Source organism: Balearica regulorum, chromosome 6 (assembly GCF_011004875.1).
Source record: "Balearica regulorum gibbericeps isolate bBalReg1 chromosome 6, bBalReg1.pri, whole genome shotgun sequence".
NCBI classification, from domain to species: Eukaryota; Metazoa; Chordata; class Aves; order Gruiformes; family Gruidae; genus Balearica; species Balearica regulorum.
The window spans coordinates 39,297,821-39,365,682 of NC_046189.1; the positions used below are offsets into that span (position 1 = coordinate 39,297,821).

The following is a 67,862-nucleotide window of genomic DNA, read 5'->3' on the forward strand; positions in this document are numbered from 1 at the left end:
GATACTACAATATTGAATCATCTTTATATAATTACGCTGGTGAATATAAAGTATCATTGTTTTCAGTATCTTTCATGAAAGCAGTTTTGACCTTCAGATTAAAGGATCCATATGGATTTCCAAATGAAAAAGTTGGAGCTCCTGTTTAAAACTAGAGCTCTGGTTCGGCATGCAGACATCAGATGTGCTTCCACTTGAAAAAAATGCAATTGTACCAGCGAATATCCCGTCTGAATTTTTCTCCTGGGTAAACTCTTATAAATGAGTGCATCGTGCATAATGAGGATTGGAGGTTAGCTGCTTCCAGTGAATTCCTTTTCAAAGTGCAAGAAAGATGCAGAGCAGCAAGGAGGAGAAATCCATTGGTATTTGAGCTCTGTAGGATGAAGAGGTTTGCTGCTGGGGGAAGATCAAGAGGAGGCAGTAGGAATATTTTGGGCACTTCTGAAGGAGAGATGGAGACCATCTGGTAGAGAGGATGCTTAAAGGAAGAATGCCAGGACAGAGATAAAAGTAAAGGGAAAGGAAATAGTGACTGAGTAACATCAAAGAGCGAGGCTGACTATAGAGCAGGAATGAAGAAGTAGCAGTGACCCAACATAGGCAAATCATAATACAAATGGTGGCACTAGGCGATGGATCCATATGACTCTGTGAAGGCTCAGGGGAAAAGCTCAGTATTTTAATTTCAGGAAAGTCTCCAGGAAAGTGGTGTTGACATCTTTGGAAGGCTTATAATTTAAAACTGATGCAGTAAGCAGGGTTCCTGCTGTTTCAGAAATACTGTCCTGGAGTCTAATCCAGATACTGTCACTATAGCAGAATTTAAAATGGAGAGACGCCAAGAAGAATGTTTCTTCCCTCATCAGCATCAGCATCTTTTCATTTGAGTGATTTTAAGGGTATTAGAAGTTTCCGTTGAATTTACTCCTAAGGCTCATGTCCTGAAGCAATGGTTGGTGTGTGGTCCTTCTCTGTGTTGGGCTGGAGCTGATCTCATGTGAAAAAGAGAGATGCTGGTTTTGCTTTGCTTCTGCTGAAGGAGAGTAGCTATGGGCCAGTCCCCTTCTCCTGCCAAAGCCTGGAAAATGTTTCTGTCACTGGAATTCCACCGAGAGTGAAACTATGGCAATCCCCATGGTTTCTGTGGATAAAGCAACACAGGGTAAAAAAGTCTGATAGTCCCTTGTGCCTTGTTTCTCCTTAGCATTGCTTCTCACCAGCCCTGAAGGCGGAGAGTTGGAGCAGGTGACAAGCGTAATTATAAAGACTGGCTGTGCTCCTGTCTCTCTCCACCTTCCTTCTTCCCATCTGGCTTTAGGAGGAGACTTTCTGCATCCTAGAGGAATTGTACTTTTGGGGGTAAATACCTTTGTGGATTCAAGATCAAGGCCTGAAATTATATCTTGGTTTTTGTTTTTTTTTTTTCTTTTTTTTTTTCCTTTTTAACAAAACAGGTGTGTTGCTTTTTTACTGAAGTCAGTCCAAGGAAAGAAAAAGAAGAAAGCACTTCCAGAGGGTGATTAATCCCATCTTAAAACAAGTGTGTAAGACAGGTAGGATAAGTCTCTCTCTGAAAATGCCAATCTGTCACCACTATCTATAGAAGGAGCCTTCACGAGTAGCTTAGAGTAGGTGTTTGACTTTTACACGGTTAAATTTAGATGAGATGATTGCCACTTTTTAAGTCAGTCAAAGTGTTTGTTTATCAATGATTAACCGTAATAGATTGAAAAGTTGTGAGAGATAACAAAAGTAAAAATATAATGCCATTGATAGAGATATCACATAATAAGATATCGATAGAGATATCACATAATAAGAAATATCAGTAATGACAATTGCAGATGGTTAACATTTACATTCCCCATTGTTTTTATTCTACTGTTAAATCTTCCCAGATTTTAGGTCTCGTTTGATCTGAAGAGGGAAAAATTTGCCTTTGCTTTGGTGTAAGCAAAAACTGCTGAAATATTTGTAGGATAAAGAACTGATTTGTCCTGGAAATGTCAATTCTTATATGTAGGGTCATTAATCCCTAAAACGAATTTGCAAACATTTATATGTTTCCTTTAGTGTTGTTGGTGTTTTACTTGACACGCTTCTGACTGTTCTCTCAATGAAGAGTGCCCTCAGAAGATCCTGCACGGCGTGCACTGGCAGTTTGCAGCACTAGGCTTTGCATGCGTCTTGACCCAATGTATACAGTCAGCTACGCTGAAATAAACAACGCTTGTCATTTAAGAAAATTAATCATATTTCAGGCTGTTACCCAGGGGTTTCGTTGTGTACGGTGCTTTCACCAGTCATAACCATACTGCAAAAGTAAATAGATAAAATCACTTTTTCTATACAAAAATTAATTCTTGCTGATAGCCTAGTTTTCAGAGTAGATAAAGCTTGCAGAAAAACAGTAGATGCTCAAAAGTTTCAGAATATTGGGACACTAAGAATTTTAAACAAAGTTGGAAAAAGCATATGGTATGTATGGACGGGAAATCCTGTGGTAGTTTTGATTTTACACAGGAAAAAAAGTAGTTGCTTCGGTTCATAAATCTGTTGTATGCGGTATTCAAATAGAGATTTTCATGATCTTTGCTTTCCTCTTTCTTTAAAATGTTGCTTTCAAGTACAGATGGGCCCATACCGCAAGTTTGGGATCCAGATTTGGATTTGGACCTGACATTCATCAGATTGTAGGCATATTTGATCCAAGCATCTGAGGTCAGGCTCTGGTAGAATTAACAGCCTACTGCAAAGGTCTGGGTTGAGTCAATGTCCCCCATATTTCAAGGCATAGGTGTGGAAAAAATATACAGATTTGATTTGACCTGATCTCCAACTTTAAGGTATTTAAATTTTAAAATGAAAGACTTTTAATGAAGCAGGAGGCTGTGATTATTGTTGTGCCTGAAGGATGAAATTGCGTGTGGGGATCCAATGCACCAAGTGCTGCTGGAGATTACAACAAGAGACAGGAACTGCCTAAAATGGTTTCCAACCTAAATACTTGTCCAAGGTCAATAAGAGTACCTATGACAAAGTACTCAGATCCTTGATTTATAATCCGGTACTCTCACCAGATATTATTAAAAAATAATTCTTTTACCACAATATGGTTTTCTATGTATAATTCTTGACCTGTTCCTAGAATAGGATGCAATACCTTAAAACTGTACACCTAGCTGCAGAAAGAGACTTAGACTGCAAATGCTCTGAGTTCCTCTTTAGGCTACAAATCTCTCATATTTCCGAGATTAATGGATTCTAATCCGTTTTTAAATGTTCCATGTGGATAGTGAAGGCGTAACTATCAAAACATTGTAAAATCATAATGTCTGTGTAGCTATAAATTGCTGTTTTCAAAATGAGCTGGAGGTCTCCAACTTATTCCTAAGTGCAAAATCTTAGATGACATAAAACTGCTCAAAAATGACTAGAAGCAAGTTTTCTGGCTTTTGCCAAATGGAAGACAATTGTGGGTCTGCCCACTAACTCTGTATTGGTGTCCATATTGGTGACACTGCAACTAGTCTTGCACAGTGTAGTTTGAATAGATGAAAACCATTTCAGATCAGAAATCAACTGAAAGAACTGAGGCTTTTTGCATATTTCTCTGATATGTCACTCTTATTTTTCATTTGTCAGATTCCGAACTACTTTGTACGAGAGAGACATTGACGGTGAATTCAACTGAAGGTAAAGTACTGGTTCCATGACAGACAGTTTAAGAAAAAATGTTGAAGTTATTGGCTTAGAGTGTTTTCTTAGGCCAAATATATACATTTTACCTGCATTTCAGAAAGCAGGTAAAAGAGAACTTCCAACTCACTATTATCCGAGTTAAATACAAATGCAAGGATTACTTTTAAGGAAGAAAAAGATGCATGATTTAAAAGATCATTAGGATAGTCTTTTGCGGGGCACAGAAAAAAACCTTTACAGATGTTATTGGCTCTTTGGGGTTATACTAAAATAAAAATTTGGAGAAATGCCTCATTTGAATTTATACTCCCTTTGTGGTCCATCAAAAAGGATTCATCTCCTATTCAAATGACTAGTCAATATGTTAGTCAGATCAAATACCACTAATAAGATGCTAAAAATGCTTCTGAGGAACAGGGGGATTTCTTTAACAAGCCATAAAGTGCTTTTTAATCCATTTCTGACTTGTTAAGTTCTTTGTGATTCTCACAACTGTTCCATCATGACGCAGTTTCAATCCTTTGTGTAGAAGGGAAAAATCAAGGTGTAAATCAAGGGCAACGCATAGATATTGCCTTTTCTCTCCCACTGTTACCAAAGCTGCTGTGGAACTCATTGTACTTTCCCATCTCACGTCTATTTAAGACACTGGTGCTGGTGGGTGTTTGGGCTTGATAAAGCTATATTTAACGAGATTGCCAAATCATAGAGCCTAAGTTTTATTAAAGATTCAAAACAACGTAAAAGACCGAAACCTTGTTGGCTCACTACGACAGAGGTAGGAGACTTTGAAGAGAAGAGGAGCTCTTGGTACCCTGAGAAAAGGAAAACCTGGATGCTTAGCTGCTTTGCAAACTGCGGTCTCCTTTGCTTTGAAGAGCTATCTGCTGAGTTATCTGTCTGAGAAAAGTGGCCTAATATTGCAGTTTTGCTGCAGACACAACCTCAGCTGCATGGGGCCCGGGGACGTAGGAGTTCTCCAGATATATCTCTCTAATAGTGGAAAGAAATGCTGAATAGATGAAGATATTATGGAAAGGCTGATGAGAGGGTGGTTTTTTGCATATCTTCCTGATAACATCAGCAGAGCAAAATTCTTCTGTAATTTAGCTCTGAGTTTAAAGAATGATCCTTAACATTTCCCTGATACCCAGGATGTGTTTCCTGTCCTGGTGGTGTGAGTGGCAAAACCCCTCAGCCCGTTTTGTTTCAGCTGAAGTTTCACATCCCTCACTCCCATTTTCATTTCATTTTCTTTTTTTTTTTTTTTTAAACTAAACATATTTAAGTTTTAGGATTTTAACTACAGTTAGAAAATAAATGCTAATTGGGGGGAAAAAAAAAAAAAGTGTTTCTGATGAGGGTTGTTTTCCTTTGCTCACCTCTGAAGAGATCAGAATAAGTCAAACTTCATAATCTGCTACCAAGTCTTTGGAGATAACCCTGAAAATGGCATATGAAATCCCCCTTATGACTTCTTTTATTTGCTGAAAGCACAGTGCATGTGACCATCCCTATAATTTCTGATTGACTGAATTTGTAACTGATGTTGTAATGTATCGTGCACAAGTTTATCTCTAAATTTTGTGTGGAATATGGGGCACCGTCCTATAACTTATAGTTTATTCAATAAAAGTAAATGAGTTTATTCATGAAAATAAGTTTTGTGGGATTAGGCCAGTGAATACCAACCATTTGGGACTGAGAAAATAAATAGTAACATTTAATAAATATACAGTGCACTAAGACTATATTTATTAGTCTTTTGACATTTTTATCTGGCTCCCATAAAGAAGTCTTTGGAGCTGGGACAACAACTGGTGCAGGTAAATTTCCTACATTGTGAAAGGATCTGGTATTTAGTTTATGGGAAGCAGGCCTGAGCAGATGTGAAAAGTTCAAATAAAGGAAGGCCAGATTAAACGCACTTTTGTGGCTGGAAAATCAAAACAGATGTTATTATTCAACCACAAAAAAATCTATGTGCACTTAAGTAGCATTAGGTGTCTGATCAGTTACTTTTTTTTTTAAGTGAAAATAACAAAATGATTATAAAATTATACAGGCTGATAAAATGCTTTAAAATGTTACCAATGGACTGAATAGTTTGGTCAACTAGCTAATGGGAAGGGGTAGAACCAAAGTAGCTCTCACAAGACCCGTAGAAATATGAGTAAATCTATTTTTGAAGGGAGAATCAAGAAAAGAAGATACAGGCACTGGAGGAGGAACAAAAGTGAATAGATCCTCTTATCTGAACCCCTGATGCATATCAGAGAAATAATGATTTAAGATGGGTGCACTTTATAGCTATCCATAATATTTTCTGGAGACCTGCCCATATGAACAGGTTCATGTTGGCAGAGGATGACAGGTGCTGGAGGTCCCAGGAGCCCTTGACAACAAGCAAATGTTTGCAGGGTATGAGTGCTGGCAAATAGTTTTACAAATTCTTTCTAATTAAAAGAAAATGCAACATTCAGAAATGTGTACATTAAAGAAAAAATAAATGGAATAGCACAGGAGGACTGAAGTGAGTATCTTTGTAAAAGCCAGCTCATGTAGGAAAAAGGTTTTTTCTGGAAAAGATGACATGGTTTACAGGACTTGTTTGTTGGCCTGGCAGGGTTTTGCTCTTGATACCGAGCTTTTCTGGACTTGCTTGCTGGGAGTCAGAGGTAAATGAAGAGTAGTTGACTTGGTGGGGTTGGTAGGCCTTCTTAAATACATCTGGTAAAAGGGGAAGCTGCTGGCCATTGCTTCCCTGTTCAGAGGGAGATAGAGTCTAAGACATTAATGTTTCAAGAACAGCAAAAGAGAGGACAAAGCTGCAGTCCATTTTTGTTGCAATTGTTTGAGTTGCTGCATGAATACCTAGGGTTTGCATGTTTGGGAGGATGTTGTGTAACAATAGAAATTTCTCCTGTCCACACTGTCATGCAGTAATTGATCATTGCTTGCCTGCTTCCTTGTCTTCGGCATCGCCAGGTCTGATCTCCGTTGACGTCCAAACTAAGCTCTAGGCTACACTTTCAAATCTGCTACTTTTCCAGAGATGAAATAGCCCTGCCCTGCTGAAGTGTCTGAACCCCTCGGTACGGGCGGTACGTGGGAGATGGACTGTTGCGGTGTTCGGGAGACATGAGGTTTTTCCCCAGCCCTTCTGCTTTCCTGTAGCATTTCTGGGGTAAATCACATCAATCTGCTCTGAAGAACTGTACCCATCTGCAATGCAGAAATAAGAGTGGTATAGCCAAAGAACGATTATCCTACCACGTAATGAGGACTAGGAGCTTTGCTCAGCGACCCTATAGCTCATTTATTCTCTGCATACACGTCCATAGGACCCATTTTTGCCGTGCAATTAAGATTACAGAGGGTTACCTCTAGTTTAATCTAAAGATTGTTGCAGCTAATTTGAGCTCTTCCCTGGTCCTAAAGCTCTGTGGTTAGGAGCAGTCAAGATAACTGCTCTCAGTATCTAGGTCGTTTCAATAAAAAAGGGTTGTAGCTCCTCTGCCACACAAGTCTTCTCTCTACTTTTCCCTTATTTAAAAATGCAGCGATGCTGGCGGCCACACCTTTTAGAAAGGTGACTACTTGGCCATGATTCATACAGTTCTTAATCAGTTGTGTTTGGGAAGACTGTAAAACTGAAAAACCCCACTGAAAACGTGATTAAATGTTAACTCTAAAGGTGAAATCCTGGTTGGTTTTCAGGCAACATCAGGCTCCTAAAAGCCAAAACCAAAAGGCTTTTAAAGGTCTGAAATTCCTATTAAAGTCTGTGTTTTAGTGACCTAAATCCAACTGAAATACAGTGTAATTAAGACTTCCAAGACGCTTGGGGTTTATTTCTAAGAATCGCTTAGATGACCTGTAGGCAACTTTCAGCTTATTCAAGGCACTATGTAATTTTAAAACTATGAATGCTGGCCATTTCTATCAGACACCTTAGCAAGCCTCTGTAAAAATGCATATTCCTTAAGAAAAAAAAAAATCTTTTGTGGCGTCAAGACACAGCTAATATTGTTGCCTCATCTCACTAGAAGAAAAGGTCCTTCCCATTCTCAAGGAGACTGTTGTTTGGATATCACTGTGAAGGTGGAAAACACATAATATGGGAAAAGAAGAAGGGACCCTTTGTCTTTGCCTTCTTTCCTAACGTGGATGCTACGTATCTGACTGATGCAAAAGGGTCAGAGAGAGAAAAATGTGTAAATAATTTAATAGGGAAAAGAATTGTAAGATAGCAATTCACTAGACTAAGGACAATAGAGTACAAAATGCCATAAAAGATAATAGGCTTATATGAATTGGCATGTGTTAGTGATTATGCAATCATTCATTTCCCACAGATTTCTTTTTATAGGAAACTTCGGAAAATCCCTAAAGAACTGACCGAGTCATTTAACCACAACAGGTTTCTTTTCAACATGGCTAGGAGTGGGCGATAAATATTTTCACATATTTATGCACTGATGGCTTGTTTTCATCTGCTGGAAGCTGTGATGCAGAAGGCGGCAGGGGACGGTGGCTCAGCCCCACGTCGAGTGGGTCCCCCTCCTGCCACACACCGTGTGGGACCAGGTGGCAGAGATCCAGGTGGGAATGGACTCGTGTGATCCGGAGCTTCGAGGTTTGGTCCATGCCTGATGCGACAGGCGCTGGGGAGGCCGAGGAGAGGGATTTCTGCTCCAGAGAGCGTTTCCAGCTCTGGGCTGGATGCAAATCCCTCTGGCTTGCAGCGAGCAGTTGAGCTCTCCTCGGTCACTGGCAAAAGTAGTCATTTGCTTCCTTGCTGTCACAGACTGCTTAAATACTTGTATTTCTGACAACAGTTTTCCTTCACCACTGGGCTAAGGAAAAAACAAAACCTTGATCTGCACTTCTAAGTTTCTTAAGGATTTTTTTTTTTTTTTTCTTTTTAAATAGGTTATTTTCCTTGCAGTCTTCAGGACAGTTGCTCGCAGCCTCAAAATGTCCCTGCTGCTTCAAGATGTCCTGCCAGTGGACTAGCTAGCTCCAAGGAGGCCCTGACCAACCCCAGTATCCTCACGTGTGTATCACCTATCTCAGACTCTTCTTTTGCTGAAGCATCTCTGACCTAAGCCAGGGAGGTGCGGAGGCTGCTTCCTACTCACAGCTCCTTCTCCTGCTCCGCTCCCCTTCCCGGGGCTGCTCTGCTGATGTTGGCAGCGCTTGCCCTGGGAACGGGCAACCTGCTCTTTGCAACTTTCTCATTGTATATGCTCATCTCCAGCTTCACCTCGTGTCAGCGTTGTCCAATTAATGCTTTTAACGGGGTGCAGTGCACAGGAGCGGGCGGCGTGCTTTGCTTTGCTGTGCTCTGCTCAGCCCTGTGGAGCAAAAATGCTGTCCCACAAGGAGAAGATGGGCAAGTTTATGGTGTTTCTAGGAGCTTAACACACCTGCAGCCCCAAAATATGGCAACCTGGCTCAGAGTAGGCAAAATGGGTTTAATCATACCTGTCTCACAAGAACCTTCAAGCCTAATTTTGCTGGTATCATTCAAATGATCTTAGTCTGGTGCAAAGTATTATTCTTACTCCTATATAAGTAGCAGTATGAAAGGAGAATGGACGAGAGACTTTGAACTCCAAATCATTTTAAAAGACTGAAAAATAAAACCACTTGGAAGATCTGGATCTCCCTCGTGGTTTGGCTTTCAAATCCAGAATTCTGATGTCTGAGAGATGTCATAAATCAAAGCCATCCATCAGGTTACAGATATCTCTGAATATGAAATAGTTTATTATTAGAAAAAAAGAACAAAAGAAAGTTGCCCATTAAATCCTGCAAGTGGTTAAAAATGGTCATTAAGAGCATTTGCAAATGTTTAGCTTAGCTTAACTTAGACGGACACAATTTCGATTAGACCATGATTTTTTTTTTTCTTTTAACTACATTACTAAGCTAGCTATGAATAGTAATGTTTTCATTTTAAAAATACATTGACTCCCTTCTCAGTTTCAGCCCTCTCCTGTCATATTTTGAACTGCAGTGTATGTACTAGGATAGGAAAAAAACCCTAGAAGGGTGAAGGTATGTCATACAAAGAGAGCCTGATCAACCCCTTTTCAAAACAGCAATACTCTCACCAAATCCTTCCCCACCATCAAACCAGGAGCAAAACCAGCTCGCCACACTCTGCAGCAGGGACAGGGTCTCCTGGTGGCTGCTGGTCATGGGCAGTACTTCGGAGCTGGGAGCTGTGCACGAGTGTGCTTCACCTGCGGTGCCTGAGCTGATCGTGGTTGCATAAATTATGTTTAGAAAAAGCAGTCAGCTCCAGCTGGCTCAGGGCAGAGCTTCTAAAAGGGGAAATTTCTTGATAGTCACATAATAAATTTTAAAAAGTTGTCATCAGTGAAAGTCATGTATGATGGTTTTCTCCTTGGTTTGATTGAAAATGGCTCTCAATCTCAAGTGCTTTGGGAATGGTCACTGATAAAAAGTGCTACCTTTTTCTTTTTCTTCTTCTCCCCCTCCTCCCCAACCCCCCCAACCCCCGTTACCCCTTGCTTTCACTTGAATCCTTCCATGTTTTGTACCTATGTTTCCAGTCTCCAACCGGGAGGGTTTGGCTCGGCAGGAGCCCTGCCGCTCTGGGTGTTCAGTAATCCCACGGAGCCAAGCACTCTGCCTGCCGTCCCCGGCATTTACTCCCGCTATTTTCTAACTTCAGCCTTTCATAACATGTCAGTCAGCTGTACTTGGCACATGCCAACACATCTGAAAGATGTAGTTACTTCTACCAGGAAGGCTGATATTGCAAACTCTTATTTTAAGTCAGGTTTAGGATATCCTTGGTGGGTGGCATCAGCCAGCGCAGGGTACACGTTTGTTAGGCTGGGGATGAATGCTAGGAAAAACTGGCCGTTCAGCTGGATCCCGTGCCTTTGCTGCTGAGAGGATATTCAGGCCCAACCAAACTGTGGTTCTTGTTCCAAACACCTGAACACAGGCGTTACTTTTATAGGCTGTGCTCTGTCTGGTTCTAGTAAGCTGCCCCATTCGGGAGGAGATGCTTCTCAGTACTCCGCTGGTGGAAGGGTGGCTCTTCCTCCTCCCAGACGCCACTGCACAGCAATTCCTGTGCATGCTCTCACCTGTCAGGATGCAAAGTTTTAAAGTCTTTTGCAAATTTTGCTGAAATGTTTTTTGCAGTTAGAAAATACAAATGCAAGGTAAAGTCTGCGTTGCCCATCATGTACTTTATTAAAGAGGGCGTGAGCGCTAGTCCGAGTTACTCCTGCAGCAGTACATTGACTGAACCAATAATGCCTGTGATTTTAAAGCAGTGTTAATCTTAGGCAATGAGTTCTGAATAATGTTTATTAACTATATTTTAATGACTTGTCCGTTTTCTAAAACACATGCCGAAGTATTTTAGAAATCACTTAGTAAATGTAGTTTTAATTCTTTTCCCATATTCATGGGCTGCTACTTACTTTAAAAAAAAAAGAGAGATTAGAAGGTTCAGATTTAGAGCAGCAAATTGCTGTGCTAATCTGCAGGTATTTCTCTTCTTGATACGGCCACTAATGTCTAATCTTAGCGACGCAGGCCCAATCATTGTGCTTTTTCATTAGAGCTGCAATGAACTGCGTGCCAGGGACTTGAACTCTGGTGAGCAAGCTGCTCTGAGCTTGCAAGCTTTCATGTGAAAATGTACTGTGTTCTTTTTAGGCTCATTCTTTAATACACATATTAAGTTCATGCAATACTTGGAGAGTTCACGGTATCAGCTCTGGTAGGAACAGCGTGCCTTTGAACCTCTGGTCAGTGTGGTGGTTAGGGCTGGCCACAAACAAGAAGCCATGAAAAATATTCAAGCCTTTTAATTTGTTTCTTTTTCTCAGGAGAGACAAAATAAAACCTCGGGAATTATTTTTTTGCATGCAAAATGTTATGGACAAAGGCTACGGAGAGCATCTTCCCTGATGGATGGTGTCTTCAATGTGGGCAGTTCAGAGCTGGGATTTGAAGCTGGACCTCCCCCCAGTCCCAGACGTGGGACCATCAGGCCACGGGTGAGTCTGGATCAAATCCTCTCTCTTCCCTCCTGCTATCCAAAAGCCTCATCCTAGACGTAAAAGAAAATAAATCCTGCCAACAACACTTTTGGAGAACAGATAACTCTTTGTGAAAAATTCAATACTGTTAAAATTTTTTTGATAAATCGAGCTTTGCAGAACATTTTTTTCCTGGGGGTTGTAATGGTCATGACTGGTCTGAGACCTCAGTGTTATGATGTGCCTGTATGTGACTTACTGTTCCTCTCCGTGAAGCACATAACTGCGAGGTTTTGGTGCAGACTTCAGTAACGAGAGATGGTCATTGATGTTTCTTTCCTTATGAGATGGGGTGTTACTCTTGAGCAAAGGGTGTTATTTGGAAATCCTCACCAAAAGGTGAGGAGCACCTCCAGGGAGATATCCCCCCAGTGTTTCTGAGCATGAAAGTCTTGATAACTGCTTTTGATCGGCTTTTCTTAAGCTTTGTTTTCATATATTCCTGCATTGTTTCCAGTATTTTGATGTTTCTGCAGCCAAGTGACCATGCAGTATGCTCCCATCTTGCTGAGAGCTAATCCATCTCCCCTTGGAACAACCTTCTGTACCTTTGTCTCTAGAGTCTCCTAATTTTTTTGTAATCTTTCACTTTATTCATTTCAAGTACCTGCTAGTTTTGACCCTTACCGAGGAACTTATTTCTCAATTCTTTTGGTTCCCAGATAAGGGGATTGAATTTATACTTTGAAATCAGTGGTCATTTGACCACGGGCTTTAGAGACAGTTAAGATCATGAGGACCAAACCGGTGAATACAGAAGAGAAGCAACCTTGGTTTAATATTGAGAACCTAATCCTCTGCTTTCTGTTTTTCTGCTTGGACCTACGGCCCGCTGTGTAAAGCATTTAGGGCATGGGGGGCATTGGAAGAAATCACCTTCACTTTCCAGAGCAGACTTCAAAGGAAAGCTCACTTTCCCCATTGCTTTTTATCTTTCTTCTATTCCTAGTGCTCACTTTATTTTTTTTTTTTTCCTCCACGCTGCTGTTCCAATTTTTACCCACTTTTAATTTCTCTATTAACTTTAATTAGGCTCATGAGCTTGATCACCAGGTGGGTTTTCCCCAAGCTTCCACAGCAATGCTTTCCACCAGCAGCAGACTTGCAAGGGAATTTTGTTAAGCTGCAGATAGGAGGTAGGAGACTAATGTTATCAGATACAGAGTGCTTCATTGCTAAGTGTTTTTTATATCTGGTGAATTTGCCAGGAAGCATTATATATTTAATTATTTTTAAGCAGGCGGGCTCGAGAGCCCCTGATCAGTGGGGTACCAGAGGGCAAATGAGAGAAGAGGGACGTGGCGTTAGCCAGGGGAATGATTCATACCTCTGAAGTTCACCAAATGCTTGCGTATCTCGGGGAAGTAGCTCTGCATCCTCCAACTGCCTTTTCTGAGGAAAATGTGGTGTCGGAAAAAAAAGAGAAAAAAATAAAAAATAAATCCCTGGATTCACTTCTGGAGAATCTCAGCACATGCGAAGTGTGCTGCGAGGAGGGAAGATTGGCACACACCTTTTGGACATTTTGTGCATGGTTTTCCTGGGCAGGTTCTTACAGCGTAAGTTTTTCCTGTATCAAATGCAAAGTAGCATAAAATATGAGCTATCGGGGTGAATTACAATTTTTGTAGCCTTGGTTTTGTGATCATTTGCATATTCAGAATCTGCCTTGGGTTTTCTTGTTTTTATTCTTCTTCTTTTAAAATTACATTTACCTGAAGAAGGGCTTAGTTCTGAGTGCACAAAATCAGCATTTTCTCTGCAGTTGACTTTAATCCTACCAAAAGAATTAACACTTAAAGCAGAAAACCTTCTTTGGGTCCTACAGGGCATTAGAACATCTCAGGTACTGGCTGCTGGTTTAATAAAAGGATAGGATTTCCATTTACTTCAGGCAGGCTTAATGTATTGTTCTTGTAGTGAGACAGTCAGAATGAGTCAGGAGCCAAAGAATACACTTTATAGACACAAATAATCGTAAATTCAGAATGTCACCTTTAGGCAGAGGCATTTTTATTATTGTTAGTGGAGCTGCTGAGTAGGTTTGATGTTTTATTCTCTTGAGTACTAAATGTTCCAGAGTACCACAGCCCTATCTTTATCAGGCTCACAAGAAGGGAACACAGCCAAACTTGCTTCCTATACTTCTCTATGATTGATAGCAGATGGCATGCTTTAAAATAAACCTATCCATTAGCAGTCCTCAGTGTTTTTACTCAAGGCATTTACAACTGTCTCAACCAGAAAACACATTCGCTCCACAAGCTAGTTTCAGTCTGCAACAGCTGTACAGGTGCAAATCTTTCATTAACTCTTAAACCGTGGTGAAATAAATGTTGCACTGTATTTTATTTTTAGCGGAGAGATTGTTCTTCAGAGGAGAAGTGGATTATATTCTCCCTTTGCATGTGGCAGAGGTTTGTGTTAATAAACTGATATTAAGACAAGGGGTTTTTTTAATTTTATTTTTTTTTCTAGTCCCCTGTAGATTTTTTAGGATGCTATATTGCCAGGAGATAAACGTGGATCTTTGTAGGTGTATACTCTAAATGGTCAAATAGCAATACTGGAGGAATTGTAATTTGGGGTTCCTGGGGAATGGCTGCCGCCTCTTTTCCCTGTCCCGGTAGCATCATCTGGAGTGGCAGCACTTGCTAAACGCGATGGAGGAGATGCTGCCCACATCCCCCACCTCTGCCTCGTGCTCTGGCTGGTTGTCTCTCTGGTTTATTGGGGAGATGCAGGAAGACACACACACTCTTGTGTCACCCCCACACACACACACATGTATATGTATTCAGCCTGATTCTGAGCTCGTTGCTGGCAGGATATTCCATAAATTGATTGCTAAAATCTGTCCCTATATTCCGTATTTTTTTTGCCTAGATTTCTGTGCAGTAGTCATAAAGGATGTTAAAATTTACCCGGCAGTCCTTCTGATACAATGAACTCCCAAGCACCTCCCCAAACATTAGTACACTAGCAGCTAGAGCTTAAAATATTAGTAGCAAATCTTTAATATTAGCATTTAGCATTAATATTAGACAAGATCTTAAAATATTAGAGCCAGATAAAACAGTATTAACAGGGGTATAGGAGTCATTAAGCAGAATAACCGTCACTGACTAAATGGATACTGAAACTTTAACATGCAAACCAGTGTAGATGATAGGAACTTCACAGAGACAAGAGGATCCTTTCATTTAAAAGGAGGTTGGAGACACGAAGGTTAGGGATTTGAAAGCTGGTAAATAAAACAACACAGCGGGAAAAGTTATATAGAATGTGCCATCTCGTTAGTGGCGATCATGTCCTATGTTATTTTTCATAAGCTGAAAAGATAAAACAAGAAGACAGGCAACATTCTGTTGCAAATAGATGGAAATTGGGGCATTTTTTGTATAAATCTAAAGTAGCAGGAGAAAAATACAAATGTGCTCTCAGCACTCTAAGTCCATGTAGGGTAACGGAGGTGCTAAAATGATTCAGTATGAGGGACTGCAGCTCCTGTGCCCTTTTAATGACATGATGAGCAAAGTTGAGGGACCTTGAGCTTGATACCACTGAGGTGGGGGTTACTGCCAAGGTGGGGAGCAGTCCTGTGGCGGGGCAGCTCCTGAGCAGGATCTGGCTCTGTGGTGGCACGGGGGATGAGCCCCCGTTACGGCTCATGTCAGCTCTGCCCTGTAAGCACCTGGAGGATTTAGCGCTAAATGAAATGGGGGGAAAAAAAAACAAGGCCAGCTGTAGACATAAGAAGTTTAAGAGCATCAGTACTTGCTTCTAGCTAATCTCTCTTGATGACTCCTGTAAGCAGGCGAGGCTAGTCGTTCCCATTAATTATTCAAAGCCCCGCACCAGTTTCATAGCTGAGCGGTGTAAGAGGATGTGCAGTGTCCCCATTTCTCAGCCTGACCGGGGGAAAGGCACGAGACGGGGTTTCCCCTGCCATCACAGAGTGACACCCCATTTTTCACACGGGAAAGGTGAGCCCAGTCCTGGGACACTCTGGCTTTGTGAAACCTCACCTGTTTCTGAAGGGTCTGATGACCTGAATGCAGGCAAGGCTTTGGTAGGGTCATATCCCATCTTAAACCAATGTGTGCTGATTTTTTTGGGGGGTCAGGACTGCAGTCTTGCATGTAGATCAATAATTCAAAAGATACAGGGTTACATTCATTAATGTTTCATTACAGGAGGAAACAGAGGGAAAGGCGGGCACCCTAAGATCCACATCACGTCCACCATATCCTTGGGCAGATCAGGAACCCCGTCTTAACACTATACAGATTTTTTCCTTATTTAATGTTGACATTAAGGTACAGAGTGGAAAAGGGATGGCAGTGGAATCATGCGGGCTTTACATACGTATTCCTTCTGTTGTTTGCTGTCTCAAGGAGGCTGCCAAAGCATTTTAGTACATCATGCAGTATGATGTAAATACAATCAGAAGAAACAGAAAAACATTCACAGGAAAAAATCTATTCCAGTAGGGTCTCTTGGATCTGTTCTAGAAACAAGCCTTGATTTAGCATTGGTATTTGGAATAGCTGTCTATCTATGCCTAGGTATCTACCATTATACCATCTTTTTGTTTCGTTATAGCAAATAGCATGTATTTCATTATAGCTTTTGGCGTTGCTGATGGATTTTTTTTGTGAGATTGACTTTTTGTTTGGTGTCCAGGATTGGTCACACCTGCACAGATGGTCCTTTAGCTTGAAGGTGGGAATCTAAATAATTTGACTTGTTGAAGATGGCTGCTCTGTGTGCTGCTTTGGGTCTGCTGGCATTATGGGGGAAGATGTACCTAGTCTATTCCTGATGTAATTAGCAGCTTTCTGAAGAAGAAAAATAGCTTGGCATAAAGTAACTGTGGATAAAATAACTTCTATAATATCATAAAATCATAGAACTATAGAATGGTTTGGGTTGGAAGGGACCTCAAAGCCCATCCAGTCCCACCCCCTGCCATGGGCAGGGACACCCTCCACTAGCCCAGGTTGCCCAAAGCCCCATCCAACCTGGCCTTGACCACTGCCAGGGAGACAGGGGCAGACACAGCTTCTCTGGGCAACCTGTGCCAGGGCCTCAGCACCCTCACAGGGAAGGATTTATGCCTCACATCCCATCTCCATCTGCCCTCCTGCAGCTTCAGGCCATTCCCCCTTGTAATTACCATATGCAGAATCTGATGTGTTTCGTTGCCACTGCCATCAGGGCGATAATTTCCAGGAGTCGAGGTGCACAGGTGTCTAAATATCTTTGGACATTTGCACATATGTTCCTCCTGAAAGGCAGGAAAACATTTTCTTATTTCTATGAGAGTCAATATGACTCTCAAAGTTAAGCATCTTCTTAAGCACTATATGAGGTGGGGGCCAAAGAACAGAGTTTATTTTGATACCACAGGCTACTGCAAACTATGTAAGGTCTTTATAGTAATAGTTTCATTTAGTAAAGAAAAAAGAAAAATCCTTCTATCACCCCTCCAAACCCTTTATTTATTAATGACCTAGAAAGATGTGACATTATTATTAAGAAATGAACAAACTTTGCCTGGATACAATCCCGCACGCTCAGAACTGGTGCTACTCCCTAATAGCCCCTTTTTCTGAACTGAGCAATGAGTCCCAGTCCCGTCCCTGAGCTGGTAAGTGTTGGAGGGTAGCCAAGGGCGATGAGGAAGGGGAGGATGGAGAGGGGCTATGCTTAATCCCCAGTACATTTGGCCTTTCTGTGAATAAGATGGATTTCTGATGCTGGTCTCCGTGCCATTCATAGCAGTGGTGCCAGTAGTAAATTTGTGCTTGCACTGAAGAACCCCCCATGCCCCCTGCTTCCTTGCCAAAACTAAACTCAACTAAAATAAATCATATTTTAGGAAGCTAATTACACAGCCAAATAACAGAAAGATATTGAAAACTGTTGTATGCCTAATATTAAATGAATTTATATTGGCAGTAAGGAACACATATACTAAAAATAAATAGTAACATGGCAAAAGAGTAAGCAATGGAATTTAAACAAAAAAGTAATGCCAAGCATTGGGAATGGTATTCAGACTTACTACAGAACTAACACTCTGTGCACCCGTTACACACAAACTTTCACAGTTTAAATCTGTTCCAAATCAAAGTTACTGTTTTATCATCTTATTGTATTTCTTGGAAAACTAAAATATCAGTATATATTCCCCCTCCAGCTGTATTACAGAAGGTGTATAGAAGTCCCTTCACCTCTCCCTCTGCTTTAAGGGGAGAACTGCTGGAGGCTGGGGGTGATCTCAGCTGAAAAAGCAGGTACAACCTAAACAGAAGCAACCCATTAAGAGGAGAGAGAAGGGGAGGGGAGAAAAAAAAAAACCCAAACAACTTTTGGAGAAGATTTTTAAAAGTTTCCTGATGGATCAGCATCCTTGAGATTAAACATTCCCATATGTAAGTTGACATTTTAAAATGTAAGTCTTATGAAAGATAAGAAGGAAATGGTGAGAAATGCAACCTTAAATATTTTGAAGCATGACTTCCTGTATTATGTGGCAGTTGGCAAAACTTTCGGGGAAAGATGCACGCCTCAAAATCCGTGCAGCACGGTGCACGCATTTGCCTAAAAGTTTCCTCCTGTTGCTCACTAGTTTCGCGTTCAAAATCTTCCACACCTTCGGAGTGGAGTCCTAGTATCCCTTCAGCGTTGCTTTTAATCTCACAGACAGATGTTTTAGATCAATTGCTCAAAACAGATCAGTTTAGCAGTCAGAAAACACTGTCAGAAAAGATTTGTTGTAAGGAAGACAAAACCGTGAAATAAAATTGAACTTTTATCCCCATTTGGATGGGAACTGCGCTTGGCTGGGAATCCCAAGGGGCTGAACACAGTGGCCTATCATGTGTTGAAAAAACAAACAGATGACAGTACTCTGCAGTAATCAAACAAACACTGCTTCCGAGAAATAGTGTGTTCACTATTGTTCAGTGCTGCAGGACAAAAAAAAAAAAAAAAAAAAATATAATTATTGAAGAAAGAAAGGTGGCGTCATGACTGAGGCAGGGGAAGATGGGACAAGCTGCTGGCAGTGTCCCCGGGTCCCCGCCGGCTCCGCAGAACCCACTGTTTCCTTGCGGTAAAGGTGTGACACACACAAGTCTTAGCAGAGCAGCTGGACTTTATTTTCCGACGTTGTTCAGAATCAGGAATGATTAACACGCTAGCTGTGGTGGGTGTCAGTATTTCCTGGCTGCAAGAGCTCTTCTAATGGTACATCTTATTTTTATTTGTGAAAACTCAATGCAAATAAGGTGGTGTTGCTCATGGTAATAGTCATGGGCTCCGTGCATCCAGCTGGTAAACCAGAGGTGGCCCTTTAAGATGCCCAGGGGGGACAGCCCAAACCTCCTGGCCCAACTCGGTATCTTTCTGCCTCTCCCTAGATATTTTACAGCAGAAATATTGAAATGTACATTTTTCCATACGGCTTTGTTTTGTTTTGTGTCCCGTGATGGCCTGTTCATATGCTGAGCTGGAGCTCTGCTTGGCAGCATCTTTTGGTCTAACCATATTGCAGTGCGGTACCTGTCTTGAAACGGCAAATGTTCCTACCAAGGACCGTGTCTCTGCACCACTTCCCCTCCTTTGTCCTGCACGGCAGTGCTCGGGCACGCCGCGTGCTTTTCGCTTGCCTCGTACTCTGTTTTGGGAGGTTTTGCAGAGCGGTGCCTTTGCCTGCTCGCCTCCCTCCGTATCCTCCGTGCTGGATGAGTTTGCATAGTGTGGTGTTTTCCTCTTCATTTATTGCAAACAAATCTGGTCCCTGCCATTTGTTTACTCTTATACTCTGTCTTTATGCCTTGGTATGCATTTTTAATTAGATGCGCTTCAGTTCTTTCACTGCTTGTTAACACTTTCGTATGGGAAGTACGGTCTCCACCAGCCCTGCGAGTGTTCTCTACGCTTAGGAAATTCAGATTTGTTTCTCCTACCCATGATTATCATTTGATATGGAGACTTATTGCCTAGCTGGCCTGTCTGCTGGGTCCCTACGCTTTCATTGTGGACTTTTAAGGTTCTTCCCCTACCCAGCCCGGATAATCCAAGTGCACTTATTCTGCTTGAAAATATTCTGCGTACAGAGAAATAGTGTTTTGGCTGTTTGTCTGGGCTGTTTCCGGACTTCTGCAGCTCCAGTTTGGATGCCTGACATCGAGAAGTCCTGGACAAAGACCACAGTGTGTGCAGATGAACTGCCTGCATTGTGAAAAGTCCTTCTGCACACGCAGAGCGGGTCCCAGAGATCAGGAATGCGCCGGGTTAGCCGTGAATGCGTTGGCCATCAGTCCTGTGAATGGAGGATGGATGTGTCTGGAGGGGAATACTGGAGTCCTAAACACACGACAGCTTTCAGAAAAGGCATCTTTCCTGAGTGCCAGTATTGTTAGAGCATGAAATTACTCTTTTTTTTCTTTGTTTCTTCTTTTTTTTTTTTTTTTTTTTTTTTTTACATAGTGTGAGCCCATTTGCACTTCCACTGTTGTCTTCTGCCTCTACATCTGACTCATGCCACAGGCAAAGGACTTCACCCTTTCTAGCTCCTTTCTATACCATCAGCTTTCTGGAGATGATGTGGGAACTGGGATGGGCAAACCTGACCCCGCTCCACCCTTTCCTTCCAGTTTGCCCACCCTGCTGCAGCACTTGCTTGCCTTTCACTGGCTCTCCTGTGTTGCCAGAACGTGTATGTTCTCCAGGATTTCATACCCTGACAGAGATTGCAAGGCTAAAAAGAGACTAAAATGTCTCTTTCCATCTCACAGTCTTCCCTGACCCCACTCTCTGGCTGGGGGCGAGGTTGCCAAAGGTCACTGTCCACTTCAGTGTGCACAGAGATCGATATCTGCTGAAGCCGGTGCCTAGATTTGCTCCCTCTCCCTTGCCAGTGCTATATTTCACGGTGAGGAGCCAAGAAATGTTTCTCCTCCCTTCTAAGAAGAAGAAGGGGGAGGACAGAAAAAGAAAAAAAGAAAAAAAGTCTTGTCTCCGCACTTACTCCCACCAGGAGGGCATTGTGTTTGGCCTCTGCTCTGCTTTTTGTTATAAATTTGCATGGTGTGATGTTTGCTTTGGCCGGTGGGGCAGCGGGGCAGCGGCTGGCATGCTGGCACCGCGGCCGGCTCCTTTGCCGGAGGACGGGTCGGGGCAGCACGTGGAGCAGAGATGCTTGGTGCCTAGCCTCCTTCAGGAGATGAGGCGCTCTCCTCGAGGATTTGAAGCGTTGGGATGTTGAGGGCTGCGTTTTGCACTCAGACGGCGGGATTTCGGGGTGGGAGCGTGCTGGTGGCGGGAGCAGAGCGCTCAGCGCTGAGCCTGCGAAAAAGCATCGCTCCGCGGAGCAACCTCGCGTTGGCAGGGAGGTGAAGTGCGCGGACTAATAGGTCTTTTCCACTTTAATTTCTCCTCTAAAATGACTCTTTGTTACTGTTCTCAGACTCGGCGCCAACCGTCACTTACGCGGCACACCAGATCCTTCTTTCTTTTCTGCCCTTAGCTTTGCAGAGAAGCCTTTAAAGCAAACAAACACAGAACTGTGAGAAACCGAGGGAAGATATGGACTGGCCCACTCCTTAGTGCTGGAATGTGGAAACTATGAAGACATCTTTTTTTATTACCAATGCTGGAAAGCACAGTCACTGAGTGGGCTGGAATACAATTTATGCTACATGCAGTAGTTAAAAAAAAATACTGCAAAAATGGGTGTAACGCTGGGCTGTGGTACAACTGGCCTTTCAGCCCCCACTTGAGATTCGTCCATCCCAGGGGGAAACTGTGGTTTGGAATAAGAGCGTGCATTTAATTTCACTCAGAGAACTTATTGGAGTTGGCACTTCAAGAAAGAATCTGAAGTATATTTTTTGTCATGATTAGTGGCCCCCTCACCACTACGTTTGATTATGTTGGAAGCTGAAAAGTTAAATTCTTATAAAATGATGATTTACAATCCGTGATTATCCAGGTAGGGTGCGCGAATTGCGCCAGCTTGGTCATGGGACTCCAATCTCATCCTAGTTCATTGCTGTGAGAAAATAAAACTAAAATGTAAAAAAGCTGAAAACACATCCTCTGATTGCTTAGGGAATTTTCTTAGTCATACGTTATCTTTCCTAGTAGTTTCAGTTATTTTGTCTCCACTAAAACCCAAAGCAAAACACTGCCCTGACACTTTCCCCTTGATTTTGGATCTGCAGCAGCCAAATTTATTTTTATCTCATGTTGTCTTTTCCCCTATGGTTATGCAAATCCTCGGAATAGGGGGCAAGGGGAAAAGCTAATTTTAAAGCAAGTAAATTCCAGTGGAAGGTTTCATCAGTCGCTCTGAGCAGGACTATCCTGGGTGCTGCTGGAGAGATGTGGCTACCTCCAAATAGCACAGGGGTAGGTGCCAAGTGGGGAGGTTGAATATTTTCCTTGTAGACACATAACTTTGCCCACAGGATTGAAGTCTCTCGCCTTAACGCTCTGCTAAGCTTCTCTGGAAGTACAAAGCTGTGCCTTAGGAAACACGCGTTAGGGAAATGTGTCTCCATACAATCAGCTGCTGAATAAAACCTCTGCACGGAAAGGATTTGGTGGTGGGTGAAGGGTGGGGCTCATGAGAAATATCTTGGGGAAAATATGGGGCATCAGCACGCCATCGTTTCTCCCAGTAATCTTTTGCTGGTTTGGTTATCGCTCGCTACATTTTGATACCTGTTTTTTTCTTTTTCATTCTCCCTTTCTTTCCTTGGCCAGGAAATCATCCTGAAAGTGTAAGTTCTATTTTCTTTCAAATTTATGTAGTTTCTTTCCCCCCTCCACCTCTCCCCTAACAGGTTCCTTCAAACTACGTTTAACTCCAGCGTACAGTAGTTGATACTCAGTGGATTCCCAGGATAAAAATCCAGCAGCTTCGTGAGCAAACCTGAGCGTGCCGGTGTGTTCCTGTGGGTGTAAGACCTGTAGCTACAGACGGCTTTGTACGGTTTACAAAAAAACATTGAAGATAATCAGAGTATATGGCACGTGTAACAGCTTCCTACCGGCGCTGTGCTTTTATTCGGTGTGCTGGTGCTGGGTTAGTCGATGCAATTTGCGGTCAATGTCTGGAATCGCATTCGGCTCCTGTTTGCTCTTCCTTTGAGTACCATTGCAATGCTCATTACTGCAAGGAATTAACGATAGTCAGTAATCTTCTGTGGGGCCTAAAGTTTCTGTATCCAGCAAAACACATAAGCCTCTCCTTGTATGATGTGTCAAGGGGCTGTAAGCGCAACTTTAAATGCCGCTTAAACTAGGATAAGTCTAAATATCCATTTAGGCTTTTCTCTGTTTTGGGGACAGAGAGATGACGATGTGAATATTTATGAAAATAAAGTAATTTAGGTGCAAGGTCCCAGATTTTGAAAACTTGGCCCATAAAATACATGCACTAAGGGTGCTTGTGGTTGTATAAGATAACAAAATGCACAAGTCATTTGGCTTAATCTCTCAAGTTACTGCAGGGGTATATTGTCTTCCCATTCGTGTAGCCTGATTAAGTTGCGTATGAATTTATGTCCTAGTCTTGCAACCTAATAAACCTACACAGTTTAAAATGCCTGACAAGGGCCGTAGGTTTTGGAGCATAAATTCTGTCCCCTCCTTTCGTGAAGCACCATACGCATGCCTGACCCTCCTTGGGAAGAGCCGAGTACGTCCCATGGTGGTCTGCAAATGAACTACACATCTCAATGCCAAAATAAGTAGAATAAATTATTTCGTTCAAATATGCTTTTGAATGCTCTCAACCTAGACGCTCTCTTTCAAATGCTCAGTTCATTTGCGAATTCTCTGGAAGTAAAGTTTTTGTTCAAACTTTTGGACTCCTTGTGATCTGGCTGGAAGTTAGAGCGCATCAAGCCTCGTACGTAATCAGAAAATGTCGTGTGAAAACGAGGACTGCTGGGAGCAGCATCTTTGATAAATTCCAGCTAGACCAAACTCCTTCCTTGCTGCTCGAGCACTGAGCTCACTGGTCTTATGACTATGTGTGCAGTCTGAATTGATTTCTGAGCCCAGCTAAGGGAAAGAGTTAAGCCTGTTCTCCCCTTCTAGTTGGCAGAAAGTTTGCAGTTTAAAATTACATACTGACTCTGGTGTAGAGACACAAGAAATTATAGAGCAGACACTGTCCAGGACAACGTATAATTTAAAATGTACTAAAGAATGTATACCACATGGCAAAGTAAGTGAAGTGCTTCTTCAAATATAAGTGTTTTGCATAGAAAGGCTGTAATTATCCACTCCTAGGGAAATGTTTGCATTCATTCTAAATCAATATTTACTATTCATCTCTTGTGTTCAACAAAACAAGGATTTAACATTTTTTTGTTTTAATGAGGTACTAAGACTACAATAATACTGCAATGTAATTGTCTTGATACAAAATATTGTTAAATTGTGTTGCTATTTTGGGAGCGAACAGTTTTTAAAAGGAGGGGTATCCCTATTTGTGAAATGTTACTGCAGTAACACACAGTTCAAGCTCAGCCAAGCAGGGAGACTCACCAAACAGACGTTAAGCCGTCTCTCTGTTAAGGCCCTTAACTAGGATCATTCGGGTGAGTCCTCTGTCTCCCTCCCCCGAAAGTATCAACCTCTTTATAATGATGCCTTTTCAGCTGGCATCTCAACAACAACAACAACAACGATGCAATTTCTTTTTCTGGTTTTAAGGTTGTTGGTTTTTCTTTCCACCCAGCATCTTTCAGCTAAGGCAGCAGGAGCCGAGGGCGGGCGGTAATTGGGCTGCAACGGTCTCCGCACGCTGGTTCAAACCTGTTGATGCAAATGGAGTTGTCTGAACTTCACTCTCCTGGGAAAATCTGGGGGGGGGGGTTGGGGGTGGATGCAGGAGGATACCAGAGGTCTGTCCTTTATCTTTTTCAAGGAACTAATCTACCTTTCCAAAGTTTGATACGTTACTTGGGGAGGACATAGGGAAGGAAGCGGTCTTAAAAAACACATAGGGAAGATTAGTCCTTCCCGCAGCAGGATCCTGGTGAAACGAGAGCATTGGAGAAAGATCAGAGTCGTTGGGAGGAACGGCACATTTAATCACAGTCTGTGCCACTGCTACGCTGCGGTCAGGAGGACGTCCTTGCACCAAGCATCCTTCTGTTTGAATTTACCTGGCATGTCTTAAGGGGTATTTCTCAAACTTCTTTAACTTCAAAAAAACCGCCAACAAGCAAGCATTTTTGGCACTGATGTGGCTCCATGTGAATCAAATCAGATAACTGGAAACACTTTACTTGGAAAATCCTTTAAAATCCTTTTTTTTAATCTCTATTTTTAATTCTTACACGCTGCCCACCATCTTCCAGGCACTAGCCCACCCTTACCAACACTGAGTTGCTTCTACTGCTGCTGCTAAAATTCGTGATAGAAACGTAGGCTTTTGAGTGAATTTCAATCTTGTACGCAACCAGATAGTCCTGTATTTTTTTCCTATGAGTCTGAAGTCATTCTTGTTCTCCGAGAAAATCATGCACATAAATAGGGTGAATAGCCCTGAGAGAAGAGCCGTCTCTTTCTCTAGCAAATGTTATTGTAACTGGTGTTTTAATTCTCCAGATATCACTCTCAGTGTACTGGGTAACAAAAGGCTGTATAGTGCCTAATCATTCAGCAGCGATCCCGGAAAAAAGCAGAAGGTTAAGAGCAAGTTCCTAAAGTCTGTAAAATCAATGGGACACTAGAAAGGGAACTGAAGTGTACCAGAAGGGACCTCTTGAGGGTCATTAAAAAAAGCAGAAACTGATTATGAACAGAGCTTTTACCCGAAGAACTGGAGGGGGCCAGCAAAACCATTCTGCTGCACTCCAGTTAAATGTCTAATAGTGCAGCCATTTTCTACACAGCCCATAAAGGATAATGAGGATGGCTTTGATAGCTTTCAAGAAAGTTGCTCTTGTCAGTGTTCACAAAAACATGATCCGAGCGTGCGCTCTCAGAGCACACAGCCTATGGTGATCGTACGTAGACAGTGAAAGGGAAGACGGTAACCCAATACGGTGCGTTTCACCCCTGTAATATGCCCTATCTATTATGCATGAGAAAAATTGCGTCGACCTAACAATACAAGGCAAACAGCGGCAATGAAACTTGTTGTTGTGCCTACCTGTTTGGTATCTCACCTTGCTGCAAGGTGGGATGTGTGGAGAGGTGGCAATGTTGGGTGATGATACGTGCATTAGACTAGATTCATGTATCTCTCTCTCCAGACTAAATGAGAAATAAAGTTTTGACCTAAAGCTTATTGAAATCTATCACCATCAGCAAAGTTTGGATTAGAACCCAATAGCTTTCTGCTCAGTTTCTGTGTTGGGAAAGCAACCTGCTGAAAGCCTGAAACATGGCAGTGGGAACCGGGATGTTTGTTCTCCTCCTATCTCTGACTCTGATCTTCTGTGCAATTTTGGGTGAGTCACAGCTTCGCTGTGATTCATTTTCCCAAAAAGTAAAATTAGAGTACCATCAAACTTGCATATCTTACTGGGATACTGTAAGAACGATTTGTAAAACATGTTTGAGATGCCAGTGGGTCGGTGTTTTAGAAGTTCGGGTGTTATTGGTCATCTGAAAAAGTAGGGAGCTGGTTCTACTTTGCTTTTGGCCTATAGAACAGTTCTGTTGGGGAAAACCAGAGGAAACCTTTCTAGTAAAAATTAACTTTGAGTTCTTTGTACTTCAGAGGAAACAAACCTTTTCGCTAGAAACAGATGTTCCCAGGGATGAACTGAATGTGAGTCAGTCTAACAGTGGTAAAGCCAAACTGTGAAACTTTTGTGTCATTGCTCTGTGATTCCAGCTATCTTCAATTAATAGAAAAAAATGCAGGAAATTCAGGTGGAAGGAATGCATGGAAATTGAAGTCAAAGAAAAATATTCATTGTGGCCTCGGCAAAGTGAGTTTTCTGAGCTGAAGTAGCTTTTAAGCAATTAACATCTGCTGTGTGCAATTACCGAGTGACACACAGCCCCAGATGGAGGGCTCCGACAGCCAGTGGCCATCTGGATTTTGGTCTTTATCAAGGGTACGCTCTGTTCTGGGTTTCACCTGGACTGTGAGACAGCTCTCCCTCTGCCCCACATTGCGCAGTCAACCTTGAGTCATTGGTGGGGAAAAGAGTGAGACAATTCCTCTGAGTCTGTCAGGTCCAAAGCTTTTCTGAAGTCACTGGAAAGATTATTACTGAAGACGTTGACCTCTGAATTGATGCATTGCCCTCAGTTTTCCAAAATGAGGTAAGTTACTGGGATAAAATTGACTTTTGAGACATAAGTGGCTTGATATGCACCAAACTCTGTTGGGACATATGGCTTGGGAGCCTTACCATCTGAAATTACACATAGAAAATCAGGTCTTAAAGGGAGAATTTTGTCAACAGGCTTTCATATTTTTTAAAAAAATGCAATTAAGTTTTCCTCAGAAGCGATAAGAAGTACTGGACCCAACCACAGAGACTAATTCTCGGAAGTAATCTAGTTTTAAAAGTGAAACTATAGTTTAGTTTGTGAAATTCAAAGAATAAAAATCAAAATGAACCGACAGTTTCTGACTACTCTGTATCTAAAAATGGGCCAACCTCATTTAGTCTATTTAAAAATTGTGTATCCATTCTGCTTGTATGCCAAGTTCAGCATGATGGAAATGAAAATGGTTGAGGTATAAACCCTTGGAAAACAGGGTTTATAATGGAAACAGTAATTGACTCTTAACTACCGCATCAAAAATACAATGCTATAATACAAAGCCTAGCTCTTGGGATCCCAGCTCTGCTTCTAACCTCAGGTTGGCAGAAAAACACCTCACCACAAAGCTAACTAATGTTTATAGGTTTGGGTTTTTTGTTGTTAGTTTTTTTCCTTGCAAAAGGAACATGGCAAGTGAAGAAAATTTATAGGAGCAAAGCAAAGTTGGCCAACAGTTCAAAAGTTCTCTCTTGTACGTTTTTGGTGGTTTTCCCAATCACTGATTCTCTCTCAACTCGTAAGACTAAGATGCCATACTTCTCCTCTGGACGAACACTCTATTTTGGCTGATAATTTTATTCGTGAAGCTTGAATAATAACCATCCCTTCATCTCAGCTTTACAAATAATTTGACTATTACTTCAAAGGTCAGAAATTTGGTTAACTTGAATGGAGAAGACAAAAAAAGACCAAATTCTTCACAGCTGTTGACTCCCTTCTCTGCATCACTGTAACAGGGAAGAGAGGAGAAGTGGTTCCGGGAATGGAGCAAAGCAAATCTTCCATTGATGTCATTGAAGATGCTTACCAAAGCCTTTGCCTAGCCTCAGCTGGGGTGCCACTTTTGCTGCCAATTATGTTTGTCATGACATCTTGCCATTCTGAGTTATACTGAAAGTACCAGTCCTGTTTGAAATTCTCATTAGGGGTTGTGAAATGTGGAAGATCAGGAAGTTCATTGGGAGGAGAACTACCACTCAGCCATGGTTAATAGACTCATGCATGGACATGTGAAATAAAACTGAATATTATGAGATCTGTATGCATTTATAAACAAAAAAAAAAAAAAAAAAAAGAGAGAGAGAAATTCCACTGAGGTGATTGGACTTCCGGTATTTTAAAAATTCTTTCTTCTCTGTGTATCATTAGTTTATCAAATTCATATTTTCATAGGTAATTTTTGTGGTTTAACCTGGCAGGGAGCTAAACCAACCACACAGCTGTTCACTCCCTCCCCCACACCCCCCCAGTGGGATGGGCGAGAGAATTGGAAATATAAACTAGTAAAACTCGTGGGTTGAGATAAGACAATTTAATAGGACAGAAAAGGAAGATGATAATAATAATAATAATGATAAAAGAATATACAAAACGAATGATGCACAGTTCCTCATCACCTGCTGACTGATGCCCAGCTAGTTCCCGAGCCGCGGTTGTGCCAGCTTCCCCCCAGCGATATACGGAACATGACGTCATATGGTATGGAATATCCTCTTGGCCAGTCTGGGTCAGCTGTCCTGGCCGTGTTCCCTCCCAGCCTCTTGTGCACCCCCCACCTCCTCGCTGGCCGGGCAGTGTGAGAAGCTGACAAGTTCCTGCCTTGGTGTAACCATTGCCTGGTAACAACCAAAACATCAGTGTGTTATCAACATTATTCTCATCTTAAATCCAAAACACAGCACTATACCAGCTACTAGGAAGAAAATTAACTCTGTCTCAGCTGAAACCAGGACAGTAATGAAGAAAAGCAGAAGACACAGCAGGAGCATTCTTTGTCCGTAAATTGTTTTAGTTCAGCTACAGGTTAAAAAAAGAATTTTAATATTCTCTGCTTTCCTTTCAGTATGGAAGATGGTATATAGCCATAAGCTTAGATCGCAGCGAAGGTGCGCCTTCACATCTGCCTGCATCGCCTGCTGTGCTCAGGCCACGCAAAGGGGCTGCAGAGAGACTCTGCTGGATGGGACGACTGTAATGGTAGTTGCAACCCTTCCAACTGGGTGCACAGGGTGAGCAACTCAAAGATCTGTTGATGATTACTGTTAGTGCATATATGCGTATTCAAAACCAAGAAAATAGGTCATGTATATTGCAACAGTATAATTTACCTATTCTTAGTCAAGTTTCCCAGGAATGATCCCATGGGCACTTTTTTTTTTTTTTTTTTACTTTTAACCATTGAACACCCTTCATTGCAAACTATCTTGTTGATGTTAGCATAAAGAGGATCTGGGACCTAACGCAGAACATTATTGTTAAAGCTCTTTTTCCTGGAATGGAGAAAATTTACCTTTACTGGCACCGATGTCTTTACTCAAATACAACTCCATTTGAAAATGATTGGGAAATTGCCAGTGCAAATACCGAATAAAGACTCCAGGAATTGGCCCTTTATGATGAGTGATTTATGAGTTATATTTTAAACAATATAAGCTATGTATTTCTATCTGGATTTTGAAAAACAAGCCAGGAAAAAGCAACAATAGCTTAGTAAAATATGTATACAGTCATGGAATGCTAGTACAGTCTTTGGCAAAGGATCAAGTAATGATAAGGCTTGACTCTATAGGGATATTAACATTTTTAAAGCAATCAATGTGAAATAAATCTGAGAATGTATGTTTAAATTATGAAAAAATACAGCATGAATATGCATTTTGTAGCTAACTGCTCCCTGTTGTTTTGGGCACTTGTCCTGCTCTAGTACAATTTTTGAGGAGGAAAAAGCTGACTGGAGCACAAGCTCCATTTCAAGTCCTATTTTAGGTGGTTTGCAATCATGGATTTCCCTATTTTTCTTATCATTTTTCTTTGATTCACTTTTTTTGAGGGTATTATCCAACTCAGCTTGGCACGGTTCAAGCGCACAACTGCAACCTTTTCCATGACCCAAAAGTCAGTGCCACTCTGTGGGTTGGCAGTTTGCAAATAAAACATATCCTTAATGAAGTGTGGAAGCTCCTGTTCTTTTCCTTCCTCAGGAGACGTGCCTTAATCTCTGGCTCAGAGCCTTGTCAAATGCTGCAGTAAAGAACTGGCAAGCTCAATGCTGCTAATGGATTGAAATCTCCACCAGGTTGTTCATTTCTTGAGGGTTTTTTTTTTTTTTTCCTGCCTTTTTTTTTCTTTTTCTCTCTAAATACTGCAGCAACTAAAGCATCGCTCCAGTCCTCAGTCTTCTATAATGATTGGTTAGGGACTTCAATGACAACTCCACAGTACACGTAAGAGAAATTTAAATTATGCCACTAAAATGTACCAAGGGTTTGGTTGCTTATGTAGGTCAATTATTAAGGAAAAAAAAAAAAAAAAAGATTAAAACCAGGGGCTGTTCTGTGTATTTAAAGTTATTCCTGAAGATATAAAACTGTGGTATTTATGCTTATAAGTTGTGACAGGTTCTTTAAGTCATAGGCGTTTTGTCTCTTCTCTAGTAGAAGCTGAAAATGTTCAGATTTCCCCCGCCCTCCCCACCCCAGAAGGTAACTGTAAGCTACTGAATCACATCTGAATAGCTCAAAAATACTGAAGCGCAGTACTGGAAATTATGACAGTCTCTCTCTTTTTTTTTTTTTTTTTTTTCCCCCAGGATGTGTTTGAGTAATATTGTGATAAAGGTAGCTCTCACTAGTTCTGGCACAAATTGAGAAAACTGCATTTTTTTCCAAAATTTAGCTTTTTTTTTTTTTTTCTTTTTTCCTTATCACACGGGTATGCTATGTAATCTCAGGTTACCTTTTCTAACAGTGCTGAGTTTTATGCAGCTGAAGAAAATCCCTCATCAGAATTTACCTCTTCACAAAGTCATTTTGAGAGGGATCCAGACGACCCAGTCAGGCAAAAAGCTACGCGCGTTTGCAGCGTGGTTTTGCAATGACCTGTATTGCAACCTGTTGTTGTCCAGAGCTTTCAAACTTTTACATTGGGGGGAAAAAAAAAAAATAAAAGAAGAAAGGGAAAAAGCAATTATTCAATCACTTGTGCTTGGGGCAGGAATTTGTAGTGTTCCTTTAGTCTCTGTTAACCTGGTTCTGTCAATGTCAATAACTCCGTGACATCCTGGGAGGAGGAAAAACCGTGGGTTGATGGGTAGAAAAAGCAGTTCGGTGCTAAAATGTTATCAAATAATGTATGTGAGTTAGCGCTGTGTATTCCGTGTCATTGTGCCGGAGAGCTGCTGGTATGATTGTGCTCATTGGAAACGTAGGGACTCCTCGAGAGAAAGTAGGTTACCCTCAGTTCTGCTGGTGGATGGAGGGGAATGAAAAGGGACGTTTCCGTGCTGCTGCCTTTTTAGATCCATGCTCTAGCACATTACTGGAGGGACCTTGGTGTGTTTTATCTACCAAGCAGATGGGAAGTCAGGTTCTTCCAGCAATGCTTTTGGCAGATCAAAATGATTGCATCTAAGCTGATGTTCTCCATAGAGTTCCTGTGTATCTATGAGAACTACTAAAATGCTGGAATAACTATTATTGTTGAAATATTTCCATCAGAGAGGAATTGATATGACCTGTGATGACCTCGTGTCTTGTTATTTCTGCCCCTTAAAGGATTTCATAAGGAAAGTGTATGAACGGAGTCCATCCGTGCACCATTGCACATAGATGGTCTAGAACCTACGCAGCATCTCAGCAGCCGCCTGTGCTGCAGGTCGCTTAAAAACACTTTTGAGCTGCCTGCTGAAAGAAGTGGTTTGCAATCTGTAAAGCCAACAGTTAGAATTAGGATGGGAAATAGGATATCATATAGGAATTGACCAAGCTGTGAAATATTATGTCAGTTCAGTGATTTTCTGGAGGGGAGAAAAAAAAGAAAAAAGGAAAAAGTAGTGTTTGACTATCTTTTCTTAGAAGACTGAATTTTATGTTAAGGAATTGTGTTTCTGGAATGACTTGAAAGAAGAGTGAAAAGGCATCAGAGGCCTAGGGAGGAAAAGGAAATTTGTGGAGGAGCTCGGAGGCTGCAGAGGAGCTGAAGCTCAGAGGGAGGAACGGTGGGAGTTATCTGGAGTGGGAAGGCATGGGAAAAGGCATGAGTGGGGGAGATTAAAACCTAATTTGTTAAAGTTTTGCAAGGCTGGAATGAAGAAATTAAGTCTAACATGAAGTGAGAGGAAAGGACTAAAGGAGCTGCTGGAATTTGGCTGTATTGTTTTGCTGCTGGATTTTGGATGAATGTCTTTGGACTTCAAAGTGCAATCTGTGGACCGTGCACCAGGGAAGGGTATCATCACGCAGTCTTTCTCCTCTGCCTGCACAGACCTTGATTAGTGGTAAAGGCCCAAAGTGACTGAGACACGTATTAATGTAAGGCCTCCAGTTGTAAATCAATATTTGAAATAAATGGTTTTAACTGTTCATTATGGAAACTTCATTCTGAGAATAATTATAAGTCTAAAAGTGCAAGTGAGATTTAAGTCCTGTGTTGATCTGCAGAGATTTGGCAAGCAGCGTACATACTTAATCAGTCACACTGTAGCTTCCGTGCTTAAGATGGAGCTTGCAGCTTGTTTGTCCTAAAAAAATACAGTATATTCATTCATCATGTTTATTCAAATTAGGGCATCTAAGGAATAATGGCAACCTTATTCTACAGAATTATCTGCAGCGGTTTAAGGAATGTACCTGCCAAGATGAAAATCAGTAAATCTGATGACGACACATTTAAAAACAGTTCAGCAGCCTGGTTTTATCCTATGTAAAACATCAGAGTCTGCAGCCCACACTCCCATGACTACCTTGTCCACGACCACCAGCATTTGTAACTTTGCTTTTCTTCTTTATCTCGATAAACTTCTGTTATGTTTATGTTGCTAAATGGGAACTTTTATTGACTGCACTGGAAAATTGGGCTGCATCAGAGCTATGCTAGGAAGCACTGTACTAATCGCTGCTAAATTATTTTAGATGTTACTTTTTTTTCTTGAGGAAAAGCAGAGTGTTGTTATTCTCACCGCTTTTGCAGAGCAATATGTTTGCTTGATGACTTAGAGCTACGTACATCTATCTTTCTTACTGGATTTCTTTACCTTTTATAAAGATACTTATATTTTATAAAGTATATTTACTGATTGAATAGCACATACACTGGCTGTAGGAATAGTTATTGTTTTTCTCTGTTCTTGTATAGGTCCCATTACCAGTTTCTCCTGCACCACCTCCTCCTCTGAATTAAAAAAATAGCAATAACAATAACAATCTTGCTCTTTCCCTCCCTTCCAAGTAGGTAGGAGAAAATTGCTTGATTAGATTATAGGGTCTGTATATGTGTGTAAAGATTTTATTGTGGGAAATCTATATTAGAGCCAAAACGATTAATGGTAATTAATGTTCCCACATTTAATAACAAAAGAATTAATAGTGAGCAGCCACTTACCATAAAGTGTTTCCTTGACGTTTCTTACTAAAAATAAAAATTCTGAGCATGCCACATAGATTTTGGGAAAGAAGAAAAAGAAAGATTAGGTAAAGACAACATCTCACTGTAATTTAAACCATTATTTTTCTGACAGCTTTTTATCTCCTGTCTGGAAGAAATAAACATATTAAATTTTTTATTAAAATAGTTAGGCTTTGTGAGAGTATTTTTTTCCCAGTGCAATAATAAATATTTATTTCTGCCAGAAACAAAGAAGTTTGTCTATGAGGCTTTTACTGATGCTGAGCCAAAGGTATGAGTCTTTTAACCTAATAAATACAGCTCTTATGCACTTGCTTTCTGCTCTTTGGTACGAATTTTGATGTATAAGTAACATTCCTATAGAGACCAGGTCATCCACTAGTATTGATCATCTGCCTCCCTGTCCTCCGAGGCACCGGCACCTTTGATTATTGTTTATGAGGATGAAGTGCGCTGTATCAATTAAAGAATAACTCTAAAATACAGAGTTAAACTACAGCCACAGTAAATTTCCAAATAAATAACAAAGGCTTACAGCAAGATCTTCAGACATACGGGTTGGACACTGGATGTGGCCAGAGAAGGAGTTTAACGTGACCTAGCAAGCTCTTGCAAAATCCTCCTTCTGTTGCTTCTGCTATGCCTATCCCCTGTTGTGTTCAATTGGCATTGCTTTAAATATCACCTCCTACCCGTCAGCGCAGCGGGGGCAGCGTGTCTGGATGAAATGGTAGGAGACTGGTGTTAGGCACTCAGATCAGAAAGGGGATTGCATCCATTTGGGAAAAAGCTCTTGGCCAAAGTGTCCAGTACAGAGTGAAATTCCTTCCTTTTGAAGGAGAAAAAAAAAAAAAAAAAGTGCATAAAAGAAAAATACTGTCAGATGTCCATGTACTATTAACACAGAATAATTTATACTGGATCCTGCTCTTACTGTTTTGGTAGATCTGTATGTGCTCTGCCTATGATCTGGATGTGGCTAGGGTTTCTATGTCTGTGCTTCTGGCAAATGTGGTCAGTATTTAACCCAGACTGTATTTTTGTGCTTACCATCTGCTTAATTCTGAATGTCAGATCCACAACTGGCCCGTTAGTTATTTCTATTCAGCTATTTTCAACTCAGTTCGGGGCAGCAGATAGGAGAGGATGTACTGGTTATGCGAAAATGTCAGCTGAGCTGCATCTCCTCCCAGCAGCTAAAACCAAATCTTTCTTTGTGAAAATAAGAAAAGGGGACAATTCTCCTACGTTTGTGTTGCATTGTCTTCTCCAACCTTGTGCTGTCTTGGTGTTGTTGCAATTAGAAAGAAATGAAAACATAACAGTAAAGCTGAGCTTGTAAGAGTTTTCAATCTGGTTATAATACCAAGTCAATGGGCACACTACACTAAACCCTTACTAAGTAATTTCCACTAAAAGTCTATGGTTTTAGGTGTGGAACACCTTCAATATGTGACCTAGCCTGGAAATGTTTAGCTAAAGTGGGCTATTAGATCTTAGTCCTGACCATGCTATCCCTCCAGTCTTTCTTACATGGCCAAGCTACTCGGATACTTGTTCAAATATGTCTGGAGTGTCTAATAAGAAAATAATTGGGAATATTTTTAATGACTCACTGCAACTGAGAAATTTAGATGAAATGAAGTAATGCTGGGAAAATTGCTTACAGTTATTTCTTGTAAGAAAAATTACTTAACGCTCATAGTTAGTTGTATACTTCACAGGTCTGATTCAGCCTTCCAGTTCTGACGTTTCAAACAAATGTCAGCACCTTTACCAACAAATGCACCGACAAATAGATTAGACAAGCAAGTGGGATGGAGAAGACATCTGCTTCCAGTCTTCTGATGCACCTCGAGGACCCACGTCTGGAGGTAGGAGAACTGCTGCAGGGTGGGAGGGGAATCCTGCCCTCAGAAAGGATATTTTCTGGTGCCTGTAACTTGGGTTGTATTGGAGAGAAAATGAGATGCAGGAGGCTGAGGGTGAGAAGTGCTGTGGTAGGATTAGAAAGAGGTTTTTCATTAGTCTTGTTGGATGGCATGCCTGAGTGTCTCCTTTGAAAAGGGTGCTGCATGTGCTCCGTCTCGCTGAAAGGCAGCTCCGCCGGCCAGACCAGCAATGGGAGAGTGTAGGTGGACATCTCTCCCTGCATTCAGCACACGGACACCCTTTTGGGGAGATTTTTTTGTTTCCTTACCCTCATGTAATCCTTCTGCTCAGAAACCGTCGAGTCAAATGGAATACAAAGTATAGGTGAATAAGCCTGTATCAGACAGAGTCTGCATGCTACCCAAAAGCAGTTATCCAAACCCTATCTGCCAGAGATTAAAATGTTAAAGTACGGATGATCGTAAACCATTTATTGTTTATGAATTCATAGTCTTCTTAGATGTCCCTGGGTGCTGGATTTTGCTTATGGATCTCTGAACTAGCTGAAGGAAATGTAAAATCAAATGTAGACAGACAGCTCCCTCTTGACTACATATCCACAGAGGCTCAGGAACACTTGTTCTGCTAGCAAGGGTGTGGAATAAATTGCGCTCAAGAAATTTGCTCTAGATCCACCTATTTTGGACGATAGGCTTAGTGCGCAACGCCAAAGCCCCTCCTCGGGGAGCTGCCGTCACCGTGGTGCAGACAGGTGGATCTGGAGACGCACAGTCCTGCAGAGTGGCAGAGGACCAGCAGATCAATATTTAATGCGAAGGCTGCTGCAGCCCCTCACATGCATAATTTATTCCTGCTTTTGGGTCCAGATGGACCTGAATCACGCCGTGCATCCAGACTACAGGGGTATTAGAAGCAGGTCCAAGCGTCTCAGATTGTCCTCACCTTCAAAATGGGGGCATTTCAAAAACCACTATTCAACCATTTGCTTCCTCCCTCTGCACAACAGAGAAAGAACCACTTTGTGGAGGTCTTTGAAATTTGTGTCGAATTACACTGACTTTCTCTCGCTGAGGGCACATAGCACTGTTTGTATTGCAGACCAGAGTTAGGGCCCTAGAAAGAATTAAGCATTTCTGAGTTTAATTAAGTGCACTAACAACATATAAGCAAAGTCAATCTCATAAAAGAGAACTTTACTGTACAAATTGACACAAAATAAAAGCCCTTTGGGATTAAATAAAAAAAAAATAAATCTGAAAAACACATTATGGTGAGCAACCTCGCCACCCCAGCTCATTTCAGTGAGTGAATATATCTGCCTGAGAATTTCTTTTCCCTGACACACGATTAAATACCAGTGATACGATAGCATGCGATGCTAGCGTAACAAGGTATGAGCAAGAGGGATTTGCTTTTGACTAGTTAAGAAATAAGCTTACTAATTCACAAATTTATTATAAGATTAGCCTCTAATACCTGATAATCACCTTCGTCAAGGAAAATTTCTTCTCTTCAAAAGGCAAATGAAATTTATAGATGGGTCTTGAGCCAGACTCATGGGCGGTAGACAATGTTCATGAGAGGTCCAGCCTTTCTCTTTGAGCACGGGAAGAGATAGCGTTTTACCAGAGCGGGTACAGCGTGCAGCACAGCACAACACAGTGGAACAGAAACAAGACAGGCATGGCAAAATCTCAGATGCTTTAAGATTATTAATCTCTGCAGAAAACAAGTTTGATCTCTGTCAGACTGTCCATTAATTTTGATGGAGATACTTTTAAGATCTTATGTTTGTATTTTAGCGGGGCTATTACAGCTAAATACACGAGTAAAAATGTATTCTTATAGCATATACAGACAAGTATTCCCATTTCAAAGGTGATGTTGTCATATAGATACGAGAACATCAGTATTTGTTAGAGTCTTGTTATTATCTACTTTGCAAAAGGCCATCTGGACTTCAGCTAAGAAAGGGCTCCCAATGTGTTAGGCTCATGCAAACATCTGGTGAAAAAAAGGCCTTTCCGCCCAAGGACTTTTTGCTCAAACTAATAAAAAAGGCAAAGTGTGGGAGAGGAAAAAAGGACAGAGGGGAAAAAAAAAGAAAAAAAAAAAAAAAGAGAAAACTTTCTACAGTCCCACAACCTTTTACTAACAGATGGAAGTCTGTCTCCTGACTCCCAGCCTAGTCCCATTGCCAACAGAGGATATTGCGTAATTGTTAAGCACAAGTATATACCCAAGTCACTCATGCAATGTTACTGTGAGCAGGTACGAGAGTAGCGTGAGCCCTGCCGCATGCCAGAAATCACTGTAAAGACAAATACCAATATAAGCATTTGCTGCCTTGCTGTTACTGGCTTTCAGGTTCAAAATCTACAGGCAGATGACAAGATTTTGTGCACGGATATAGAATTTGGTACAAAATTCTCTCTGGGTACCAGAGCGTCACGTCAGTTTGCTTGTTCTTATATTTCTCTGTAGAAATTTAGTGAAACAAGGATTTGAGAATCAGCACTTGTGGAAAAGAAGACAGCAAAATAAACATTGCACCGTGAGATGCAGAATTACTGAAGCTTCATTTCTTATGGCTTTGGGTCCTTCATTTCCCACTCCCCCCCCAGGTACTAATGTCTTCACCTTCTTGCACTACCTCCAGCCATCCCACACACAGCCTACAGACCGTGCCTCAGTTTCCCCTGAGCTGCTGCTTGCACGAGAGACTGGGAGCTCTACAGACCCACGCGTGTGCCTCTTGGCCAATGCCAAGCCAGCAGAAATGGTACTGTAAAGCCTCATGTTGCAGCTTTTCCTGCAGCAGAAGCACTCCTTTCAATCCTGTACCTGTACTCCAGCTGCCAGGAGTTTAATTCTCTTCAGGGCTTCCACCTCTGTATTGAATTGGATTGAAATAAGCCAATGAATTTGCAGACGGTTAAGGAAGAAAAGGTCTGGCAGATAGGGCCAACATGTAAGCAGGAGAGTTGTCCAAAAAACTGAACTCAGAAAAGTGTGGGATTTTGAAAAGTATAAAAGCATACGAACTGTAACAAAGATTGTCTAGTTATGGAGCGAAAGAAAATAAATAATGGGATTAAGTAGAGAGGAAAGCAAAGGTCAGAGGTCAGTCACCTCCTTGGATCACATGAAGAAAGAGATTAGAAGTTTCCATGATTGAGAATATAGCTTTCCCAAAATGAGATAGCAGTTTCAAAGTCCAAACATTAAAGAAAAGCTTGTTTATTCAGTTTTTTAAAGAGGTCTCAGGCTTAGGGTTCTCATTCGTTCACTTCCTATGGGTTACTACACACTGGAACAGGACATGCAAGCGGGAAAGAACATCTTCCCCAGGACCTTTGAGAATGGGGCACCCAGTGCTGAAGGTCTTTGTGGGCCTGGAACCAGGCTAGGTTCCTCCTGGAGAAGACACAGCTCTGTAGAAATCCACATACTTCATTACACCATGGAAGATGGAGAAGCAAATGGTTTCTCTTGTGTTTTAAGTGGCAATTTCAAGGCTAAATGTGAATGTTCTTGCACAAAGATACAGGCAAGAGGCCTTTGGAAATTATTCAGCAGAGTTATAGAACTTCCTGAACCTGAGCCAGGCAAAAATACTAGGACCTGAACCAAAAGGAAATAATTTATAGCTTGAATGCCTTTTACCAATCAATTTTTCTCTTTGGAAATGCTTTTTTCCCCTCTCATAGCTTAGATGTCAAGATTAAAGTATGATAACGACGTAGTGGAACAGTCATGTTTGGCCAGGTGATAACTAAGCATTTTAGATATCCTGGTATTGGCTTTCAAGCAAACGTGGATTTGTACATGTGCGTTATACCTACAGTTATGCCTGTAAGTATATCATCTTTCTCTCTTTCTGTGCTCTTTGTGCTCTTTGTGTGAATGTGTGTGTGTATATATATTTTCACGATGACAGTGATATGCTGAATGAATCAGAAGCCCACTCTTCACAAGTACACAGGGATTGCTGGATTCAAAGACTGACAGTCCAGGTGAGAGCCGATTCCTCAGCATACTCAATTTAAAACTCTTGATCAGATGCTATTAGCGGTATTTCAGTTTAAGTTTTTATTTTTTTCCCTACTGGATGCCTGCAGCCCTCCTCCATGCATGCGGTAGGAATAAGCAGGGCTGCTGGGGGGGTTGATGCCCTCACCTCCCACGCTCAGGCTGAAAGCTACAGCTCCACAACAATTTTCTTCCAGCCCACAGGTTGTAACAAGCAGTCAGTCACACCAGCCCTCTCTGCGATCGTACCTGCATTATTTATTAGCCAACGGATGTAACTCTGTCCCTTTTTTCAACCCAGCTTTAGTGACTGTGCCTTCAGGGTCAATTCACTCACCTCTCTGCAAGTCGTGTAGGGTGAGGAGAGGCAGGGATCTTCCATGCCTGTTCACCCACGGGCTCTCGGCACATTTCCACTGCAGCGTTTTAGGGGCTTGCATGAACCTAGGTGATTCTTAGGCATTTGCGTGCGAAAAATATAAGTATTCCTTGCGAAGAGGCAGATGCACTTGCAGGGTGATGTGGTGCATCAAATCAGGTGGGCCACGTTACGCAGAGGGGTATCGTCCCCGCACCGGTAGTTCAAAATCAGTGCATGTCGTAGGGCAGTATTAGCGTATAAAAACAGCCAGATGAGGAACGCAGTACGTAAAACTGCAAGGCATGCCGTTTGTAAGCCCTGTGCTTATGAAACAGTCCATACGCTTTGACAATGGAGCTAATTTTCTTTCTAATAATTCTAATAGCAATTCCTAATAATTAGCTGATCTAATTCAGATTTGCATTTCATCTTTTCAAAGCTATACTATTACAAATGGCAGAGGAGCCTTGCCCTTAAAAAATGGTGATAATATCCTCATGACCTGGGACCGCTGTTGGAGAAAAGATTTTTGCCTGAAAGTGTTTCAGGAAGTTACAAAACTCCTTTACATGGCCTGTTGGATCTGTGTATGATTTCCAACATTACACAAAATAAATACCAGGAGACTGGTGTGGTTTATACAAGAGTTTATAGAGAAAAAATCCACCCACCAGCTCCCTTGCTGAGGATTACAACCAGGTCTCTGCTGCCAAGTTCTCTGTTTAGGTAAAGCATGAGAAAATCTGCCATTTTTTTAGAGTCACAAAAGGGGTGCTACAGGGGGGGCAGTGAGAAGCTGACAGCTCTCGCTGCTTAAAAGGCAGCTGTTCCTTCTCAGGTACTATTATTAATAAACCCTAAGGTAATGTTTGCTCTGAAATATGTCTAATTGAAATAATTTACCCTAACCCTTAGAGAATTATGAAACTGTTTTCATCATGTTCACACACAGCAAAATAATTATGAGATGCCATATGGAAAAGACATCATGTGGTATATGTATTTCTGAATGTATACTTTTTGAAATGGTTCCCACAGATAAATCATATAGCTAATTTACAAAGAGGAGGTGGATAGTAGTTCTTAAGTATGCAGTTTAAGTTTAAAATGGTTTCAGGCTGGGTAAATTTACAGTGGTGATGACATGCAGTAATTGCACTGATCACAGGACGTATATCACAGAAGATGTCGATAGCGCCATTAAGTTGCACTGCACAAAACGGAGCAGGGAAATTCTGCTGGTGACTCTCCGCTATTGCAATGTGCCACCCCTCAAAGCCTCTGCGGGACCTGTGTGGTCCTGAGCTCGTTTTGCAGCTGAAGCGTACCCGACTGAAGAAGCGCTGGAGATGCTCCCCCACCGTCAGGGAGTCTCTGAGATGTTTCTGGTTTGCATCCGGAAAGCTCTGAGCTGACACTTAAGCAAAGGCAATACTCTCCCGCTACAAATTTATTTTGAGCAAAGCCCTCAAGACAAAAATTTCTTATGTTGCTGTTCCCCACCGTCCATCTCTTGAAGGTTTTTCGAAAGGTTTTATTCCTAAACTCATGGGTAGTCACCAGCATTATCATGTATATGTATGATATATCTATATATTTTTATGTATGTAGGTTTCATTGCATACGGTAGCAGGAGAATTCTGTAGGGCACTTCTTGGTCTTCTTCCAGGAATAATTGTGGTAGATGATGAGACATCTGAGGTTCTCTTCCCTATAGTTCAGAAGTTTTGAAGGTGCTTTTTGAATAAGGAACTCTTATTAACATTTCTAGAAATCTGGCTGGAGATCAGGCTTTCTTGTCAGACTTCTGGTAGTTCTTGTTTCCAGATGGATGGAAGAAAAATAAGAGAATAGCTTATTACACCCTTTCTGTTTCATGTCCGATTTGAAAGCAGAAAGTGAAGACGACGGAAAGAAATCTCATTCTGTCCAGTCCCTTCCCTTTATTTCTAAGGACTCTTCAGAAAAAGGGTTATCTCTAATTTGAGCCGTTCAGGTTAGCCTGTATTTTGTCTAAATTAGCTCACCAGTTGCTTTTGCAATTATTTTTGTGATGATTAGTGGAATATTTGAAAGATCCGAGATACGCAAATTAATTCACCCCCAGCCCTCTATTTTGCAAGAACTGTAGACATGCACCGCAGCTGCATTGTTTATCCCCCAGTAATGACATCATTACCCCGCATTACCACTCTAGGTAGTGTATTTGGCAACAGGCAGTACCTGATGAGTACAAGGAAAATATTTACCCAGCTTCAACGCTGTGGCATTACCCCAGTAATGCCGTTTCAGGAAGATCACACTGTATTTCTGAGATTCGTGCTACAGAAACCAAAAAAAAAAAAAAAAAAGCTTTGGCATTTCTGTGCGTGTAACACCAGTCCTCAAATAAACACCTTTTAGAGACAGTAATTACAGTAATTCTGGTTTTAAAGGAAAAATAAAAAATAATAATAAGAAAGGACTGCAAAAAGGGATATTCCCCACAAATTTCTAAAGGTGGGAGTTTTCAAATACCCTGGCTGTGTGTGGAGCACTAGGGACATCCATATTTGATGACTCCCTAATCTTCCCAGGAGTAACCACATATACTAATATTTACTCACTCTGTCTGTACAGATACAGTATCTGAACGCTGCTGATGCATTAACGTGCGAGTATTTAAACTGAGCTTTTCTGCGAGGTGTCATCCCTGGGAACCACCTGCGCTGGCGAGGTCGCCTCGCGTCTTCCCTCTCTCTGTCATTCCTGCTTTCGGATGAGAAATGTGATGGTCTTTCTCCGTTTCTAATATTGCACAGACGAAAAGGCATGTTCACCTTTTAGCAACTTCCCGTCATTTGTTTTTATGCTCACTGAAGGTGTATTGTATTTTGTGCTATTAAAGCGCCCTAAACCAAAACTCACATTTTTTTCCCTGCGAGTTACAGTAGATTATTATTTCACTACAGTATCCGAAAGCATGAAATAGAGATTTATGATACTCTTGTGTTTTCCACTTCAGTTCATGTAATGCAGGGAAGGTAAAATGACTCTGGCTGCACAGGATCCCTTTTTCTTTTTTCTCTTTGGAGCAGTGTGTGCTGCGTGATTAGAGGATAGTGAGAAGGTCACTGACCAAACTTTATCTTCCACACAGTTTCCCACAGCATGTATTCCTCCTAGGGAACATTTTCTCAGCTCAGGTTATTTCCAGAAATGTTCTCAAACCATAAGAACAGCCCTTGCAGTAAAACATTTCATTCCCACTTTTTATCCTTTATCTAGCAGCGCAGTGTTGACAGCATTTATGTTTCTTCTATTGACTGGGCCAAGAACAACAGGATTAATGAGGTTGTCTCTTCATGAGTGCATTATATTTTTTCCTCTGACCTTTCAAACATGGGAATCTTCTGTTTGCAATATTTCTTAAGGAAGGAAAACCCCTTCTCGCCAAAGCTCGTTTTGACGGGGGCCGTCTGGGTGGGAGCCCGGGTTCCCGTGCACCTCCGGGCGCCCCGCGGAAGGGAGCGCGGCGTGCGGGCGTCCTCCGCGCCTCTCGCCGACGTATGGGCTGAAAGGAAACTGTGAAAAAGCGAAGGAGGGAATATCTTCGTTTCCTTGTTTTTTAAAGAATTGGCTGGGGGACGTGGGATATTTTAAGGACTTTCTCAAGCTATGAAATTCTGATTATAAAACTTACACAGACTATCGTACTGCGGGAACTGCTCAGCAGACGGGTGGACACTGCTCTGCTTTTTTTTTTTTTTTTTTTTTTTTTTTTTGCGAAAGTTTGCATATGTTTAGGCTGGATGAGCAGGGGGAAGGAGGAGTCACTGGAATTGCAGCCTTCCACAGAACACCCTTGCACATAATCTTTCCTATTCCTGATTATTTTTGACACTGGGTAACTGGAACGCAATCAAGATAGGATCATTTCGAAGTGCAGCAGGACAGGGAACGTGAAGAATTTTCCCAAGGATGGGAGCACAAATATCTTTAAACACAATAAATAACTTTGCACATATGACATCTTTTAGCCAAACTCCTCAAAATACATCAATTAGATAAGCTAAACATAATTACATTTTTGCATAAGATCGTTAAGGGTGACTTATTTCCATTTTTCATCTGGGGAATTGGAGGGACAGAGGGCTGGAAAAATTCCCACTAGCCCAAAAGCTATCTATATAGGCAGGTCTCTAAGCTATTAATTTCCCCAAGATATTTATTTCCCCTCTTGGTGGGGAAAGAAGCACCACAAATTTGTGCATTTACATCCTGCATCGGGGCAGTAAACCCCTTTACGGAGGAAAAGATACTTTAGTGTCAGCCATTTGACCTGCTCTTTCCAGCCCATGGTAAGTGGTGGAGAAATCTGCCTGATATTTTGGAGGAGGAGGAAGTAGAACAGGCGATATATATATATATACATACACATGTAGAGGTGTGTATAAATATATACAGCCCCAAATATAATTTTTAATAACTATAAAAAGAAGTGGAAACCTGAAGGCTTGCAACACTTGCAGAATATGTTTTCCGTAGGTGTGTAGTTCAGCTGCGCATAAGAAATTCCTATGCCGTGTGGGAAAACCAGCTCTCACCTGCTGACTTGAGGGGAAAATAGAGTGTCCAGGGGACTGTCTTGCTGAGCGCTCCAGTGCTGGCTTCACTTCGTGTCCGCGGTGCGGAGGGCCAGGACGCTGGGCTGAGCTCCGGGCGGTGATCCAGGAGGGCCAGAGCTCAAGCACCGGGCTTAGGCTTTAAGCAAGCTCGAGACCTCTGTGTGTGGATTCAAGTCATTCTGGGACTTTGAGAGTGAGCTGAACTAGACGTGTGGACATAGCCAAATTCATCCATGTCAGCTCTAGGAAGAGAACAGAAACAAATATTCCTGGCTCCTTGCTTTAACGATTTAAATAATCCCACGTATTAGCTCTGGAAAAAGGACGGGCTGCTTTTACAGCGCTTTAAGTTGAAAAAGTCATCAGAGGAGCTAAGTCTGTTCTGAGCAACTCTTCAGAGTAATATTTCATGAGATTTGGAAATATTTTCTCCTGAAAAGAGTAATACTTATACAGTAAAGAAGCTAATTCAACTGTGTTCTCTCCTCAGGCTCTGTCAGTGGTCACTACTCACAAGTACCAGGAGACAGCTTCTAAGTTTCTAAGATTTAAGCATGAGTGTCTTAAAATTGGGTTTCCTGGGTTTCAGAGCTTTGGGTTTTGTTGCTGGAACTCTTATTTCTTCCTTTTATAATTTCTGGTGTAGCTGAACTTAAATAGCCAGAGAGAGTCCATATCTGTACCTGTCAGCTTTAGGGCAGTTAAACATAACTACGATGCAGAAATCCTTGTATTCGACTTTTCTCTTATAAGAATGTATGCAGATGCCTAATTCTGCTGAGTTTTACTGTTGTTTAGCTAGGATAACTGGTAAAAGTAAAGAACCTGCAGTTTGCTCTCTGTTCCTTTAAGCAAGATATTCTCGTAGAGCCCTAAGTGAAAATAATTTTTGAGTTGTAACCCTCAAGACTTTAAGATTTTAAAATCCTGACACTTCAGGATTAAAAAAACCTCCACGTATCTATCAGTGAATGGTGAATACATGTTTGTGTAGTTTGCCTTATTTGCATTTGTTGGTAATTAATTAAAAAACGTGAGTTTAATTAAACTTGGAGTTAGGGGATTCATTAAAATAAAAACAAAAAGCATTCCAGTTAAAAATGTAAACTAACGTATTCAGTTGAGTTAGCTGGTGCAGCTTAAGGATTTGCAGAGAAATGCCAGCAGTACCAAAACTTCAGGGACTGTCACGCTGAACGCAGTTGGAGAAGAGTTACCGAACAAGGAGAGTGGATGTACGTCTTTGTCAGCAGATAAATTTCACTTTGTAGATAATTGAATTGAAATAACAACATTTGCCCTCAGTTTCTTTCTGGTCTGAGTCTGTGGCTGAGAAACCATGAAATCCATACAAGTCCATAGGAAAGGATGACACCATAACTGCAGGTAAGGTTTGTAAAATAGGGACAGACTTAGAGGAAAAAAAAAACAAACAGATTAGAAAGCTTAAAGGGAAAAGATATCACTCATGTAAAACTCAAGATTAACTTATACTTACCTGTTTATACTGTCATGAAAAGCTCTTTCTCTTTTAGACCTCTTTTAGTCACAACCCACTGTCTTTAGCATTTTTTTTTTCCTTCGAGAACAGTTGAAGGGATTTTTTTAAGAAAAGACATGTTATTAAGATGTTGAAAGTAATAATAGAAAAAAAAAAAAAATCCCAATTGATAATTAAGCCCGTTGTCTATTAAACATTTTTCTGTTTTCTCAGTTTTAAAGGTTTCAGTGAAGATGTCCCACAGCAGCACTCACTCCCGTACGGGTCAGGCTCGGTGCCTACATGAGCTGCCGTGCACCAGCTACGGCAGCTCGGGAACGGTACAGGAGGTAACGCCGCTGGCTCTTCTGCAAGGTGCTGGGCTCTTGGGGTTGGAAAGCTACTGAAAAATGACTGACTTCGGTCAAACTGCCTTAAAATGAAGATTTTCTACTTTACGCTTCCCCCAAAAGTACTTAATATGGGGAGGAAACAATTCTAATAATGGACTATAATACTAAAAGATTCTTAGTTGTATTCATCAGGCTCATTTTCTTATGAAATTAATATAAAACATCTCAGTACTGAATAGGAAATTCATGCAAGCAATGCTCTGTTAATGTGTTTAGAGGTGTGTTTGGAGGCGACTTGGCACTCGTAAGTAGGATGTTGCTGGACAACTGGGCTACGTGCAAAGGACCAGATTTTAAAAAAAACCTAACCAAAAAACCCCAACAAAAAACTGTATTACATCTTTGATACGAGAAACCGTCTGTGGGTGCCCGTTTCCTGCACCGCTGGACAGGAGGACCCCGCATTAGCGAAACACCTGCTCCAGCCGCGGTGCCAGGGAAGGTGGTCCTCGCACAGGGAGCAGATGCTCCGCAGCCGAAGCCTTTCAAAGGAGACACCTTTAGAGCCCCCGGCCTTACGGGATAACTGAGTCGTACATAAATAGTCTTTAAAAGGAGCATTGTCCGCTTTAAAAAAAAAAAAAAAAAAAAAGGAAAACGAAGTGGGGTTTTGTATGTGGGTAAAGTAAATACGGTTAGAAATACATGACTTGTTAAGAGCTTTTTGAGGACCCCACACTCACAAAATCTTTTAGGTCATGTGTTTGCTTTCCGAAACATTTGGTAAGTAATAAGTGCCAAGGGACTATATGCACTCCATCTGGAATTAGCAGATTCCTCTTTGTTCAATTGTTCCTAAATTTGGAACCAGCTGACTTGCTTAAAAGTATTTTGATTTTCTTTTAAATAAATACGGGAAATAAACATAGCCCAGGACCTTCAGAGAGGTGCATTATTAGTCTTCTCCCCAGCTCCACGAGCCGCGCAAGCCTTAAAGGAGCATTTGCCAATTTTGATGTTTGATATCGGTTTATGGTAACAATTTGTTTGGAGTGGCCCATCATTTTTGTTTCCTTTTTATAAATAGTATCAAAGAAATCAGAGATGGAAAAAAGAACTATTAGGTCATTGAATCCACTCCGCTGCCAATGCGGTCTTGTTCCCTACAGTGTATTTTTTCCATTTCTTTGTCCAGGTTAAACTTGGAATTAAGTTTAAGAGCTTGTAGGTCTGATGAGAGGTACAAGAGCAAATGGAGATTTTACTCTTTTCTTCTTTCCTTACTAGGCAAATATCTCATTTTTGTCTCCGTCTTCCCTACATAAGGAAATGGCATGTCAAAAGATCAAGTAGATGCTTTCTCTTTGCAGGTGTTGTAGATTACTACCTCATCCCTGTAAAAATTTAATTTTTGCTCGGGGAAAGCAAAAAAAAGGAAGAGAAAAGCAGCACTTCTCTTATCTTCCCTGATGTCCTATAACACCAAAGAGTAAGAGCCTGAAACCAAGCCACCTGCTTGTCCAGTAGGCTTATGAAGAGACTGGGTTTCCTCAAAGACCTTTAAAAACTTTTTTAGAGAAAGCTTCTTTTAAAACAACAACAAAACTTTACAAATAAATTTAAGGAAACACTTTAAGGAATTGAAAAAACACCCTGGCATCACCCAAAAATTGCACCAAATTTGTCATAAGGAATTCAGCTGGAGGACTATTTGACACTGAAAATGTTTTCAAGGAAAAGCTTGCAAATTGAAGCTCAGAAAGGTTGTCCAATGTCATTACATTTGGCGTACGATGAATTATTAAGAGGTGCAGATCTGTAGACTTGGGATCACAGCCTAAGATATTCAGCCCGCATGGGCTGGTCTGCTTCCATGGATTCGACTGGAACGAAGCCTATTTACAATAGCTGGGGATGGATGATCCCTCTCTCCACCGACTGCGGAGAAAGCTTAGGGAGACTTGCTTTCCTAAGCCAGAGCTGGCCTTCGTCAACTGTGTCTTACGATGCATTACAGAGCAGGATCAAGGTCTTTATCTAGTTCACAGTCGCTCAGAATTTTGTTTCATCTGACATTTGTTCGAAATATAAGCAAACATTTTATTTCTGCTTCAAGCTTTCCTAAGAGTGGAACTAGTGCAGCAGAAGCAGATACATATTTTCTGCATGGTTACGAGGTCTTTTTGTTTGGTCTAGATACACATCTGTAACTATTTTACCAACTCATGTATTCATATATACTGTAAGTCAAAGGAGCTTAAGTTTTCACTTCTTGCATTGAGTTGCAATCATTCTGTTTTGCAGGTTGCTTCCTATGCATTGTGTTTCAGCAGCCTAAGGGCTTCTCTGAATCGCTATTCTGTTCTTTCCTAGCAAAAAGGAACCAAAACTGTAGTCAAAGATTAGCATGGGCTAGGCAAAACCTAATCGTAATCTTCTCTCCCTCTTTTCCTATTCCAGTCAATCCTTACTCCAAGAATCAAACCTGTATTTCCTCTGTGTGGTTGAAGAAGGTGTATTAGTGTGATTGTCAGCATCGATCTGCTGAAGACACCAATGTTTGGGCTTGGCCCATGACAGTACTGGTTGTTCATCCTTTTTAAATCTAAGACTGTGATTATGAGTTCGGGAGTTGCATCAAAGCCTCATGGAGACTAAGCTGTGTGCGTACACCTTAGATTAAGACACTAATTCTTAAAGCAAATGAGCTCTCAGCTTTAAGGTATGTAGTACCACGGACTACTGGCTGTAGCTAATTATGTATGTAATTATATATTTATGTTAGGAAATATTTAGTGGTATCTTGTGATTTGAAAAGATAATTTGTTTTCTTCAGTACCTGCAACCTGACTAAATATATCTGCTAAGAAATGTGTGGGTAATTGTGATAATTTTCCAAAAATGTGTCCTCTTCAAGGATTTTTTGATGGCAAGAAAAGAAGAAATATTCACTCTTGTTCCCATAGAAATTAATTAAAACCTTGCCATTAACATCTATGGGAGGACAGAACCCCAAACTGCTATATAAATGAGAGACCGGTGGTTTTTATTTCTGGTTATTATTTATAAACTCTGAACAAGCAACTTTGTTATGAGACTAACCTTATTATTTGCAACTTGTAAATCTGTTTGACAATGCGTATGTTCGTACTCCTTTTGGGAGACTACAGGAATTTCCCTCATTTCAGTTATAAAAATTACCAATAGGTGGGCAAAGTCTTAGTAAAAGATGATGAAACACAGAGAACAACCAGAAATATTGCAGGGCAGATGAAGCAAATCTAAATTTTAAAACAAAGGAAAAGGTTATCAAAGTTTCACTCTCATGAACTGCGGTTTCTCTTAACGGGCTTGAAGGCAAGCCATTTTGGCAGGTCAGGTTATCGCACTGTGCTATAGTTAGAACTACTGACTGGTTCTGTGCTGTTGTTTGTTGAGATGACTAAGTTGTCATTTTTAATTAGCTTTATGCTCTTCTCAAAGGCTAATTACTTTACTTTTTATCAAGATTACTTGATTGGTAATGACAAGGGTGCCATGGTTACGTATTTTTAGAGAATTCCCCAACCTGCACAATTATATGATTTTTTTTTTCCCCCTGGATTCTTTGTGCAGTAAAGCTTTCAGTAAAAGCAATGGTTAAGAAAAAAATACATATTTACTATTGATATTGACAGAAGAAAATATCTCTTGATTTATTGTTTTGGTTTTTTGGCAGGAAGGCCATTGCTAATGTATTTAGTCATGTGTAAAAAAAACATTACACGTATTTCACCTCCCTGTCAGTGACACTAGTGCTGCTCTGTTACCTTGGCTGAAGTTATTTCAGGCAAACTGAATCTGAGATGGGAAACCTTTCTTTTTTTTCCTCTTATTTGTCTGTAGTTGTGCATCTCCCCTGGTCATCATGGAAATCTGGCCCGTTTTAACTGCATACTTATTTCAAAGCGTAGAAATTACACAATCAGACACTGACTTTTGGAGAGCATTTACCACTCTATTTACCAGGATTTGGTTGAAGAGCCCTTGAGATAAGTATGAGAGGTGCAGTCGCAGGTGAAATCTCTTTTCTTTAGCCACCTATAGATTACTGTAATCTTTTCTTGTTTCAAACAGCAGCAGCCCCAAAGGTGACGCTTCTGTGAAGGCTCCCTCGAGGGGGGGAAGCAGTGACGGGGGACATAAATACTCCTCTGACTTTTTTTTTTAGAAAAACCCGGTGAATCGCTACTTTACTCCTGTTCTGCAACACATAAATGCACGTCAGATGTGTGGTAAACCAAATTCTCTCAGGAACTTGTCCTGAAAGAGGAAAAGACACAATGATTTAGAGTCTACATCTGCAGATCTTGCAGCTGCTTTGGTCCCTGCTGCTGGAGGAGAATTCCCTGCACCAACAGCCTCTTGTTGCAGGGGCTTAGAGCAGTTCCCAGAGCAAAAGCCCAAGGGAACCTAACGCTGCTTCTAACCCGTTGGAAGGGCGAGGAGGGGACAGCCACCGTGCAGCTCGATGGAAGGTGCTTGCTGCTGCCATCAGATGCCCCATCTGCCATCATCTCTACAGCCAGTGGAAAAGGACTTCCTGATGCTTGTGACTCTTGTTGCATTCTCCAAAATCTATCGAGAGCAGGATTAGACTAGGTAACTTTCAAAGCCAAAGAGAAGGTCAGCGTGGTAAGGGTGCTGGCACGGCACACCTTGGTACTCAAACTCGCAGGGGGAGCTGCTGAGGGATGTGCTTGGCTGTGAAGGCCTGCTGGAACGTCTTCAGTCGTAGGCAACACGTGTGGGACATCTCTGTAACAAGGCAGCTGAAGATGTGAGGATGTTCTGGAGCAAAGGCTTGCACAACCCCTGTGTTTTGACGTTATTCTTCTCGGCGATAGATGGGGAATATAGCAGCTCCAGCTTACCGCAGCAGTGCAGTGTGATTCCTCGCAGTCTACGTGTAAAAAACACCTTCTTAGTAAGCATCTCGTCTCCTTAATGAGCTAGTAACACATTTACGACTTCGGTAATTAAAATAAGTTTTTATTGCTTTTTACTTATGTTAGCACCAATGAGCAAGAAGAGACAAGTCAGGTAGGTTGGCAGCTACTGGGACTCTGGGAAACGGGCGTTCAGCTCTGCTTCCTCTGCTGCAAGGAAAATAGGCAGGACTGGATCCTAAAGGTATTAAATGCCTAAATCCTATGGAATTCTATGTAAATGGGTGGTTAAATGCTGTGGGGATCTTGGCTTAATCTCTCTATACCTTAGATCTTCATCTGTCCTATAAGAGTAATAATTCTTCCCTATTCACAATTCAATATAATAATAAACATGATAAGGAAAACAAAGTGCTCAGCTACTGTTATCTCTGAATGTAAAAAAAAATAATACCAATCTAAGCAAGACACGATGGTTATTTCTTTTTTATGAGTCTTGATCATGTAGTATTTTTCAATTCTAGAGAGAAGTGTTTACCTGTTTGTTGACTAATTGATGGTTGTGTTCTATTCCCCAGCTGTAATCAGGGCACAGTTTCATCCCCAGAAGTTCACTGACAACAAGGATCAACGAGAAGGTAAGGACGCAGCTCAACTTTTAGAAATCAGGCTAAAAGTATTCTTTTCTCAATGCAAAACTGAGCTTTTTTTCACTTTCAGGCTAACTTTCAGCATCTCAGCTTTCTATGCCTTGCTTCCAGTATAAATAAATGATCCCACATTCCGTCATGATAACATATGCTCATGCAGAGCTCAAAATTAGAAGGAATATGAAGTGTTCTATTAATTGCATGAATGTTGATTGTTAAAATCATGTGCTAATTGGTAATATCTGTGTGCAGTAGGTTCCCGCAATATGTGTTAGATTACATTAACTGTGCTTGTGACTCAGATATCAGGCATTATGCATTTTATAGAAGGATTTTTTAAAAAACTTTGTGTAATTAGGTTCTATAGATTATCAGTGTAGAAAAATTAGTAGAAGACTGTGTAAAGGGCATGTGAAGTTAGAGGCATGAGGAATACTGAACTCTAAAGATGCATCTGCTCCTCTTTCTGATGTGCTTTCCCTCACATACTCCTCAAAGTAATTCTCACCATGTTTGTCTTGAGGTAATTCCCAGGGAATCGAGTAAGAGCTCTTTCTCACTGCTATGGTGATAGCAATATACATTTGAAAGTTACCATTACCATCTTTTTTTGACCGGACTTTCTCACTTTTCAGTCTTTTCCTTTGCATTCCTCAGGCTTTGATCCAAGAAGCATTCAGGTACCTTACAAATAAATTAGATTATCACTGTACTCACCTATCGGTGGAGAAACTGAGCATACTTAGCAACGTGACTCTCCGGTACCAGATGTGTTTCCTCTCATTTCCTGGGGAAAATTTCATATGGATCTGTTTTGTTCATTGATGTTTTAATTTTATTGAGTGCCGTGAGTATTTATGAAAATAAGCAAGGTAGAAGGATCTAAAGCTTGGAGCTAATTATGACAAGTTACGAGTGGTTTTAAGAAACGTAATGGTTATTTCTATTCTCTGCGAGGCTTAACGCAGCCTCACAGTGGTGAGGGAGTGGGAGATGGGCCTGACACAAAAGCATGGGGATGCAGCCTGTAATGCCTAATACATATCATATTCTGTGGTCATTCTCTTTACAGCAATTTTTTTTTTCATGTTTTCACATTTATGCACAAAGAACATATTGGCCTTTGCTTCAGCACCTACACTGAGAGCACCCAAGCTGGTCCTAGCATGCAGCTGCCTTCATGGCGCTTTCTACTCCTCTTCAGCCATTGCAGCAGATGAAATGCAAAACTGAGGTTTTTTCCACTTTCAGGCTAACTTTCAGCACTGGTGACCACTGAAATAAGCTTTTCTCAGTCCTCCCTGGACCAAGCCCCAGTTTGATCCCCTTTTTGATATGTTACTGGGGTGGAACATGTTTCTTGAGTGAGGCATGAGGACTGGGGCTCATAACTCACCCAGATCTTCCCTAGCAAACTTCCGTAGTGGTTTCTGCTGAAAATTACTCGGCAAACAAGCTGAGCTGGAGAGACTCTTGGATATCAGTGATAACCATTCTCCTAAAAAAAAAAATCTTCTATCTAAACTTATGGGGGAAAAAATTAAATCCAGTGTAAATCTGCTTGTATTTTGTGTGGGTTAGGCAGATTTTGAGGCCAGCTCTGTAACATGCACGGGTATCGTGTGGCTGCCCACTGCAGAGCAAGCTGGTGGGAAGGGGTGAGAACAGCCCACCTGAGCATCCTGTGGTGCATGAGCCATAACCCAGCAGATGCTTTTTTTGGTGGATGCTGACTTTAAATTGTATATAAATTCTTTGAATGAGCACTTTTCTTACAATGTTTACATTATGAGGGACTAACATAACTGAGGGAGGGCCAAAATCAGTTGTATTTGCCCTGGCAAAGGTGTCGCTGGAGCCCTTCCCTGGTTAATACCTGCTGTTACTTTGGGAGACGTCCCCTTAACTCATGCAAGTTTACGTATACTCCCAGAGGAAGATTGAAAATAAAAATGATTTAAAAAAATGATTTGGAGAAAAACCAGATAGATTTTTGTGTTGTTAAAAAAAAAAAAAAAGTTTAAACACTTTAAATGTTTCGTGGGTTACATTGAGAAAAATATTTAGAATGCAACTGTTTTAACTAGCATAATTTTAATTCATTTTACAGTGGACCAACATGGTAATGATGCAGTGAATTAAAACAGGTTGTCTGAGAGGAAAAATGGATGCAGTTTTGGTAAAGAGAGCATTTACAGAAGTGTTAGACATCTTGAGTCTTATCAGGGCTATTACTCTAATATCTGTTGATTTACTGATCTTGAAACAAGCAAACCTCATGGGTTCAAGAGCTTAATGTTAAGGCACACTTCATCAGTTGTCCTGAGAAATGCAACAGATCTACAAGGAAATCAGTTTTAGCCCCCATCCAAAATGTTGACACTGAATCAAACAGAGCATGAACTATATTCACAGTTTTAATTAAAAGAAAAACTGACAAATTACTAACGTTCTAGTGTTCAGAAGATGGTTATCTGTTATAGAAATATTTTTTCTAATGTACATGCTCTCATACATGAAATAGTTTCTAGATTTATTTTATTATAATTGTAAACTATGGCACAAATATTTAATATTACCTACTTAAATAATGTTTTCCAATTTCTTAGCAACCCTTTCTCCTCCTCCTCCCCCCTCAACTCTGACTCACAAAGTGATGCACTGAACAGGATGAACAAATTTAGTAGATGAGGTGACCACTGGAAATACGTGGAAAAACTAACAATTAAAAAAAAAATTAACCAGAAGGAAATTGCTTACTAATTTTTAAGATACAAAGGTTAATCTAAAATGACTACCAGCCTTCGAAAGGTTAACTGTCAAATTAAATAACAGGGACATACAGTGGTCACTGGCTACCTGGGGGAATAAGCTGTTAAATTACTTACTTCAATTCACATAATTTACAAAGAGATTAGCTCCTCATGTCTCTGCAGAAACTTTGCATATTCCAGGGAAGGTTTCGTTCTCCCCATGCCCACGAGAGCCTGGGCGCTGGTGGGAGCGTCTAGGGTAAATGGCGTACGTTTCCAAGGAGGGAAAAATAAATTGGGAAACAGGGCAAGTTGTTACGATATGGGGAGTAATAAAAATCAGGTTGCTCTAATTTCCTTCAGATAGCTAAATATCTACAGGTCATTACGTCCTGCGAGAGGCAAGCTTGCTGGCATGGGTCCCTGCTCTCGACCAAAGGCCCCGGGACAAGAGGAGTGGGATGTGGGGGAGGGATGGGCAGCTGCGGTGGGGTTTCCCCACGCAGGGCTCGGGCTCGTGCCGGGGTCGATCGTGTCAGCAAGGGGAGGCGAGCCGAGCCGAGAGCTGTGTGCCAGGCAGGGCTCTGCGGCCATGGGCTCTGCTTTGTGCAGAAGCAGGAGAGGTCTGGTGCACCCAGGACAGAAGGATGTCACTAATTTTAACGAAGCCAAAGGGAATCCAGGACAATGCTGGATGCATTATTGTGGACTGTTCTTTTCCCATTACTCTTTGTTCCATTGTTTCAAGCTCGCGGGAGCTGGCAGCCGGGGAGGAGATGTCACCACATAGCTTGCTGTCCTCGAGAGCCGCTCCGGAGAACGGCTGAGGTCCATGGAGAGGCTGCAGTGGCCCCAAACAGTCTGATGTCTGACCTAAAATCAGGCAATAACTTCGGTGAGGAAGACAGACTCATACTGATAGCAAGTACGAGGGGTTGCTGCCAGTTGGCTCGTTGAGGTTTCGAGCGCGCCGGTGGTGGGAGAGGCGCAGATGTCTGACAGCAGAAACAACATCTTCCCAGCGCCGTCTGCACGAGGCGCTGCTCTCGCCAGATCTCCGGGCTGCGTCTCCCGTAGGTGTCCCAGCGAAAGTCTCGGAAACCAATGCAGCCACATCAGTGCCTGCAGGGCCAGAGCTGGTCCCGAGGGTCACCTCTTGCTCTTCCTTTCCGTGGGCTGTGTACGCAGTCCACAACGTGAGCACCAGGGTAGGCTGGAGGCTGCTCGTGCCTGACCGTGCAGTGCGTTTCTCAGGCCGTTTTAAAACGATTTTTCGCTACCTATCAGGCCACTGGACTGGCAGAAATTATTTCTCCCCTCCCTTCAAGAGCAATGGTTTCCTGCTGTTAATCCAAACCATAATAAAACCTTAAATATATGCTGTGAAAAATGTTATGCCTACTTAAGCAAGATAGTTGCCTGTAATAGTGTGCCATAAAGCAATCTGAAATGTTTATTGTCTGTTCCCCAACTGCAGTTTTATTTCTTTTTAGCAGTTTTTGTGTCTACAGATTTTTCTTCATGTTGAAAATTTCAAAAGAAGTTTTTTCCTTTCCCTGCATACACAGTGAGTATTTGCACAGCAGATCCTGCTGCCAGTGCAGATATGTAAAAGCATTTTTTCCAAACTTCCAGTTTCCTAAACTTTTTCTAGAAACACAACGTTGTTTAAATCAATAGCAAGCCTTGATATGTCAGGCTTTAAAGGGCAGCCTGACTTCCAAAGAAGCAGATAATGTTAAACAAGATCTCTGAAATAGGAAAAGGAAAGAAAAAGGAAAGAAAAAGAAAAGAAAAAGGAAAGAAAAGGAAAGAAAAGAAAAAGGAAAGAAAAAGGAATGAAAAGAAAGAAGGAAAAAAAAAACCCCTCCAAAACAGCCAAGGTTAGGGGGTGGTAAAGATGTTGCTGCTGGATCTAGCTCCAGAGACACAATGTGTATTTCATTGCCACGAATAAACTGTATCCAGGGAACAAGCAAATGAAAAAGTGAGGACAGGAGATATCTTATTTTTGTTGTTTGTTTCCAAAGAGTCCACCCCCACATAGGTCACTTGGAATTCATTTGTCTACATCCTGGACTGCACGTAGGGGAAAAAAAAAATGCCTGGGATCTGAGAAAGAGGAATGCGATAGGGCATGGGAATCACAGCGTCACGGTGGTCACCAGAGCATAGTTTGGCTCCTCTTAAAACAAGCAAGCACCGTTGGACCTCTGTAATACTAGCAAATCGGCCGTGCTATCAGGCTACCTATCAGAGCCTGAATGCTTGAGAAAAAGTGTGTGGGTTTTTAGACGGAGCCTGGGGCGTTGGAGGGCTCTCGGAGCTGCTGCTTTCCTCTTGACATCCAGTACTACTCGGTGACCTCGGCAACAATCCAGTGTACTGTTACAGTTCATTTCAATAATTAAACAGTTCAGGGATGGCAGAGCTTTCTTGTTGTCAATAGAAAATCAGGGCTGCAGTTTGCTTTTTTTTTTTTTTTTTTTCCCCTTCCCTCTTCCCTTTTCCCTCCGCTGAAATCAGAAGTGTTTGTTTTTAATTATATTAGCTAGAGACAATTAATTTCACAATCCGAACAAAAAAATGTTTTGCGAGAAGGACTGGCAACTGGTAAATGCAATTATTATTGTAGCACATTTTCAAAGGAAGAGATCCTAGCTCCAACAAAGTCATATGTATAAAATTTCAGTCATATAATATAGTCTCAAACAGCAGATTTACTCTGCAAAAGATGGGAACTGCTCTCCCATCTGGAGCTATGTTCTGTTCATGCCACGTGGACCCATTTGATACCCGCTCTGAAAAAACACCAGCCAGCAAAATAGACCACTGCCCATCAGCTGCTCCAAATAATTGGTTGATATGCGACTTTAAACTTGCCTTACGTAGAGATGATTAATACCAGCCCCCTTTTAAGCGCAGCCTTGCAACAACAACTTAAAAAAACCCTCTCTGTGCAAACGGCAGCATTTCAACTTTTGCTGTTTGAGCAAAAATGAAAATAATTCAACTTTATGTCAGGGATGTCTTGCAAAATTTCCTACAATTAAAAAACTATTTTTTGAGGAGCTCGCTGTGCCCCTTTCATTGCCCATCTGGCTCCCTCCCAGCTGCTCCCTGGCTGACTCTGTGCTATTCTGCTACCAGCGTGGCGGGAGCTGCTGCTAACTGGTATCGCCGTCTCTTTTTCTCAGCGTTGGTCTGCAGGATTGCTAGGCCACAGTCTGGCCTCACTTACACTGATTTACTTTTATGGGATTCAGTCAAAATGCTACGGATTTATACCGCTGAGCCAAAGAGCAAAATTTAACTCTTCGGGTAGGGAGTGCTGGAAGCGCTTCAGGTCCGTAGGGAGATTTTTCTGCCAGCCCCGGTGACAGCCGCGCGGCCCCTGTGCTGATACGCAGCCGGTTCCCACTGTCACACTCCTATTGCCTTGTCCACGCTTGTTTTACACGCCTCACAGAGTTTTTACCTTTTTCCACTGCCTACCAGTGTCATTGACATAAGAATATTAAACCGAAATATACCGAGACATCGCTTCTTTGGACCGGTATCTGACATCCTTATTCACAGCAGACAGTACTTCATTTCCCAAATAGCTTAATCCTTTCAGTGGGGTGGCTGCAGAGGGAAAACCGGATCCACAGAAGAGCTTTGACATAGCTACGCTTAAATTGTAGGCCTGGTAGATTACCGTAGTTTCAGATAGGGGTTAGCGAGTCTTTGCAGGGTGCGCAGAGAAAGTTAGACGTTGCAAAGGGGAAAAGCACAGCTCCAGGAATCTAACCAGGCAAATGCTTTTATTCAACAGCTAAAGCATCCCGACGGAGGAGGCACCTACTCCTTGGCACCGCAGTGGGCACCCCTTTTCTCACAATTTGCCCCCCGGCAGGATGCTCGGGTCTCGCGCCTTACCCCCTGCTTCCGTGCAGCATCTTCACCGCGTAAGTTCTATCCCAGTCGGTGAGAAACCCGGCTTCGGTGTCATGATTTTCTGGAGGGATCTCAACCCTGCGGAGCCCTTGTTTTAACCCAGCGAGAGGGAAGCGAAGGTGGCAGAAGAAGAGACACCAAATGTCTCTTTCTGTGAAAATTTCACTTTATGTGGGCGTAGTCGAGTCCTTGATGAAGCAGCCACAAGCACAGACCAAAAGCAACTCCAAGAGAAGTGTGACTTGCCAAGGTGTCAGTGGGGCAGCCGCTCTGGTGGCATGTGGGCGGTGGTAACCTCTATTTCCATCCCTTATTTAGGCTGTTAAAATATTTTACATTAAAATAGTTCATATATATATATCAAACAAAATTCTGTTAGTTGCCTGGCAAGCTTACGTGTCAAAACAAAGTCATCTGTGGACTCCAAGAACCAAGTAACCGCTGTATGAGGATTATTTTCTGTGTTAAAGGTCTAAACCAGAATTTACATGCAGACCTTCACTAGATCTGGCTTTTAGGCACTAGGCTGCAGGTAAGGTTATCAACTTGGCCTTTACAGTTCAGACTTCCAAGTCCAAGCATGATGAACCTATCAAGCAGCAGACTGGTCTCAGGTGGAAGGGGAGGTAAAAATATCCCCCGTGCACCCAAATTCACAGAGACCGGAGAGACATCTACCCACAAAGATGCAGTCACTCATGATGGAGCTGCTCTTGCTTTCAAGGAGAGCTCCCCAGAAGCCTGTGGAGCTCTGTTGATCTGTGCCAATGTCAGAGAGACCGGCTTTGCCCTTTGACTATGTTTCTAATTCCTCTGCTTGCTCTTTTTTGGGGGAGGAGGTAGGGAGGAGGAAACGTTGCAAAGCTGAAATGAAATATTAAGTCTCTCATTCTTTCCAGGTAAATGCATGCCAAATCTCGCAACGATGTTGGCAGGCTCCCAAAGTTGCAAAATAATGAAGAAAACGTTGAGTTTAGGACTCTCTGCCCATTTTAGCAACATTCCTTGTAAGTGCAGTTAAAGCTGCCACTGGTTTGACCTCAGGAAACACAACAAATATAGAGCTGCAATGGAGACCTAAAAAATAACCTAGAAAGGGTTCTGAAGTATCACCTTATATCTGCAATCTTATTCTTATAAACAAAATAAATAATTATTATTTAGGGGCTGCGGGAGTTCTAGTCTGAGCATCCATGGTGTGAAAATGTGGTGAAACGTGGTGCCCATGTTGAAACATAGCTTTGAGCATCTTTTTGGGCTACGTTACACTGATTTTTGTCCATGGACATGTCACTTACCCGTTGTTGATGTGGCTTTTGCTGATGTCTGAACCACCTGGGAGGTTACATTCCTAGTGCTTGCACATAGTTGACCCAGAGCTGCCTTACCATGAGGGAGATCCTAACCTTGTCTGCGAGATGGGACAATATAACTGTGTAGAGAGGCATAAAGGTAGTTTAAGGACAATGGAGTCTTGCTACCACTTGCTATTACCATTATTGATGAATGCTGTTATTACAGGGAGAGGCCTCTCAGCGTGAAAGCATTTCTGTTATTCTTTGGTCTCCACTATCATATTTTTTGCTGAAGTTACTCATGACAGATACAATTTTCCTGGCTCCAGAAGTAGTAAAAATAAAACATAACATATTTCAAAAAGTTATGAAAACAAAACAACTGGAATTCCCATATTGTAACCCTGTTCTAGCTTTAATAGGCTGAAACCAAGGGTTTTGAGCTCTTATCCTCAAGGCTCTTGCACAGTTACGTACAAAATCTTAAAGTAAAAGCTAAGAAACAGTCTGATCCTGGGAATTACTGTGGTGGCCTCATGAAGACCTGTAGGAGAGAGATTTCAGTGATTTATTATTCAAATTCCTCTCCACCTATAGGCCAAAGGAAGAAACTTCCCCCGTCCCCCAATGTTTTTCAGGACACAAAAGAAAATACAGAAGCCTCTGGTGGTTTCAGCTGAAATGTTGCTGGTGCATCAGTGGGTAACACAGACTGGCCACGCTTTTTTTCCTGACACAGCTCCTCAATTCAGTTCATAAGAAAGATTTGAGCTGCCTGAACATCTGTTGGAAACTGCAGTGCTGAGAAGAAAATTGTTCTCCTTTGGACGCACTGTGGACAAGGAGACTTAAGCCTGCTGCCATGGGTTTCAGCGGTAGGCTCAGACCTACTGAACTCTGGTTGTCCCCTTCAAAGTGACACAGACAAAATAGACTGGGAAACCAGAAGTTTATAGTTAGATGGTTGCTTCTTTTGGAGCCAGGAATTGCAATCCTAATGACATGATTATAGCACTGAAAAGTGATCTGAAGTAATAAACCAGAGGATATTTACCTTGAGGACAGTTGTGTTTTGTTGTATATTTAAGAGAAATAACATGTTTGGCTAAGATACTTTTAACACATGGCTTTTTTTTTTTTTTTTAAAGTATGTAAAGGTTTCCAAACAGAGTGACTCATAAGAACAACGCTCCAATTCCTGTTTCGTTAGCTGCCTCAGTAGATGTGCTCCGGACTGCTGAGAAGATAGGAGCTGCTGTAAATGTAGTACTACTTATTAACCAGCAACTCTAACTTTTTGGTGCTTCAATTTATTGACATTTTAATTTTTTTTCTATGCTTCTGGCTGTGATGTGACTTGTGCCAATAAGCAGGAGTTTGACTGCTAATAGCTGGGCAATGTACTTAGTGGGTTTAAGGGAAATTGGCTGGGTAGGGACATAGATATAAGGCTGGCGGGGAACTTCTGGATCTTCAGGTCCCCTACCTGCTGATGCACTTCACTGATTCCATTGTGAAAACTGAGCTAATTAGAACTTGAGACAAGTTAGGTTTCCTGACTCCTCCATTCCTGCAGTGAGGATGCACGACAACCTCAGCTCTCTGTTGTTTGAAGACTGTCTCTTAAATTACATTGCAAATATATTTATGACTAATCTATACCCACTTGTTTTTTCTTTTTCCCACTCTCAGGTTGCTCTTTAGCTGGAATAATGTTTTCTCTTCCCTGGTGTTTACAGACCAATAGGTTTGCTAACCGTGATCCCATTTGTATCTGGTTGTATCTATCTCCCATGTGTATCTCTAGAAACGAAGGCCAAGGAAAATGTCACAGGAAAGATCACAGCTGAGACTTGGGCTTCTCTGTTTTAGAAGCCAAAACCTCTGTCAGCTGTGGAGGGACAGCAAATTTACTTTTCATCCCCCACCGGTAAAAATGTAAAAGAAAATTTATATATTTTTTTGTTCTTTAGATAGAAGAAGCCACGGAAGAGGATAATAGGGCTTTGATGAGACACTGCAGAATTCGGTTTAGGATAAGTCCAGTAAAGCCAGAACAGGAAATGGAATTTCCTATTTGCTTTAGCCAAAATCAAAAAGCATCTTCTAAACCACAGTCATGGAGGTAGAGTGCTGCACAAATTCATTTTGTGCTAACTTCAAACTGTGTTAGTACATGTACTGCATAAATGTCCCTCATCTCAATAGCTGATTCTGGTACATTTGTCTGTTGACTTCACAAGAGTTAGGACCATTAACTCTGAAAATAAATTAATTGAGAAAAAATACATATCTTTAAGTGAAAACAAAACAGCAGTAAACCTAAAAGTTGAAATTACAGTGAAACAACAAAAAAAAAAATTAAAATTGCAGTGAGTATCTGAGGCAGAAAAAAGAGAACAGGACCACCGGCTAGTTGATACAATTCAGTGGAAGAATGCCTGAATATAATGTGGATAGCCTTCTTGTAGCTGCAGTGAAGTCTTTCCAAAGGAGCCATGTCTCTGGCACTATATCGGTAACTCTTTCCTGGCACAGTGGTTTTCCAAAACTATGGTACTAATAGCAGCTAAGGATGTCCTGGGGTACTCTGTCACTGGTCATGATGAGTCTGAGCTCTGTTTGTCTTACTAAGAGGCAAAAAGGCTCAAATTTATTAAAAAAAATAAATTAAAAAGCCTCTGTGGGCTTCAGATCAGGTGAACTGGAGAGGGCTTGGCTGTTCACTCGGGTGTGAGGACTGAGCCTCTGTTGTCATCTTGTCAAGCATTACCTTCATTTTGCATGAACATGACTACTTAGGAAGAAGAAGAAGGAAGACTCATGCTCAAATTTCATTCTTTCTTCGCACTAGTTTTACTTTGTGTTACTTCATTGACCATGTTAGGATCGAGATCAGCTAGCTGTACGGTGAGATGAGCATCCCTTCCCTAACATTGAAAAATGGCAGTAATAGGATCAGCTGATACACATCCTGCAATGCTGACAAAAAATTAATGATGCAGGACCAGTATTCCTTTGCTATCACTTAGGTCCTTTTTAATTGATGTTTGAGATGAACAATGTTATTCAGCACTGAATAAATGGACTCACATATTACCACTGTCAAGTATTTACTCTCGGTTCACCTTCAATCTCTTACTGTCTAATGGAAACGTAAAATATCACCTCGCTGTGCTCTTGTTTTACCTTGTTAGTTAATAGTCATTTGCTTTGTGGAGAACGGTTAATGGTAAAGAGTTTTGATACTTTTGGTTGTCAGTGTGGATTTCTAGCAGGACATATCGTTGATTATACTTATGGTTGTTACGGAAATCAGGATATTTACAGTGGGATGTGACCTCCGGCTGCCCTGGTAAGTCACCTCTAGCACACTCAGATGTCAACAGTTGGTTAAATCTGACTTTCAGGCCTCGTAATTTGCTATTTACTGTTTTGCCTTTCATTTCTAATTACCTACTAAAAAGATCTACAGGAAAGTAGTCAATGCTGTTTCAGTTACTTTAAACAACCTTGGAAAAATTTTGCTGCTCACCACCAGCCCAATAAATAATTCCAGGAGAAGGGCAGACGCCCTGCCATCACCCTGCGTCCTGCCTCCTGTGGGGTGGACTCTCCCCGTACAGAGCAGGATGCGAGTCCATCTTCCAGAAAGGAGGCATGTACAATTATGAAAGATGCATTATTTAATACTAATGAATTTGGGGGATAATGGTATCTCATCTTCCCCTCACAGGAGGATCCACATTTGGATTTCTGTACGTCAGAAGACTGCTGAAGACAGATCACAATCTCTTAAACCTTACCAAGACCTTGCAACAACCCTTGCAACCTTTGCCACCATACATTTCCTTGGCTCCCATGTCTCTGCGACCGTCACCAGCCCTACCTAGACCACGCAGTTGGTACGGGGGCCACAGCTCAGCGTCTCTCCGCAGGGAGAGGTCCTCTCTGCATTTTGGGGAGTTGCTAATTGGACTGCACAATTGATTCACTTCTCTGCTTTTGGAGGTTAATTTTTCAGTTTTAAATTTTCTATCTGATAAGGCTGGTTGTAGTTCTGAAAATTAATTTGGACAGTAACTAATATCTGGTTCATATCCTTGAGGATTAATATAGATTGAGTTACTTACAAATAGGTAACTTACAAATAGGTATTCCCTACTGTTATACAGCAATTGTTTAAAATATTTGAAACCACAGACTTAATAGATGTATTTGAATTCTAGCACGTGGTTAATTCCTACTAAGCTTCAGAAAGTTTTGTCCCGATTTATTTAACGTTTTCCCCCGCTCAAAACACAACACCAACACCGAACCACTAGCAAAACATTAAAATGTCTGAATTGTACTGGATATCAGAGAAAATCGTCTTATCCCCTCTGATATGCAATCTATGAATCTGGAAGTTTTTGGCTGACTCTGCAGAGTTCCCGAATGACATTGGATGTGGACAGATATATTAAGAGCAGCTAAGCAATTTTTTATATCAACACACAGGCAAGGGAGTTGTGTGCATTAGTTGTTGGTAAAATTACTGAAAGTGCTGCAATAAAGGTTAGTAAACTTTTTACCTTCCGTAATCACGGGCTTACCTGGGTCAAAAGCATTAGTCATGGATGTTCATTACAAACTGCAAGCTCATAAAAGACGGCATATGGCAGTACTGAATTTCTTGCTATATAAAGTTAAATTCATAGTAATAACATCTGTGCAGAATTTAGAGTCCCAACAATTAGAGTGAGGTCAGTGTACTGAGGCAAAGATTGATGGCCTTCTGCAAATCTTAAATGACAAGTTAAATAGGTATAAAATAAACAAACAACTTTATTTCTTATTAAAGACCAGACAAACTGGGGTGTGAATGCTAAGTGCTCAGTAATGAGGGCCAAGAGGAGCAGTATAATGCTGTGGTTTGTGTTACTGGGTTGTAATTCAGGAGCGAGGGGTCCTGTATGGAGCAGGTTCTCGCCTGCCTTTTGTTGATGATATAACACAAGTAACAACTAATAACCACTGGGCAGGACACCATGAGACAGCAACTAGTGAAGTTATCCTGTGCTCAGACTGGCTGGTTAAGGTTTGTAAGTGCGAAGAAGAATCGGGCAAAGTTTCTAACGATGTGTCTTTACTTCAGCACCTGAATCTTGTTTTCATATTTATGCTCTTTCCTCATTTTTCAACATTTTTTTTGAAGAGCAATAGGCAATGTACCACTGCCAGAGACACAACAAAATTCTGAATATAGGCAGGGAATACTTCCATCGTACCTTAGGTTCTAAGTTGTTTGGGTTTTTTTAACATGTGATGTAATTTTTCTAAAGCCATATATGATCTTTGACTTGGTGAAGTTTTGAGTGTGTGCTGCAGTGTTTGGAGAAAGAGTGTGAAATTATGAGTGGTGAGTAAAGACACCTTAACTAGGCGTGACCCCACCGTGAGGCTCATCCTTTGAGTCAATTGGTCTGTCGTGTCTGTACTTGAAATTTAAGAAGTTCTTGACTTGCTAATGAAGGCAAAAGTAGTGGTGAAAACTGTCTGTTTAGAAAGGTGGAGTTTAGTAGCTACTTACCCAAATCTTTAAGTTAAACTTAAAGCTTTCAAACCAATATGAATTGAAAAAGATGAAGTTATACATTCACCTCAAGCCTGTGTGCCCCTTTGTCCTTCTAGTGGTACGTGGCCCTCAGGTCATCATCTATTGTGGTTCAACTGCTACATCTTCTCCTACCTCTATGGCATGTGCTACTCTAAAAGAACAAAAAGAGGACCAAGAGCACCCCCAGAGCAGGGGTATCACAGCAATAACACCTGTTGTTCTTCTGCCTGCTCATACTTTCCCACTTCATAGCCGGGGTTTCTGTTCATGGTTTTCCACAACGATGCGCACAAATGTCTGTAGCAATGTTTCCAACTCTGCAGCAGGGTAGGGGGAATGGGAAGAAAGGGGAAAACTGGAAGTTGTGAAGTTGGAGACAGGGAAACTTGTGCTTGTTTTTTTCCCATGCAGTGAGGAAAACATGCAAATGAAGCGTGAAACATAAATTATTCTGAAAACAGGCAGGAACAGCATCATTGAAAGAACAGGGCTGTCAAGGGAAATCCAAATCCAGGGCACAACAGCAAAATCACAAAAAGCTGGGACTATCAACAGCACATTAACGAAAAAGGGTGTGATTTCAAAGGGAATAATCAATGAAAAATGGACCTTCCATATTTTTTTTTTTATTCTATTGAGATAATTTGGAATAGGATGGACAAAGAAAGCTATTAGATAATTTGAAAAACATGCTATGCTGCTGTTGTCAACAGCCAAATCCTGCCCTCGTGTGTGTCCGCTGTATCATGCCACATGACAGTATCGCATGTGTACGCGTGATTTAGTCATAGAGTTTTCTGTTTCCAAAGCAGGAAGAAGACTGCAGTACCTCATTGGGAGGAGAACTTGGGTAAGAAAAATACATTCTGCTGACCAAAAAATAAAGCCATGTGTGAACAATGGAAATGCTGTATTGATTATCTTTAAACCGATGTATTTATCAGCGTCATTTTTACTGAGGTTCTCCTGGCAAGCTCTTTATTACCATAAAGGAAACTCTTGGTTGGCAGCTGTGTGCAGCGGTCATTCACTTAAAAATGAGAATTTAGTATCTTCTGGCATAGTGTCAAGCTCCAGTAAAACTCCAGAAGAACCTTATATATAACCTAACTCTGAAGATTGCCTCAAAATTTGGAACAATAAGTACATTTCTTACTTTCAGAGATGAGCCTGATCTCTTTTTTTTTCCCCTCTTGTAAAGAATAATAATGTCTTACTTAGAAGAACCTGTAATGTTTCTGGCCTGCACTCATAGTGTCTTGTACAGCTAAGATGCTGGATTTCACTAAGCAAGGAGAGAGACTTTTCTTAGCTTGGGAGTCATCCAGGGAAAAATAGGTATGCCATGGAAGCATGCAGGAAAGGCAATAGGTGACGATGTTCTTTTGACTGCACTCACCAGCCAAGGTCGTATCCTATTTCTTGGATACTGAGGAACTTGGAACTGAGGAATTATCTGATGGATTTACAATTTGGAAATGTTTTACCTCAAAAATCCTGATGTGCCAAAAGCAAGTAGTTAGAAGGAAATGTCTTTGTTTTTAAAAAGATTCTGTTGGAAGTGGGTGGACTCAGTTTCTGGAGAGCTCAGCCACCCGCGCTGGTTGCTAATGGGGACTTCCCCAGGGCATAGCCCCAGATCCTGCCAGCGTCCAGGTTAGCCTCCTCTGAGAAGGACCTCCTGGTTAGGTTATCTCCTAATATTACTAATGCCAAAAGCAATTTTGGTGTCAGAACTCCCTCAGAGCCGGGGAACAAGGTAGACCTGGAAACTGTTGCGCAAAACGGGGACCACATCTGGCACTCCTTGTGCTGTCCCCATCACTCTTGTTAGTCATGGCTCGTGCGTGGGCTGTGGTGAGCTCGTGGGCAGCTGCTGCCAGGCCCCAGAGAGCTGCTTGCAGTGCACAGCTCTTGGTCTTTGTTGTTTCCAAATAAGGATTTTCAGCCTTTGATATTTTAGGAGAAATTTTGAAAAATTGTAAGTTCTGATTTGCAACAATTAAAAAAACTTAACAAAACCAACTTTCCAAATGACAAATTAAAGAAAAAAAAAAGAAAAGAAAAGAATTTCAACCAGCTACAGGTGTAATTGCCAGGATTTTACATATTTATGCTCAGTAACAAGACAGCGACCTTTGGCAGAGTAGAGGCATTGCCTATTTGTGTGCAGAAAACAGCCGTTTCCTCAGTTTCATTCTACTATTACACAGTTTCCAT

General features: G+C 41.5%; 2 long non-coding RNA genes across 4 annotated transcripts; both read left to right on the forward strand.

Moving 5' to 3' along the window:
- The first annotated feature begins 1,149 nt into the window (after nucleotides 1-1,149).
- LOC142602396 (uncharacterized) lies at nucleotides 1,150-43,404 on the forward strand. Of its 2 annotated transcripts, none has more exons than XR_012836194.1 (7): nucleotides 1,150-1,556; nucleotides 3,649-3,699; nucleotides 8,641-8,764; nucleotides 11,592-11,762; nucleotides 29,194-29,359; nucleotides 35,477-35,626; nucleotides 38,130-43,404. It is a non-coding gene; the product is annotated as an uncharacterized LOC142602396 (long non-coding RNA). The 2 variants fall into 2 exon arrangements; XR_012836193.1 differs by lacking the exon at nucleotides 1,150-1,556 and adding an exon at nucleotides 2,747-2,849.
- A 5,664-nt stretch (nucleotides 43,405-49,068) lies between these two features.
- On the forward strand, nucleotides 49,069-58,754 carry LOC142602397 (uncharacterized). 2 transcript variants are annotated; one of them, XR_012836196.1, is made up of 6 exons: nucleotides 49,069-49,200; nucleotides 50,689-51,444; nucleotides 51,533-51,650; nucleotides 51,985-52,044; nucleotides 55,558-55,704; nucleotides 58,627-58,754. It is a non-coding gene; the product is annotated as an uncharacterized LOC142602397 (long non-coding RNA). The 2 variants fall into 2 exon arrangements; XR_012836195.1 differs by having other exon boundaries at nucleotides 49,099-51,444.
- The last annotated feature ends 9,108 nt before the right edge of the window (nucleotides 58,755-67,862 follow it).